The 72,089-nt window shown below is 41.7% G+C and overlaps 2 protein-coding genes across 2 annotated transcripts; both read left to right on the top strand.

Annotated features, from left to right (window-relative positions):
• The first annotated feature begins 35,932 nt into the window (after positions 1 to 35,932).
• On the top strand, positions 35,933 to 39,955 carry LOC140105470 (scavenger receptor cysteine-rich domain-containing protein DMBT1-like). Its single transcript, XM_072129422.1, has 5 exons — positions 35,933 to 35,943; positions 38,095 to 38,315; positions 38,397 to 38,572; positions 38,663 to 39,051; positions 39,672 to 39,955. Exons 1-5 carry the CDS (start codon positions 35,933 to 35,935, stop codon positions 39,922 to 39,924), a joined length of 1,050 nt encoding a protein of 349 aa, XP_071985523.1. The 3' UTR covers positions 39,925 to 39,955.
• Positions 39,956 to 46,760: 6,805 nt separating this feature from the next.
• Positions 46,761 to 60,811, top strand: LOC140105396 (scavenger receptor cysteine-rich domain-containing protein DMBT1-like). The gene is made up of 4 exons (XM_072129329.1): positions 46,761 to 46,926; positions 47,794 to 47,823; positions 58,755 to 58,998; positions 60,437 to 60,811. The coding sequence occupies exons 1-4, from the start codon at positions 46,863 to 46,865 to the stop codon at positions 60,684 to 60,686; spliced, it is 588 nt and encodes a 195-aa protein (XP_071985430.1). The 5' UTR covers positions 46,761 to 46,862; the 3' UTR covers positions 60,687 to 60,811.
• Positions 60,812 to 72,089: the final 11,278 nt, after the last annotated feature.

The raw sequence follows: 72,089 nt of genomic DNA, 5'->3' as shown, positions 1-72,089 counted from the left end.
TTTTCCTAATTCATATATTTAATAATTAATTGATTGCCAATTCAGTGCCTTTCCCAATGGGGCTCACAATCTGATCATCCTACCAGTATGTTTTGGAGTGTGGGAGGAAACCGAAGGAACTGGACGAAACCCACGCAAACACAGAGTGAACATACAAACTCTTTGAAGATGTTGACCTGGATGGGACTTGAACCCGGGACCTGAGCGCTGCAAGGCTGTAATGCTAACCACTGAGCCACTGTGCCCAATATAAACACCAATTCCAAAGGGTTTCCATGTATGATAGATGTTTCATCCACCATAGACAGCAGATAGATGGATCATTTTTTAAAGAAACAGACCAATCTACACTCTCCATGTACAGGCGGTCCCCGGGTTACGTACAAGATAGGGTCCATTGGTATGTTCTTAAGTTGAATTTGTATGCAAGTCGAAACTGTATATTTTATAATTGTAGATCCAAATGAAAACATTTTTTTGCCCCAGTGACAATTGGATTTAAAAAAAATTAGCTGCAATGGGACCAAGGATTATCAATAAAACTTAATTACAGACACCTTACAGCTGATCATTGCAGCCTGGGACTAAAGTATAGCATCTAGAGAGCTTCACCAGAGGTCACAGTGGGCAGAGGGGTCCATCTGTAACTACGGGTCGTCTGTAAGTCGGGTGTCCTTAAGTAGGGGACTGCCTGTATTTGTTACAATATGCAATACTGAGATGAGGAGACTGGTCTAGAGGCAGTCAGTATGGCTAAGATAAATTTCATGGACCCCAACTAATGTATTTGTACAATGTAACCTTTGGAGCTCGGGATACCGACTGATGGGTTGTATTATAGTCTGATGGGCAGTACTGTAGTATTGTCCTATCAAGTCGGTACCCCTCTTTGAAGCACTTCCCATAACTGGGAACAAGGCTCCAATAGCTTCTATATAACACCGCAAACGTCTTGTATTATGTCACTCTACGTTTTTATTATTTTGAACCTGACGAAGGCGCTAGTGCAGCGCCAAAACGCGTAGTTCACCTTTTAATAATAACAATAAAGAGCTTTCCAAGTGATGAAGCATCATTGATGTGGATTCTTCAGCCTTGCCACTACTTACCTGTTCCAGCCGTGGGATAGAACATTGGACGCCTAATCCTCGTGGACCCACAGGCAGCGCATCACATCAATACACTACATGCTAGGCTACAAGATAGCCGCAAGGTGAGCACCTTAAAATTGTAGTTTCAACAACTGTTATTCTAATACTACACCTGAGTTGTGCACTCTGGCTTTCTCCCTCTTCTTCCTGATTCAACGAATCTGTCCACCTGTTATGGACCCCAACTAGTAACACCCAGTTGTCTATTTATTTTAGTGGGGATATAATCAAGTCACTTTTCTACAAGAGCCCAAGCAGCATTAGTCATGTATGTGCGACCTCCGGCTTATTAGGAGAAAACTGCATAATAATGAGTGTTTTGATTGTATTATTTTTTGGCACTTCCAAAGATGAAATTCTAGATGTCTACGATTAGTCTAAGAAGTCTTAGAAGTCTAAATCTATGAGAAGGATAAAATTCTTGGATTTTGGCTCCTGATATTAGCATTTCAAGAACAGTTGTGCTGTCGACCTTCATAAATAAAGGTTCTCATGTTTATGAATGGATGACCACTTGTTCATGGAGGCGCAGCTCTTCCTGATCCTATGACACGGTGGGTCCGATTACTATAATTTTAAAAGGTTACTGTCAATTAGGATAAATTTCCAGAAATAGTAACTCATTAACACGAAAGAGGAGGATTTCAAAGACAATCACAAATAAAACCAATGAATAAAACTTTGCTTGTTCTTACACCATTTTTATTTGTGAAGGCCATATTAGGAAAAGTGATTGACTGGGGTGCCTAAGCCCCACCGGTATAATGGGGTACATCAGTAGATTGCTACCTAGCCCTTGTTTCTGACTGTTTCTATTTTGGATTCCTGTCGGTAGCCATAAACAAAATTTCTAATCCGGTTTCCAATGCACCACATGGTACTTACATAGATTTCTTTACCAGAATCATCCAATTACAAACCTAGAAATAAAGAATTTAGAATCCATGGAGTTATGCTCCGTACCCCACCACAGCTTGTTTCAATATCCATTCCTCAACCTCCATTCACCCTCCCCCCTTCAGTCTCTCTCTTCCCTCTCTTTAAACTCTAAAACTTGGGGCCCCTTTTCTGTCAGGTTATTGAGAAGATGACCCAACCAAGTCAACTGAAGAATATCCCAATCACAGTTGTTGAGATCTTCCTCAAATTGACCTACCATAGCCTATCTCATTTTTCATCCCCCCCCCCCCCCAATTATCTTTGTTGTCTGGTGGCTTCATTGCCAAATTCAATGATATTTGAAAATTTAATAAAACAACTTCGAGACCTGAGTGGTGAATATCAGGGCAGCAAAATACATGCTGGCCACAGTGACAGACATTTTTAAAGAGGGGGTATCCATTTTTGATCAGGATAAAATCAATATTGTCTATCAATATTAGGGCAAGGTCTATCAATGTCACACATCTTACTCCTGTACCCACACCTACTTACTGAAGGTGAAGGGGTTTTAAAATGATCTATGGACAACCATATAACAGCCTACATGTACTACACAGACAGTTTACCTTCTCATAAGTTTATTAGGAAGGGGTTAATTCCTCTTGTGGACAGTACAGAGTCTTTAATGGGTTTACCCAATATTTTCCCATCAGGATAGGGCAGTGGTGGCGTACCTATGGCACGGGTGCCGGAGGTGGTACCCGGAGCCCTCTCTGTGGGCACCCAGGCCTTCAACCCAGCACACATGCCACACTTTGCACCATTTCAAAGCAACACATCCTTGGCTGCCTTGGACCACAGGTGTAGTTTGGAGGTGTGGACAGACCTGGATCATCATTAGAGATCCTGCTTCAAACCCTACTATTCTTCATGTTCAGGGGACCATGGATGGATGCTACAGTAATAATCCTTCTTTCTACTGTATTCATATCCTTACGATGCCAATACGATTGAAAACTGTAACAGAGCAAGGAGCAATAATTTACTGATTAAATTGCCATTTTGGCACTTTGCAATGTATCATTTGGTTTTGGTAGTTGTTTGGGCACTAAGTCTCTAATATGTTCACCATCACTGTGATAGGAGATAACAAACTTACTGGTTAGGGGCAAGCTAGCACTCACATAGACAGTGGATAGGAGATAACTTTAAGGACATCTATCACTAGAATGAAGGATCTGCTCTTCTTTTATTATCTTTTTATTCCCTGGTTTTTCCAATAAAGCTATTTAAAATTATTCAAACAAGCTTAAGGAGCTCCAGGCTCCATAGGTGTTAATGGAGCCTGGAGCCCCTACGGCTCATTTGCATATTTTTAAAAGCATTTTTTCTTAAAAACCAGGGCATAAGAAGATAAAAGAAGAACATACCCTACCAGAGGGGCACACACCAGTATGTCAGTGTGCTTGGTTTACAATCCTTCATCCTGGTGGTAGATGTCCTTTAAAAGTTATTTCTTTAAGGGCCATGCATGCTCTGCTGAGGAGTCTGGGAAAAGAATATATGCAAATACGTTTCCTGGAACAAGGCAAACTAATCATTCTGTACTTTCTTAAAGGAAACCTACCACCACAAATCTACCTATAAAGGTAGATCGGGTGGTAGGTGAATCAATGGAACGTGAGGATAGCCCTTTTAAGGGCTAATCCTCGCGTCCCGCACTTTTTTGGAAACTTTTATTACCCTAATATGTAAATTTTGTTATGTGGCTACTGGGGCGTGGAGTAGCTGCATCTGAGGTTACACGAGGCGGCTACTCCACGCCCCGGTAGCCACTTTACCCCTCCTACTCACCATCTTTGGCGCGCAGCTACGAGCAGACCTGCTGCGCATGCGCAGACGGCAGGATCGTCGGACGAGGGCGCGCAGCTACGAGCAGCTGCGCGCCGAAGATGGTGAGTTGGAGGGGTAAAGTGGCTACCGTGGAGTGGAGTAGCCGCCTCTGATACTCAGAAGCGGCTACTCCACGCCCCAGTAGCCGCATAACAAAATTTACATATTAGGGTAATAAAAGTTTCCAAAAAAGTGCGGGGACGCGAGGATTAGCCCTTAAAAGGGCTATCCTCACGTCCCATTGATCCAACTACCACCCGATCTACCTTTATAGGAAGATTTGTGGTGGTAGGTGCCCTTTAAGTCCCCTGCATATCAATGCCTGACTTTTAATAAGCCTAAGATATGATGTGGAATTATAGCCAAACCAGTAAGTCATTTCCAAACGGAACAGACTAGGGAATGTAGACAGTGCTGCTTCAGAATCATAGTTTGGCGGCAGTAAAGTATAGCTGACTGATTTGGCTAGGTAAGAGGTCATAGACGTAGGTCAGGAAGGAATTTATTTTCGTTTTCAGACCACCTTTTCACTCATATACATATTCCTTACCCGGAATCCTTGCAAAGAATGCAAAACCTTTTCAACTCTACACACCTGAAAAGTGTCTGGCAAAATTTTGGAAGAGAATGATGGGTAATTGAAAAGAGGTGGGATCCTCTTCTCAAATCAAGATAAACACCTTTTAGGAACTGGTAGGAGTGAGCACTGATACTAACTTTTTACATTACTTAAAGGGAACCTGTCATCAGGGAGGTCATTTTTGTCTCATGACGGATCCCAATAGTCTATGCCATGTTGAATTAAAAAATGCTTTTATCTGCATTCTGAACAATTGCACTGCTTTATAAAACTTTATTTTACATTACCTGGCTCCCTGCCAGCAGTGTTTGGCGAGTCATGGGAGGGGGGCAGCTCCAGCGACCTGTGTCTCAGTCTTGTTGATGCCTCCTCTTTTCCTCCTTACTCCTTATACCTCTCCCTCTGGCTCTACCATGCTCACTCCCCTTGTTCTTGCCAGATTTTGGCCACATTTGAGCTACAACCCCACAAGGGAATCACCACAGGCTGTCAGGGAACCTAATAAAGTTTTTAGCAATGTAATTGTTCAGAGTGTTGAAAAAGGCATTATTAAAATCAATGCGGCATATGCTATTGGAACCTGTCATCATGTACAAATGACTTCCCCGATGACAGGTTCCCTTTAAAGCACAATGGGGCTCATTTACTAAGGGTCACAATGCTTACTTTTGTCGGACTGTTCGCCTTTTTCGGGGATTCTACGGCTTGGAGAGGTATTCAACAGGTGTCTGCGCTGGGATCTTGGCACACGCAATCTGTTTTTGGCACAGCTGCACTGGGCTCCATGTGACAAAAATTAGGTGGCGTGCTGTCGGACGATCCGACTGATTCAGACTAAGCGCGGATTTAACTTTCAGATAGTGTTGCAAGCTAAAGCACTTGCACCACTAAAAAGATGGTGAGCTCTGTCGGACCTGAGCGGAGAAACCACACATGCAGGATATCGGGTGCACTATCTTAGTGAATTTGCGGCACGGTGCGTTATAGTCGGACAATGCACTTTCAGTGAACTCCAGGGGGCACTAGGTAAATGTGCCCCAATGTGCATCAGGTTTACACATCCTTGCTTAGTAGCTCCAAAGATGTGACGTGAAACCTTAATAATAACTACTTTCTTTCCATCTGTAACACTAAGTGTTATCTCTATACCTGCTGTGTGCCAGCTTCCTGGTTCTTCCAAAGGTTTCCACAACCGTGCCAAGAAGTAGCATCCTTATATATGAGGCGACAGTGCCAATCTCCTCATAACTGCATCCTCCAGCATGGCGACTATGGTGGGACTGATTTTGGTTGGGCTTCTGGCATTGCCATCTCCATCCACTGCAGGTACAGTTTAGGTTTATGGGCACATATTACTTTCTGAATTATTTTTTTTGGTATTTCATTTATAAGCTCACATTTACCTCTAATGTTTATTGGTGCATTTATATTTTAAGCATTTCTGATCTTTATCAAAATTTTGTTATATATATCGGCCGATGTGTGACCTTTCGGGAAAATAATGGTGTCATAACAGCAGATAATTTCCATCAGAGGCTCCAGCTGCTTCTCTGAGTATCTTACAAAACTTATGCTGCAGCTCATATTGATCAGGTAGGCTGCTCTATGTTAGTCCCATTTAGTGGTCGCAAGGTAAGCAGTGGTTGGGGAACATTTACATTGCTGAAGTGATGGATCGTAATGAAGTATAAGCAAAATGATACCAATAAAGGAATCCTACCATGAAGAATCTAATATCAGAAGTAGACCTGATGGTAGATCCCTCCTGCCTCTGCCCTAATCTGTAATTGAATAATCCTGGAACCTAACTTGTAATAAACTTTATTTTAGTAATATGTAAATTAACTGCAGAGGCTACTGGGGCGTGGAGTAGCCTTAGCTCTCAGTGCCCGACCAGGATAGTGCACGCCCCAGTAGCCTCCGCAATTAATCTACATATCACTAAAATAAAGTTTTTAACAAGTTAGGTTCCAGGATTATTAAATTACAGATTAGGGCAGAAGCAGGAGGAAACTATCATCAGATCTACTTCTGATGGTAGATTCCTCACGGTAGGTTTCCTTTAAGAAGTCTAAGGAGTCTTTTAACAGAGAAAATATATGTCTGATAATATGGTGCATAGATGTCTGAACTGTTATACAAAGTTCATAATTAAGTTTGTGTTATAAATAACACTTTAAGGGAACCTGTTATCAGCAATTGGCCTAATAAACAACTACCAGTATATAGTCAAACCGTGTAACACTTTCTAGTTTTTGTGTTTTTCATGACCCAGTGTGGTGGCATCATCCAGAAGATCACCTTTGAAGTGAGATGAAAATTGGTTGTATAAAATGAAGGAAGAGGAGAGTTTAACAGTGAAGTCAAGGTGGGGGGCTCTGAACGCCTACTCCCCTGTGATTGACATCATGCATTGGACTTGGAGATTTGGTCAGTGATGTCTCTGGATGCACCATCAATTACAGTTGTGAGGAAGAGAGAGCTTGACTTCAGGGTTAAAATTTTCGCCTCCATGACTTTATGAATGAATGAATTTACATCTCATTTCAAAGTACATTTTCTGGTTGGAGCCACCACACTAGGTCATGAAAGAAACAGGATCTGGTGTTTAGCTGCTTGACAACATACTGGTAGTGATTTATTAAGTCAATTTCTGCTGACAGGTTCCCTTTAACATTAAATATGTATTTTTAACTGGTTTCCATTGCCCAGTTAATTTATTTTGGGTGTATCTGACAATTTTTCTACTTTTTGATGTGCTGAATAATAGACTTTCACTATTTCTTAATTTGAAAGTTTGGAGTGTTTACACATAGTCTGACGTGTCCAAGTGCAGAAGAAGATGGAGTAATTTACCTACAGGCAGCTTTGTATACTCTTCTCTTGAATAGTCTATCCTTTAACAATGATATTTTAAACCTATATATTGGTAAATCTGGTAAGTTGGGTTCATCCCCAGTGTATATGTGGGTTGATTTGCTTAACCATAAAAAGGAGAGGTAGTTCTACCATCACCATAAACAGGGGGCATCCTCTAGACCTATAGGAGAGGCAGTTCTACCATCACCATAGACAGGGGGCATCCTCTACATCTAGAGGAGAGGCGATTCTACCATCATCATAGACAGGGGCATCCTCTAATTCTCCCCTGACTCCCCTCAGGAAAAGAAAAAATTCACCTTTCCTGGTTCCCCCGGAGCAGCACCTGCAGCTGTCTTCGGCCTGGGCCTCCCGTACGCGCCGGCTCTGAAGCCAGCACACGTGATCCGATGACGTCATCATGTGCGCCGGCTTCAGAGCCGTCCCGTCGCATACCCTGCGGAGCGCTGCATCGTGGGAACCGGGACAGGTGAGTTTTAGATTCTGCCTCTATGCTGCGCTCCCGACCAGCGCAGCATAGAGGCAGAAAAGCGATCGATCCGGATGGTGATCAATTGTACCAGTGTCTTATAGCGACACTGGTACAATTGATCCGGGGGCCCGAGTGGGCCCCTCCAGTACCCCGGGGCCCAGGCACTTGCCCGGGTTGGCTGGGTGCTGGCGCCGGGCGTGCCTATAGGAGAGGCGATTCTACCATCGCCATAGACAGGGGGCATCCTCTACACCTAGAGGAGAGGCAGCTCTACCATCACCATAGTCAGAGGACATTCTCTACACCTAGATGAGAGGCAGCTCTACCATCACCATAAACAGGGGGCATCCTCTACACCTATAGGAGAGTCAGCTCTACCATCACCATAGACAGAGGACATTCTCTACACCTAGAGGAGAGGAGGATCTACCATCACCATAGACAGGGGGCATCCTATACACCTACAGGCGAGGAGATTCTACCATCACCATAGACAGGAGGCATCCTCTACACATAGAGGAGAGGCGGTTCTACCATCACCATAGACAGGGGGTGATTCTACCATCACCATAGACACGGGGGCATTCTCTACACCTAGAGGAGAGCCAGTTCTACCATCAACATAGACAGGGGGCATCATCTACACCTAGAGGAGAGGCGGTTTTACCAACACCATAGATAGAGGACATCCTATACACCTAGAGGAGAGGAGGTTTTACCATCACCATATACAGGGGGTATCCTCTACACCTAGAGGAGAGGAGGTTCTACCATCACCATAGACAGGGGGCATCCTCTACACCTAGAGGAGAGCCAGTTCTACCATCAACATAGACAGGAGGCATCATCTACACCTAGAGGAGAGGCGGTTCTACCAACACCATAGATAGAGGACATCCTATACACCTAGAGGAGAGGAGGTTCTACCATCACCATATACAGGGGACATCCTCTACAACTAGAGGAGAGGTGGTTCTACCATCACCATAGACAGGGGACATCCTCTACGCCTAGAGGAGAGGCAGCTCTATCATCACGATAGACAGAGGACATTCTCTACACCTAGAGGAGAGGAGGTTCTACCATCACCATAGACAGGAGGCATCCTCTACTCCTAGAGGAGAGGAGGTTCTACCATCACCATAGACAGGGGGCATCCTCTACACCTAGAGGAGAGGCGGTTCTACCACCACCATAGACAGGGGGCATCCTCTACACCTAGAGGAGAGGCGATTCTACCATCACCATAGACAGGAGGCATCCTCTACACCTAGAGGAGAGGCGGTTCTACCACCACCATAGACAGGGGACATCCTTTACACCTAGAGGAGAGGCAGTTCTACCATCACCATAGACAGGGGGCATCCTCTACACCTAGAGGCGAGGAGGTTCTACTATCACCATATACAGGGGGTATCCTCTACACCTAGGGGAGAGGAGGTTCTACCATCACCATAGACAGGGGACATCCTCTACAACTAGAGGAGAGGTGGTTCTACCATCACCATACACAGGGGACATCCTCTACACCTAGAGGAGAGGCAGCTCTACCATCACCATAGACATGGGACATCCTCTATGCCTAGAGGAGAGGTAGCTCTACCAGAGCCATAGCCTCTTTTCTCTAAAAGCAGTGAGACTGTAGAACTCTCTTCCATAGGGTGATGTGATGGCTGATAACTTGTAGATGTCCCATAGGGTCCAGGATGTCTTTCTCAATAACTATATTCAAACTAAATATTTTGTACATAGTTTCTGTTGATCCAGGGAGTTATTCCCATCAGGAAGGATTTGTTTTCCTTACTTTGGGGAAATTGGTATCAGCCTTGTAGGGTTTTTTTGTGCCTTCCTCTGCATCAACACTGCAGGATTTTGGGATGGACTTGGTGGATGGATTTGTGATTTTTCAATCTTATCTTCTATGATACTATTTCTAGCCCACAGACAGTTAAGTAGTTAATTTATGTTTGTTCTATGGATAATACTAGACTATACAGTTGTATAAAGATTCTTAATCCATGTACATGTAATGTATTTATAATTTATTTCAGACACAGGACCACAACAAGATGGAAGAATTTCGGGTAGGTCCATTAGATGAATGCATAAATGATAGCTAACAGGAAGAAGGATCCCAGATAGGGGGGACATATCATGTAAGAATGGAACATGCACAAACACAAAAGTATATCAGAAAAAGAAAAATAGAAATGATTAATAATAAAAGGAAATTATTCTACAATGAAATATTACAATATGGCAAACATGGGAGTCATCATAAGGCTCCTGGCTGCTCTATGGTAGCAACTCTCTCTTGGCAGATGGGAATAGTGCACCCACGGGTCAGGGGTTGCCCCCTCCCCATAACTTAACTCTCAGATGCTGTGCTTGGAATTAACAGCATCTAAGAGGTTACATGCCAGTTATTGCATACTCCGGATGTCAGAAGTGCTTAAAGTAACATCGAGTTGCAGCATTTTTGAACAAATCCCAAAAAAACACTATATGTAAAACCAGCTTTATAGATAATGGTCATGAACCTCCAACTGGCTCCAGTTTGCACATCACTAGACAATAGTCATACATGTCCCCTATTCACATCACCAGGCTATAGTCATACGTGTCCCCCGTTCACATCACCAGACCATAGTCATACGTGTCCCTCATTCACATCACTAGGCCAAAGTCATACGTGTCCCTCATTCACATCACTAGACCATAGTCATATGTGTCCCCCACTCACATCACCAGGCCATAGACATCTGTGTCCCTCATTCACATCACCAGCCATAGTCATACGTGTCCCTCATTCACATCACCAGCCATAGTCATACGTGTCCCCCATTCACATCACCAGGCCATAGTCATACATGTCCCCCATTCACATCACCAGGCCATAGTCATACGTGTCCCTCATTCACATCACCAGGCTATAGTCATACGTGTCCCTCATTCACATCACCAGGCTATAGTCATACGTGTCTCTCATTCACATTACCAGGCTTTAGTCATATGTGTCCCCCACTCACATCACCAGGCCATAGTCATATGTGCCCCTCATTCACATCACCAGGCCATAGTCATATGTGTCCCTCATTCAAATCACCAGGCCATAGTCATATGTGCCCCTCATTCATATCACCAGGCTATAGTCATATGTGTCCCTCATTCAAATCACCAGGCCATAGTCATATGTGCCCCTCATTCATATCACCAGGCTATAGTCATAGATGTCCCTCATTCACATCACCAGGCCATAGTCATATGTGTCCCCCACTCACATCACCAGGCTATAGTCATAGATGTCCCTCATTCACATCACCAGGCCATAGTCATATGTGCCCCTCATTCACATCACCAGGCCATAGTCATATGTGTCCCCCACTCACATCACCAGGCTATAGTCATAGATGTCCCTCATTCACATCACCAGGCCATAATCATACGTGTCCCTCATTCACATCACCAGGCTATAGTCATATGTGTCCCTCATTCACATCACCAGCCATAGTCATACGTATCCCTCATTCACATTACCAGGATATAGTCATACGTGTCCCTCATTCACATCACCAGGCTATAGTCATACGTGTCCCCCATTCACATAACCAGGCCATAGTCATACCTGTCCCCCATTCAGATTACCAGGCTATAGTCATACGTGTCCCCCACTCACATCACCAGGCCATAGTCATACGTGTCCCTCATTCACATCACCAAGCCATAGTCATACATGTCCCTCATTCACATCACAAGGCCATAGTCATACGTGTCCCTCATTCACATCACCAGGCCATAGTACTACATGTCCCCCATTCACATTACCAGGCCATAGTGATACGTGTCCCTCATTCACATCACCAGGTCATAGTAATACGTGTGCCTCATTCAAATCACCAGGCCATAGTCAAAAGTGTCCCCCACTCACATCACCAGGTTATAGTCATACGTGTCCCCTGTTCACATCACCAGCCTATAGTCATACGTGTCCCCCATTCACATTACCAGGCTATGGTCATATAAGTCCCTCATTTACATCATCAGGCCATAGTCATACGTGCCCCTCATTCATATCACCAGGCTATAGTCATACATGTCCCTCATTCACATCACCAGGCCATAATCATACGTGTCCCTCATTCACATCACCAAGCTATAGTCATATGTGTCCATATTCACATCACCAGCCATAGTCATACTTTTCCCTCATTCAAATCATCAGGCTATAGTCATACGTGTCTCTCATTCACATTACCAGGCTATAGTCATATGTGCCCCTCATTCATATCACCAGACCATAGTCATAGGTGTCCCCCATTCACATCACCAGGCCATAATCATACGTGTCCCTCATTCACATCACCAAGCTACAGTCATATGTGTCCACATTCACATCACCAGGCCACAGTCATATGTGTCCCTCATTCACATGACCAGCCAAAGTCATACGTTTCACTCATTCACATTACCAGGATATAGTCATACGTGTCCCTCATTCACATCACCAGGCCATAGTCATACCTGTCCCCCATCCAAATTACCAGGCCAATGTCATACGTGTCCCTCATTCACATCATCAGGCGATAGTCATACATATCCCTCATTCACATCACAAGGCCATAGTCATACATGTCCCTCATTCACATCACCAGACCATAGTTATACGTGTCCTACATTCACATCATCAGGCCATAGTACTACATGTCCCCCATTCACATTACCAGGCCATAGTGATACGTTTCCCTCATTCACATCACCAGGTCATAGTAATACGTGTGCCTCATTCACATCACCAGGCCATAGTCATACGTTTCTCTCATTCAAATCACCAGGCTATAGTCATACGTGTCCCTCATTCACATCACCAGCCATAGTCATAGTCATACTTTTCCCTCATTGAAATCACCAGGCCATAGTCATACGTGTCCCTCATTCACATCACCAGGCCATAGTCATACGTTTCCCTCATTCAAATCACCAGGCTATAGTCATACGTGTCCCTCATTCACATCACCAGCCATAGTCATACGTTTCCCTCATTCAAATCACCAGGCTATAGTCATACGTGTCCCTCATTCACATCACTAGGCCATAGTCATACGTGTCCCTCATTCACATCACCAGGCCATAGTCAAACGTGTCCCCCACTCACATCACCAGGCTATAGTCATACGTGTCCCCTGTTCACATCACCAGGCTATAGTCATACGTGTCCCCCATTCACATCACCAGGCCATAGTCATACGTGCCCCTCATTCATATCACCAGGCTATAGTCATACATGTCCCTCATTCACATCACCAGGCCATAATCATACCTGTCCCTCATTCACATCACCAAGCTATAGTCATATGTGTCCATATTCACATCACCAGGCCATAGTCATACTTTTCCCTCATTGAAATCACCAGGCCATAGTGAGACCTGTCCCTCATTCACATCACCAGACTATAGTCATACGTGTCCACCATTCACATCACCAGGCTGTAGTCATACGTGTTCCTCATTCACATCACCAGGCTATAGTCATACTTGTCCCTTATTCACATCACCAGGCCATAGTCATACGTGTCCCCCATTCACATCACCAGGCTATAGTCATACTTGTCCCCCATTCACATCACCAGGCCATAGTCATACGTGTCCCTCATTCACATCACCAGGCTATTGTCATATGTTTCCCTCATTCACTTCACCAGTCCATAGCCATATGAGTCCATCATTCACATCACCAGGCCATAATCATACGTGTCCCCCGTTCACATTACCAGGCTATAGTCATACGTGTCCCCCATTCACATCACCAGGCCATAGTGATACGTGTCCCTCATTCACATCACCAGGCTATAGTCATACTTGTCCCCCATTCACATCACCAGGTCATAGTCATACGTGTCCCTCATTCACATGACCAGCCAAAGTCATACGTTTCACTCATTCACATTACCAGGATATAGTCATACGTGTCCCTCATTCACATCACCAGGCCATAGTCATACCTGTCCCCCATCCAAATTACCAGGCCAATGTCATACGTGTCCCTCATTCACATCATCAGGCGATAGTCATACATGTCCCTCATTCACATCACAAGGCCATAGTCATACATGTCCCTCATTCACATCACCAGACCATAGTTATACGTGTCCTACATTCACATCATCAGGCCATAGTACTACATGTCCCCCATTCACATTACCAGGCCATAGTGATACGTGTCCCTCATTCACATCACCAGGTCATAGTAATACGTGTGCCTCATTCACATCACCAGGCCATAGTCATACGTTTCTCTCATTCAAATCACCAGGCTATAGTCATACGTGTCCCTCATTCACATCACCAGCCATAGTCATAGTCATACTTTTCCCTCATTGAAATCACCAGGCCATAGTCATACGTGTCCCTCATTCACATCACCAGGCCATAGTCATACGTTTCCCCCATTCAAATCACCAGGCTATAGTCATACGTGTCCCTCATTCACATCACCAGGCCATAGTCATACGTTTCCCTCATTCAAATCACCAGGCTATAGTCATACGTGTCCCTCATTCACATCACTAGGCCATAGTCATACGTGTCCCTCATTCACATCACCAGGCCATAGTCAAACGTGTCCCCCACTCACATCACCAGGCTATAGTCATACGTGTCCCCTGTTCACATCACCAGGCTATAGTCATACGTGTCCCCCATTCACATCACCAGGCCATAGTCATATGTGCCCCTCATTCATATCACCAGGCTATAGTCATACATGTCCCTCATTCACATCACCAGGCCATAATCATACCTGTCCCTCATTCACATCACCAAGCTATAGTCATATGTGTCCATATTCACATCACCAGGCCATAGTCATACTTTTCCCTCATTGAAATCACCAGGCCATAGTGAGACGTGTCCCTCATTCACATCACCAGACTATAGTCATACGTGTCCACCATTCACATCACCAGGCTGTAGTCATACGTGTCCCTCATTCACATCACCAGGCTATAGTCATACTTGTCCCTTATTCACATCACCAGGCCATAGTCATACGTGTCCCCCATTCACATCACCAGGCTATAGTCATACTTGTCCCCCATTCACATCACCAGGCCATAGTCATACGTGTCCCTCATTCACATCACCAGGCTATTGTCATATGTTTCCCTCATTCACTTCACCAGTCCATAGCCATATGAGTCCATCATTCACATCACCAGGCCATAATCATACGTGTCCCCCGTTCACATTACCAGGCTATAGTCATACGTGTCCCCCATTCACATCACCAGGCCATAGTGATACGTGTCCCTCATTCACATCACCAGGCTATAGTCATACTTTTCCCCCATTCACATCACCAGGTCATAGTCATACGTGTCCCTCATTCACATCACCAGGCTATAGTCATATGTTTCCCTCATTCACTTCACCAGGCCATAGTCATACGTGTCCCTCATTCACATCACCAGCCATAGTCATACGTGTCCACCATTCACATCACCAGGCTATAGTCATACTTGTCCCCCATTCACATCACCAGGCTATAGTCATACTTGTCCCCCATTCACATCACCAGGCCATAGTCATACGTGTCCCCCACTCACATCACTAGGCCATAGTCATACGTGTCCCCCACTCACATCACCAGGCCATAGTCATACGTGTCCCCCACTCACATCAACAGACCATAGTCATACATGTCCCCCACTAACATCACCAGGCCATAGTCATACGTGTCCCCCACTCACATTACCAGGCTATAGTCATACGTGTCCCCCACTCACATCACCACGCCATAGTAATACATGTCCCCCACCCACATCACCAGGCTATAGTCATACGTGTCCCCTGTTCACATCACCAGGCTATAGTCATACGTGTCCCCCATTCACATCACCAGGCTATAGTCATACGTGTCTCTCATTCACATTACCAGGCTATAGTCATATGTGTCCCTCATTTACATCACCAGGCCATAGTCATACGTGCCCCTCATTCATATCACCAGGCTATAGTCATACATGTCCCTCATTCACATCACCAGGCCATAATCATACCTGTCCCTCATACACATCACCAAGCTATAGTCATATGTGTCCATATTCACATCACCAGGCCATAGTCATACTTTTCCCTCATTGAAATCACCAAGCTATAGTCATACATGTCCCCCACTAACATCAACAGGCCATAGTCATACGTGTCCCCCACTCACATCACCAGGCCATAGTCATACGTGTCCCCCACTCACATCAACAGACCATAGTCATACGTGTCCCCCACTCACATCAACAGACCATAGTCATACGTGTCCCCCACTCACATCACCACACCATAGTCATACGTGTCCCTCATTCACATCACCAGGTTATAGTCATACATGTCCCCGACTCACATCACCAGGCTATAGTCATACATGTCCCTCATTCACATCACCAGGCTATACTCATACATGTCCCTCATTCACATCACCAGGCCATAGTCATACATGGCCCCCACTCACATCACCAGGCTATAGTCATACGTGTCCCCCACTCACATCACCAGGCTATAGTCATACGTGTCCCCCACTCACATCAACAGACCATAGTCATACGTGTCCCCCACTCACATCACCACGCCATAGTCATACGTGTCCCTCATTCACATCACCAGGTTATAGTCATACATGTCCCCGACTCACATCACCAGGCTATAGTCATACATGTCCCTCATTCACATCACCAGGCTATAGTTATACGTGTCCCTCATTCACATCACCAGGTTATAGTCATACATGTCCCCCACTCACATCAACAGACCATAGTCATACTTGTCCCCCACTCACATCAACAGACCCTAGTCATACGTGTCCCCCACTCACATCACCACGCCATAGTCATACGTGTCCCTCATTCACATCACCAGGTTATAGTCATACATGTCCCCCAATCACATCACCAGGCTATAGTCATACATGTCCCTCATTCACATCACCAGGCTATAGTCATACATGTCCCTCATTCACATTACCAGGCCATAGTCATACGTGTCCCCCACTCACATCACCACGCCATAGTCATACATGGCCCCAACTCACATCACCAGGCTATAGTCATACGTGTCCCCCACTCACATCACCACGCCATAGTCATACATGTCCCTCATTCACATCACCAGGTTATAGTCATACATGTCCCCCACTCACATCACCAGGCTATAGTCATACATGTCCCTCATTCACATCACCAGGCTATAGTCATACATGTCCCTCATTCACATCACCAGGCTATAGTCATACATGTCCCTCATTCACATCACCAGGCCATAGTCATACGTGTCCCCCACTCACATCACCACGCCATAGTCATAATTGGCCCCCACTCACATCACCAGACCATAGTCATACGTGTCCCCCACTCACATCAACAGACCATAGTCATACGTGTCCCCCACTCACATCAACAGACCATAGTCATACGTGTCCCCCACTCACATCACCACGCCATAGTCATACGCGTCCCTTATTCACATCACCAGGGTATAGTCATACATGTCCCCCACTCACATCACCAGGCTATAGTCATACATGTCCCTCATTCACATCACCAGGCCATAGTCATACATGTCCCTCATTCACATCACCAGGCTATAGTCATACATGTCCCTCATTCACATCACCAGGCCATAGTCATACGTGTCCCCCACTCACATCACCACGCCATAGTCATACATGGCCCCCACTCACATCACCAGGCTATAGTCATACGTGTCACCCCCTCACATAACCAGGCTATAGTCATACATGTGCCTCATTCACATCACCAGGTCATAGTCATACGTGTCCCTCATTCACATCACCAGGCCATAGTCATACATGTCCCTCATTCACATCACCAGGCCATAGTCATACGTGTCCTTAATTTACTGTCAGGTGAAAAAAATGTTTCATCAACCTATTTTGTTTTACATCTTTCATTTATTTGCAGGCAATACAACTATCCGCAGCACTGGTAAGATTTGTTCATTTACATTTAATTCATCTGTAGCATCTAGTACATGGACCAAGAAATCGGGTGATATATTCATCCCGTTTTTTGTTATTGGGGAGGTCATTTGTACATAATGACAGGTTCCAATAGCCTATGCAATATTGGTTTAAAAAATTTCTTTATCGGCAAGCGGAACCGTTGCACTGCTTTATGAAACTTTATTTTATACTACCTGGCAGTGGTGTAACTAGGAGTGACAGGGCCCCATAGCAGGCTTCAGCTTGGGGCCACTCTTCTCACTTAAAAATTATACATATTTGTATACTCACACATTCAAGTTACAATAACACATTTATACTTATACACACTCATATAGAGCATACATACACACATACAGTGACATTTACAAACACACAGCATATATACACACATACAGTATATGCACATACAGTATAGACACCATACACCGTATAAACATACAGCACATACACATCACAGATGCAGCATATATACATCACAGTATATGTTATATACATAATATGATGTACGAAGTGCAGCATAATATAGATATAATGATGCACATCCTCCACTCTTTAGTGTGTCAGGTCGGATGCTGGGGCCCCCTGAAACTGTGGGCCCCATAGCGGTTGCTATGGCTGCTACCACTGTTGTTACCTCCCTGCTACCCGGATCCCTGTCGACAGTGTGTGGCAAATCCTGGGTGGGGCAGCTAAAACAGCAAGAGTTGTCTTCGCCTCAAAGCCTCCTTCCCCCACCCTCCACTTCTCCCCTACTCACTCCCCCTCTTAGAGTAGCTCACCGCTCCAAGGGATGAGTGAGCAGTAGGAGGCATTGATGAGACATGGGCTGTTGTAGTTGCCCCCTTCCTGGTACTTGCCATATTCTACTGGTAGGGAGCCAGGTAATGTAAAATAAAGTTTTAGAAAGCAATGTAGTCATTCAGAATGCAGATATAGGCATTTTTAAAATCAACAGGGAATACCCTATTGGAACCTGTTATGTAAAATGTAAAAATGACATTCCTGGTGACGGGTTCCCCTTGATCATCACATTTGTTAGATTGTTCGTGTAAATTACACGGTTTGACCAATCTATAAAACAATTCCTCCATATCAAATTGAGGGGTACAAAACCCAGCACCCCCGCAGAACATTGTTGAAATATAGAGAATGGAACAGAAAGCAGACAGCGCCATTCTCTGTATAGTGGCTGAATTGAGACACTGCAGTCATATTTACCTGTTCTGACTACTACACAAAGAACAGAGCTTTATTCTTCCGGTTCCGTTCTCTGATATGGGGGGTTATCCTGAAAACTCTTCAACAATTTTTAATGTTTGTGACATCTTTTAATCTTTTTTTTTTGCAGGGATATTCCTTAGATTGGCAAATGGAACCCGTTGTTCTGGTCGAGTGGAGGTCTACCTTAATGGAGAATGGGGCACAGTATGCGATGATCTGTTCGATCTGGCTGAAGCCGAAGTGATTTGCAGACAGTTAGGCTGTGGGAGAGCCATGTCCTTTCACACCAACGCCTATTTTGGCCAAGGAAAGGGACCCATTTATCTAGATGATATGTATTGTCAAGGAAATGAAACAGCTCTCTGGAACTGCAGCCATCGAGGGCTGGGAAAACACAACTGTGGCCATTCTGAAGATGCCGGGGTTATCTGCAGAGGTAAGATAATAACATCTTATCTCATGTAAGGTTACACACATATATGTATTGTAATGGTCTTCAGCGTACAGTACACACATTTGGGGGAAATGATCAAAATTCTGTCATAAAATGCCTTGCGCCACATTTATTAAAAGTTTTCAGGCCCTAGTATTAAAGAGGTGTGGCCTTGGAAAAGGGGGCCTGGCTACCTAGAGAACCTGAACCAATGAATAGATAGGGCAAACTACAACTAGATGGCCTTAAACTATGGCAGATTTATTATCCAGCATCAGACATTGATAAATCTGGTGCAACGTAAGGTGTCTCTTCTAATTTTGCATTTATGGTATCATAGTATCATAGTTTATACAGTTAAAAAAAGACACATGTCTATCAAGTTCAACCAAGGAAGGGAAGGGATTGGATGAGGAAGGGATTTAGGGGAAACAGTTCTATATAATATAACCATCAATGTTATTTAGGTGTAAAAAGGCATCTAGACCCTTCTTGAAGCTCTCCGCTGTCCCTGCTGTGTCCAGCGCCTGAGGCAGGCTATTCCACAGATTGACAGTTCTCATAGTAAAAAAGCCCTGTCGCCTCCGGTGATTAAACCTTGATTTCACCAGACGGAGACAGTGCCCCCTCGTCTTTTGATTTGATTTAATCTGGAACAACTTGCCACCATATTTTTTGTATGGACCATTCATTTATTTATATAAATTAATCATGCCCCCTCGTAGTCGTCTCTTTTCCAGACTAAATCTAGTTGTTTTAACCTTTCCTCATAACTGAGACCCTTCATACCCCTTATCATTTTTGTGGCTCTACGTTGAACCCTCTCCAGCTCCAGGGCCTCCTTTTTATGGACCGGAGCCCAGAACTGGACAGCATATTCAGGGTGAGGCCGAACCAATGCCTTGTCCATTCTTTTACTCTGCAACATTTTTGATAAATCCCACCCTCTATAACCACCCACACTCCAAAACATACTAGTTGGTTGATTAAATTGTGAGCTCCATGGGGACCGGGTCTGCTTGGGCAAGCTCTGTGTAGCGCTGCGTAATCTGTGTGCGCTATAAAAAGGAAATATAAAAAAGGAATTATTATTATTATTACTGTACATTGAACAAACATATGTACATACATCACACGCAACATACATATGTACAAACAACACACATGTTAGCGCATCCACTGTACTGGAAACTTACATATTTTGCAGCAGAATAAATCTGCTTTACAATAGACATGTAGGCGTCAATGCGACATCTGATGGCTTTAATGACAACCCTGACATTTGTAACTGAATTGAACAAAACGTGGCACTCAGTTGCACTTCTTTACTTTCTGTGATCTTTTTTGTGATCAGGGTAATTTTCCAGATCTCTGCTGATTATTTTTTTTCTTCTTCAATGGGGGTCATTTACTAAGGGCCCGATTCACGTTTTCCTTACGTGTTACCCGAATATTTTCAATTTCCCTGTATTGCCCCAGGATTTTGGCGCACGCGATCGGATTGTGGCGCATCGGCGCCGGCATGCATGCGACGGAAATCGGGGGGGGGGGGGGGGGGGGGCGTGGGCGAACGAAAACCCGACGGATTTGGAAAAACCGCCGCATTTAAAAAAAAAAAGTGTCGCTTGACTTGCGCTTACCTTCACCCACGATGGCTCGGTGAACTCCAGTGCGTTCCGATGCTCTTCAGCGCAGCAGTGACACCTGGTGGACGTCGGAGGAACTACCCGGCCGGACCCGAATCCACCGCAGAGAACACGCTGCTGGATCGCGAATGGACCGGGTAAGTAAATCTGCCCCAATAGGTACGATTGCTTGTTCAATCTATATCAATTTAGCCATTTTAGGAGTCTGGGTCCAAACTTTCAGGAAACTATTTGAATAGTAACAACTAAGTGTGCAAAAAATTATTTAAAAAAAAATTGTTAAAAGCCTCTCACACAGTTCCTTACACTGTACTGAAGAGATGCAACCACGTTGAAAAAAGCGCTGTCCGCATTTGGGAAACTGTTCCTTCTGGAATACAGTCACGGCCAAAAGTTTTGAGAATGATACAAATGTAAATTTTTACAAAGTCTACTGCATCAGGTTTTATAATGGCAATTTGCTTATACTCCAGAATGTTATCAAGAGTGATCAGCTTAACAGCAATTAATTGCAAAGTCAATATTTGCCTAGAAAATGAACTTTTTCCCCCAAAACACATTTCAACTTCATTGCAGGCCTGCCTTAAAAGGAGCAGCTAACATCATTTCAGTGCTTGCTCCAGTAACACAGGTGTGGGTGTTGATGAGGACAGGGCTGGAGATCAATCTGTCATGATTAAGTAAGAATCACTCCACTGGACACTTTAAAAGGAGGCTGGTGCTTGGCATCATTGTTTCTCTTGTTAACCATGGTTATCTCTAAAGAAATACGTGCAGTCATCATTGCACTGCACAAAACTGGCCTAACAGGGAAGAGTATAGCAGCTAGAAAGATTGCACCTCAGTCTCCAATCTATCGCATCATCAAGGAATTCAAGGAGAGAGGTTCCATTGTTGCCAAAAATGCTCCAGGGCGCCCAAGAAGGACCAGCAAGTGTCAGGACCATCTCTTAAAAGTGTTTCAGCTTCGGGATCAGGCTACCAGCAGTGCAGAGCTTGCTCAGGAATGGCAAAAGGCAGGTGTGAGTGCATCTGCACGCACTGTGAGACTGCGGAGACTCTTGGAGCAAGGCCTAGTGTCAAGGAGGGCAGCAAAGAAGCCACTTCTCTTCAGAAAAAAACATCAGGGACAGACTGATATTCTGCAAAAGGTACAGGTAGTGGACTGCTGAGGACTGGAAGCTCTCCAGATCTTAATCCCATTCAGAACTTGTGGTCAATCATCAAGAGACGGGTGGACAAACATAAACCAACAAATTGTGACAAAATGCAAGCATTGATTGTGCAAGAATGGCCTGCTATCAGTCAGGATTTGGTCCAGAAGTTGATTGAGAGCTGCCAGGGAGAATTGCAGAGGTCCTGAAGAAGAAGGGTCAACACTGCAAATACTGACTTGCTGCATTAACTCATTCTAACTGTCAGTAAAAGCTTTTGTTACTCATAATATGATTGCGCTTGTATTTCTGTATGTGATAAAAACATCTGACAAACCAGAGGGCAACAGATCATGTGAAAATAGAATATTTGTGTCATTCTCAGAACTTGTGGCCATGACTGTAGATATACTGGTTTGGTTTTAATCCCACATCAGGTCATTAGGCTTCCTGAGATTCATGCTTAATGGTAAGGGGGCTGCCTTACATGGTAGCAAAAGAGGTTTGGTTTACCTTGTCCGATTTAGAAAAAATGATTTGCATATTTCCGAGAATCTCCTAGTAGAACATCAATGTCAATAAGTCTCCACACGCCTGCAAGGCGGCCTTAATTGGCAAAGTCTCTGTAAGAAGAACTCTCACTAAACAATCTGATGATTTAACATGAAGCCCAGGCTTGACATATGTTGTGCTCCCTTAATTTTCCTTGCCAGATTTATTCATGTCACCCAGCACATCCCAATTCACAGGTACTTTTCTTCATCTTGACTTGGTGTGTACACCGGGTAGGTACACCTACCAATAAGGAGGGATTAACAATAAAAATATAAAATATGTAACAAATCTTACTGTTCTTTTACAGTTCAATCAAACTCTACTCTAACAACTACTTCTATGAGCAGTTCTTCTAGTTCAGGTAATGTATTACAAAACAACCTGTATTTTACATTTGATCTTTTAGTAAAGGGGTTGATTCATATTATTGACCTGTAAAGGGGTTGTTTCAAGTTTTTAAGCTATAATAAGGTGATCCCTGAGGGTCTGACTGCTGGGACCCTCACTGATCAAGAAACAGGACAATCTGGAGAAGGGGGAAATGAACGGCCCAGAGCTGCCGGGGGGGGGGGAGGGTGAGGGGGGCTTATATATAAAATAACCATGACGAGGCTTTTTAGAATGATAAACTAGGGAATATTTTAGGGTACAGGAGACTGTTTTAGTTTCTGAATTTTTATTGCTGCCAATGGAGTTCACTGCAAAGGGATCTACTAAGGCTCTGTCGCCCAGGGGCCTTACTGAAACCTGGAGCCGGTCCTGATCTTTATAACTCTCCGAACTCTGAATTTCATGCCGAATTTCTTGTGACTCCATTTCTTTTAGAATCATTGCCCCCAATCTCCCATGTTCATCACTTTTCTTCAATGAGGACTTCTTCAGGTAGCTGCTCATAGCACATTTGCAGTGATTTCACCCATATCACAACCTCATGCAGTATGTGTGTTTATGGAAGCTGTAGCAATGACTGCCGCTTGGTGTAGTTTACAGCCCCCAATGCCATTTTATTATTGATAGTCTAAATATTCACTGAATGTAAGTGATGAGGGGAAAGTTCAGGTTCGACGAGTTTGTAAAACTTAGGGAAAAAGTTTCATTTGGGTACCAGAATTTGACCCCCGAACCGGACCCCATTTAGATCTAAAGGGACTCAAACTTTAAGATACAAAAATGGCTAATAACAGGGCAAATGTTCTGTGTACATTGGGCTAGGGAAAATACTCAAAATAATAACATAAGAGAAAAAATAATATAAATAAATAATAATAATAACTAATAAAAACAAATAAAAGGCTGTTGTTAATGTCACTGTACTTTTGGAATAAAGGGATGCAATTATAACTGTCACTGCAGTGACGTTATCACTGTCTGTCACAGTTCATAAGAGTGCCCTGAAAAGGGCAATTATTAATACATATCTGCCCTCACAGCATTCTCTCCTTATCTGCCATCAAAAGGGCAATTATTGAATTATTACACCTAAACTTTATACTTTATACTAATACTAGTTAAATCTATATGCAAAGTTTTTTAATTCCTTACAATCCAGCCCTGAATTTGAAATAACAACTTCCACCATCTTTCACAATATTTAATTTTATTTAGATATTATTCACATATTCATATACTTAATAATATAAAGGGTAGCACGGTGGCTGAGTAGGTAGCGCTGGGGTCCTGGGTTTGAATCCCACCCAGGTCAACATCTGCAAAGAGTTTGTATGTTCTCTCTGTGTTTGCGTGGGTTTCCTCCAGGTACTCCGGTTTCCTCCCACACTCCAAAACATACTGGCAGGTTGATTAGATTGTGAGCCCCATGGGGACAAGGACCAGTTTGTCATGCTTTCTGCAGCACTGCGTAATCTGTGTGCACTATATAAATAAAGGATTATTATTATTATTATTGGATTTAATGTTATTATATTGTGTCACTCTCTATAACACTGTATTACGGTTATCAGTGACTTCACCAGAGCCCCTATCTACTACAGTGGAAACCACTTCTACTTCTCCTGGTAAGTTCTTCATCAAGAATAAACTGTATTGTATCTGAATGGGGAAAATATTGGTTCAATTCTATCCGTGATCCCACTTAGATCACATTATTCATGTCCTTTTGTCCTTCTTACCCTGACTTTGAAATGACAACTTCCACCATGTCCCTAGAGCAGTGATGGCTAACCTATGGCACTGGTGCCAGAGGTGGCACTTGGAGCCCTTTCTGTGGGCACTCAGGCCATCACCAGAGATGACTCCAGGTATCTTCCTGCAGTCCCAGACAGCCCAGGACTTGCTGTGCACAGAGGTATTTTAAAGTAACAGCTCGACCTGGGACTATTTTCTGCTTTATTGGTGTCCTCAGGGGGCTGGTATCAATGAAAACTGACAGAGAAGGGAGTATAAATCACAAATTAAATTTCTGTGGTAGTACTTTGCGATAAATAATTGGGTCTTGGTTGTAGTTTGGGCACTCGGTCTCTAAAAGGTTCGCCATCACTGCCCTAGAGTTTCCATCTTTCACAGCCTGTGTTATATAATACACTATTTTATTCAGATATTATTCACATATTCATGTACTTATTAATATTGGATTTAATGTTATTATATTGTGTCACTCTCTATAATACTGTATTACGGTTAAGCAGTGACTTCGCCAGAGCCCCTATCTACTACACCGGAAGCCACTTCTACTTCTCCTGGTAAGTCAAGGATAAACTGTATCGTGTGTCAATGGTTAAAATATTGGTTCACTCCAATCCGTGATCCTAATTTTATCAGATTATTCATGTCCTTTTGTCCTCCTTACAATCCAGCCCTGATTTTGAATTGACAACTTCCATTACGACCTGGCACTTTCCATCTGTTTCATAATATTCCATTTCATTCAGATATATACACATATTCATATACTTATTAAATATCGGATTGAACTATATTAACATGTGTGACTTTACCTAATCCTGTATCATGGTATCTTCACCAGAACCATTATCTACTACCCAGAATTCTACATCTGGTAAGTTTTAAAACAAGAGTAAACCAATCAAATTGAATGATAGGATCTTAGTGATTTACCAGGCCAGGGGCGTAAGTAGGAGAGGCAGGGCCCTATAGCAGACCTCTGAATGGGGCCCCCTTAATAAAGTACATGTTACACTCATATTTTTACACACATTTATAGACCTAAATACAAAAACATACAGTTGTTCAATCATACACACACTTATACACTTGCACACATATAGTGTATATATAAACCATACACCATATATATGTACAGCATATACACATCACAGATACACACACATATACAGCATGTATACATCACATATATGTTATATACATAAGCATTATACATATATAATGGTACATACTCACCATTCTTTACACTGCGGCTGCTATGGCTGCTACAACTGTAGTTACGCCCCTGCACCAGGCAACTTAAACCAGACTTTAAATCGAATTTTTCTCTCCTGCCTCTGGTAGGAGCTAATAGTAGGAGGAAGATGACAGGACAAAGAACCTTTAACAGGCACTGGGTTATCATTAGTATCACATCAGCTCCCCAATCTTAGCACACGGAGCTGAAGGTAGTACAGAGGATTTCAAATAACCCTTAAAATGCCACGGTTACAGTTGACGGTGGCATTTAAAGGATTAAATACCCATGGTCAGAATATTGTGCAGTTGCACTCTGCCTATTCTTGTGGGTAAGTCTGCATTGTACATGTACGGCGCAGAATAGTAGAAACTTAAATAGGGTAGATCTTTCAGGATGTCCATATTGATGAGCAGACCAAAGTCCAGTACACAGAGGGAAGGCTTGTGATATTTCTCTTATGTAATCAGCTCCCTCTTGTGGTCAGATTTTAGTATTACGGCTGACGAGGATTTTTGTACCAAGATATAATTTTCAAGCACATACAAAGTAGAGTTTTATGCCCTGTGAATATGTTGGAGAAACTTTAATTTTAGATAGTACAAGTAGCAGGGTAACTTCCCTCACATATGTGAGTCACATGACAAGAGTCAAAACCCTCTCTACGCTTCTGTATACTCATAGTCTCATCGCTCTCACTGGTGTGAAATTTGTTTTACAGTAATGCTAGAATCTTAGTATTCAGAAAGTGGTAAAATTCATGTCTATTTTGAGGTGGAGGTAAAGTGTAAGCTACATTTTTTCCTCCAGGAAACAAACCTTCTGTTCAACACCAAAAATGATACTATTAAAAGGAGTTTACAATCAGTTGTGACAATACAAAGCTGCAGCTATAGATATTTGCCATAAAGATCTGTGTATCTTTATTTGTGTTGTTTGTAGCAGCAGGACTGTGACAAATGCATTTATATTCCAGGATTGTAGCTGGACTTGGAAACACTGGGGAAATCTCCTCACACTTCTGTGTTTTACGCTCTCTCCATGAACTGTTTCATCCTTTCTGCTCTGAGTAAAAGCTATAGTGGGCATTTGGTTGAATACTACAGCAGTCACTCAGAGCAAAAGGATATGACATTTGAGAATGCTCCCTTAGTGCACAGAGCTGGAATATAAACACATTTTGCACCTCTGAAATCTGTGGTGTACACCCTTTACAAGGTGAAAATACTACCGTATTTTTCGGACTATAAGGCGCACAAATAATCCTTTGATTTTCTCAGGAATCAAAAGTTGCGCCTTATAGTCCAGTACGCCTTATATATGATCCATACTTACAGACAACAGCTGCCTTGAACTGTGCACAGGTCTGCCACCTGCTGGTCATTAATCCTTATAATCAGGTGCGCCTTATAATCCGGTGCGCTTTATATATGAACCTAGAAGTTTTAGCAGGCATTTATTGATGGTGCGCCTTATAATCCGGTGCACCTTATTTATGAACCTAGACATTTTAGCAGGCATTTATTGATAGTACGCCTTTTAATCCGGTGCACATTATAGTCCGAAAAATATGCGGGTAGTTTGATTCTAATTTTATTAGATTTGTATAGTCCTTTCGTCCTCCTTACAATCCAGCCCTGACTTTGAAATGACAACCTCCACCTTGTCCTGTCAATCTCCATCTGTCACATCGAGCGTTACATAATATTTCATTTTATTCCTCATGAAATATTGGATTTAACTATATAAAAATATGTCACTCTCTCTAATCCTGTATTTTGGTTTACCAGCAACTTCACCAGAGCCCTTATCTACTACAGCGCAAACCACTTCTACTGCTCCTGGTAAGTTTTTCATCCAAGAATAAACCACAGCATTGAGAGCTAATGATTTCTAAGGTGCTGCCCTGTTTCTGGTTCTGGATCCATCAAATGATGGATTTGGTCTCCATCATGGTCTAAGTATTTTACCAGTCATCTAAAACTAGACTTTGAATCTAATTTTCTCACTTTTAAGAATTTTATAAAGATTCTGCCTCTGGCAGGACCCAAGGGGATGACAGAACAAGGGGCCTTTATCAATTGCATTACATCAGCTTTTACTGGGAAAAAACCTTCTGCATGACCATAATTTTTATTATATTAAAGGGATACTATCACCCATACAAAGCTGCAAACAGTGTTAGGTATTGGCCTTAGTGATCTGTGTAACTGTACTTTTATTTGTGTTGTTAGTAGCAGCAGGACTGTGAAAAATATATTTCTACTCCAGGATTGTAGCTGGAAATGGGAGAGAACTTGGGAAGTCTGTTTTTTTTTAGCTTTCTTTCAGTAAAAGTTGAAGGAGGGATTTGGTTGAATACTACAGCAGTCACTTAGAAGAAGAGCACTACAGTATGAGGATACTCCCTCAGTGCACAATGCTGAAATATAAAATCACTTTTCACAGTCCTGCTGCTACTAACAGTGTAGTTTTAGGTACTCTGTCCTGCTGAGACACACTCTCTTTTAATAAATAAAATACATTTTTATTCTTCCAGGATTTACTGAATGTGGGGGAACACTGACTGGAAGTTCTGGCAGAATTACCAGCCCTTTTTATCCAAGCTATTACCCTCTTAACAGCCGATGCACATGGCAAATCCGGGCCGCACCAAATTCTTTCATAGAAATCAATTTCCGCAGTATAAAGTAAGTATCACTAAATTGTCTACTGTGCTTTTTAAAGGGAACCTTTTATCCAAGAACAGGCACAATAAACCTTACTCACCCCCTTCCCTACTCTTCCTTTGTTAAAAAGTGCAGTCCAGGAGTCCGCGCCTAAATTTGCTTCCTCCCACCAGTAAAATAACCCTTTATCTATAATGGCTCCGCCGATGTGGAGTGCAGTTTCCCCATACAGTGCTCACTGCTAAATACACCATGCAGTGAGTGGGACATCATTCTGGTAAGGACAGGAAGTGGACAGGGACAGCACTTCCTGTTTGCTCACACTGAGATATGAAGAGATACTGAGCTGTCAATCAAAAGAAGGAAGTGGGCTTCACTGGCATCCTAGAGAAAACTTAACTCTTCTATTCAGAATTTGACTCATCTATACTAATTTGCATTTCAGAAAATAATGGGGGTAATTAAGGTACAGTGCCTCAGTGGCAGATAATATTTGGTGATATGGTGAGGACTTCTAACCCTTTACCTGCAGGTATTACTGGTGTGAGGGCTATAATTCTGGTGACAGGTCTTCTTTGACTATTGAAGGGGTTTGTCGTATAACACAACTTCTCCCCTAATCACAAGAGATCATTAGTATGTGATTACGGAGGGTCCCATCACAGGGACCATAACTGGTCATGTAAATGGAGGGTGCTTGTTATCACCTATCTTGTATATAAGTTTCTGTTGTGATTGTGGTATAGCCCCTTTGATGGTGCTAGAAGAGGGGCAATGTATATGCTTCCATTACATATCCTCATTAATATTTTAGTTTTTTTCCCTTTTCCACAGCCTCGAAAGTTATCAAAACTGTTCCCATGATTATGTGAGTGTATATGATGGACCTCCAGGAAGTCCTCTGCTTGGCAGAATTTGTCAGTCAGGACAACGCACTTTCCGCTCAACATCCACCATAATGACCATTGTCTTCATATCGGATGGATCGGTACAAGATGCCGGATTTGAAGCTTTCTATTACACGTCAAGCACAACTAATTCTATGTCAGGTAACAATGGGAAAGAGCAACAGTCCATAACACCACATTAACTGCTGGTTATAACGTGGTAGTTCCCTACTGCTTATGCCAGAGATATTAAAAAAAATGTATTAATGCCCTACTTAATCAAAAAATAATCAAATTTGGATCTTTTAGCTTTTTTTTAAGAAAAAACAAGATAAATTATAATTTACCTACATTTTATATAGCGCTAACGGATTTGGTATACAGTAGGGGGCATGTACCTTTATTTTGCGACTTTTTGTGACTTTTCACTGAAACTTTTGCTGTAGTTTTGAAAGTTTGCCTTGGTCTGCACCTTGTGCCTTTTGTATCTTTTATTTTTCCAATGTTCCTTGCGTTTTTTCACTCATGTATTACTTTATTTTTCTTTGTTTTTACAACTTTTCAGGCACAAATCTGCCCCTGGTCCAGGGCAGGTGCAGAGGGAGGATTTCTTTTCATGGACCCTGTTTTAAGATGTAAATTGGAATTAGTTCAAATGCTTTAAATGTTTAAAATTTTGCACATAAACCTACTGGGCATTGAAAGTTTGTGCTGCTTAATCTATACCTTTTTGCATTCACAGTTTATTGTGTGTGGCATTTGCGATGCGTTTTTAAAAGCATTGCAGTAACGCATGCATTTTTAGATGTAACCATGCATTTGGTTGGAATTTTTTCTTCATTGCTGGAAGCTGTAAGCAGCTGTGAAAATGTTAACACAGGTGCTTACACTTCCAAGAATGAAAGGTAGCGCTTTCTAACCGACCAAACGCATGGTAGAATGTAAACTGTGTGCGTGTCTGCAATGCTTTAAAAAACATATCACAAATGCCACGTGTGACCGCAGCCTCATATGTCGTCATCTCCCTGGGGTGTCACTAGAGTGCTTAAAATGCAGGCCATGGCCTCAAATCCAAAATTCCCATATGTGTCCACTCCTGCATATAACCCCTCACATGTGTGCATGAGGATTTGAGTCATTTGCAACAAAAAGACATAAAAAAGGGCAAAAGTTGCATCTTCACTGAAATTGGGGAAAAGAGAGTATCAAAGACTATAAAATTTAGCTTTTATTAGATATACACTAAAATAAATGAACGAATGTGTTGAGGTATATCAGCCTCCACCACTAAAATAGGTGTCTAAAAAGTATCAAAAAGTCTGACCCTAGCTCAAGCACATATCTAGGCTGACCTAGACTGGGACCAGAACCAAAAGACAGAGGGGGTATAGGCTACTAAATAGTACCACAAGCCCAGCATGTAGAAGATATCGGGCATATGTAGCGTAGCCACCCCTCTCACAGATGGTTTGATAACATACAGAAGACTAAAGATCGACACCAGTATTGCAGCCGTGTCTTCGGCCTAACCTGGGATCAACCTAAGATGTGTTGGAGGCTATCTGCTCATATTATTAAAGGATAGGAGACTGCTCTAAAGCCTAGACGGAGTCTAAGATATTTACTCCTAGCTTCTCGGCCACTCGAGCTGTCAAATTCACAACTATCCTGAGCTAGCACTCCTAAGATGATTAGACCCAACGCGTTTCCTACATGCTAACATTCATCAGGGATCAGATGTGATATTAAGTAATATACACGTATTAGGTGATAGTACACATTCACATAGCGTGTCCCCGCATTGATAACAGCGGCAGCGCGCGCGAGGGGACGCTAAGTATTTAAAGCCTGAGTCCCACCCCTTCGTGATCAGAGGAGTGGTTCGAGACCAATCGCGAGGACCAGAACGGACCCAGCCCTCACCGAAAGAACCACCCCCAGTACCATCGATGTTCCGGCCACTGACGGAGCCGGAGGCGAAGGGCCGCCTACAGTCACGTGATCGTTGCGCGAGTCACGTGGAGATGAGGGCGGGACACACCCCCAAACTGGGGGCGTGAGCTGGGGTCAGACTTTTTTATACTTTTTAGACACCTATTTTAGTGGTGGAGGCTGATATACCTCAACACATTCGTTCATTTATTTTAGTTTATATCTAATAAAAGCTAAATTTTATAGTCTTTGATACTCTCTTTCCCCCAATTTCATTGAATTTTCTAAAATAAGAGAGGTGAACAACTCATATCTTTTTTCAGTGAATTTCCAAAAGTTGCACCTGCCAGAACAGTAAAAACTAAACATGTGTCACTAAAAAAAAAGACATGATGATACATAAAGCGCAAAAAAGATCTGCATGTCCCCCGACATGACTTCGTCAGACTGGAGGCTGCATGGTTACTGCAGATTTGTTACAATGAGCCAGTATATGGTAGGAACGATCTGACTATCTAGGGTTAATGTACCCTAGAGGGTCCAAGAAATTGTGGAAAAAAAAAAAAAATTTCTACACATTCGTTTAATTTTTGAAAATGTATTAAAACACAATAAAACCTGTATAAATTTGGTATCGCTGCAATTATACCGTACCATAGAATAAAGTAGAGGTGTTATTTGGAGCGCAGAGTGAAAGTCGTAAAAACTGAGCTCACGAGAACATGCGTTTTTAAATTTTTTTTCCACATTTGAAATTGTTTTCCTGCTTCCGAGTACACAGCATGTTATAATAAATAACATCACTGGAAAGTAAAATTTATTACGCACAAAATAAGCCCTCACACAGCTCTATACACATAAAAATGAAAAAGTTATGGATTTTTGAAGGTGGAGAGCGAGTAATGAGTGAAAAAAAGGGGTTAATAGCAGACAGTTAATAAATAATTTGTTTTATCCTTTGTCTACAGTTTATATTTATTCCACAGTTCTGGGTTTATCTGGGAAGTTATGTTCCCCAGGTCAATCAACCACAGCTACAGTATCAAGATTTGCTTCAACCTCCTTTCTTAGAGGGTTTTTTTCTTGGCTAAAAATATTCATAACATCCCAAAATATTAGTCTAGTGGGGTCTCACATCCAGCGCCCTAACAGATCAGCTGTTCTCAGCAGCTGATAATCAGAAAATGGTGCAGGAAGAAGATATAGTGCCATTTCCTGTGTAGTGGTCAGACCAAGTTACTGCAGATCCTTTCCCAAATATGTTTTCAATTTATGTAACTCAATAATTAGCTAAAAACAGCAACCCTATGGGGGCGCTATATGTTGGAACTCACCAATGTGATATTGAGGACCTTGCAATAGGATCATAAGGATAGCTCATCAATATTTTTATGTTTGAAGCCTTTCATAGCACATAGATATTTTTATAGCACAGATTGAACAAAAATGCTGGCTATAGCTATCAAAATATCTGTATTTATTTTGGATTCTTAATAACCCAAAATGTTCAAGCTAAAATATTTTGTTATTTTTGGAATGATTGATCAGTAGATTTGTTGACAGGTAGATTTTTTAATATTTATTATTTTTAATGTCTTTTTACTTACTATATGGCAATTTGCAGAAAAATGTGGAGACATCTTAACAGATTCCCAAGGAACCATTTCTTCACCAAGAACGGATTCTCCAGATTGTGACTATTGTGTCTGGCACATCAATGTGAAGAGCAATAACAAGATTTATCTTCGATTTTCTGATTTCCAGTGAGTGTACAAATGAATGTAGAGATATGTAGATAAAATATCCCAGATGTGAAAAGGAACATGTAATGTTTGTTTAAAGTAGTAATTGGATGATAAAACAGTGGCTTCTTCACAACTGAATGTTCTCCCCCTTAAAGGGAACCCGTCAGTTAACCAACACTAAGTCTCCATTCACATGTTTGTGTGAACAAACAGGAGCTGTGAGCTGCAAGCTGGATGGAGAGCAGAGAGGTGAATGCTCCTCACCCCTCCCCTCTCACTAGGGATCTGTATGGCGGCACCGCAAAGCTGGGCAGGAATAGGACCTTCCCTTTCTTTAGCCGTGCGGCCACACGGCTGAGATGTGTTGCGGTTAGACACAGTGGGGCACATTTACTAAAGGTCCGTCAGGCGCATTTCCGTCTGGTTTTCCGAATATTTCTGATTTGCCCTGAATCACACAGGGGTTTTTGTCGCATGCGAGCGGATTGTGTTGCAAGACAAGCACTTACATGCATCGGAAAGAAGATGGTGAACTCCGGCGGACCTGAGTGGGAGAACGACACATGCAGCTCCGGACATTCCGGATCGGCAGACGCAACGGGACGGGTAAGTAAATGTGCCCCTGTGTGCTCACCGTGCTGTGTTTGTATATAATACGCTTCTAAGGACGCTGCAAGGAAGCTGCCATTTTTATGGCTAGGTCATGACCCCTGTAAATGGATTTGTGAATGGTGCTAATATAAACATATACAGGCGGTCCCCTACTTAAGAACACCTGACTTACAGACGACCCCTAGTTACAAAAGAATCTCTGGATTTTGGTAATTTACTTTAGCCCTAGGCTACAATAAACAACTATAACAGTTATCACAGGTGTCTGTAATGAAGCTTTATTGTTAATCCTGGTTCTTATGACAATCCAACATTTTTAAAATCCAATTGTCACAGAGATCAAAAATATTTTGACTGGGGTTACATTCCTGAGAGAGGAGGTGAATTAACTCAACCAACTCACAAATCAACTCACACCTCCCTCAGGTATTTTCTTTAACAGGAGGAATGAGGAGGAAGGATGATGATTTTACTCACATGGGGTTATTTGTATATAGTCAACTTTACAAATGGACTGTGGAACTTTTCAGGAAAGGGGAACAACAATATAGGGAAAGTTGTACTGTTGTCTAATAGTAGTTTTTTAAAGATATGTTTAGGGAGTATGGGTTAGTTTAAGTGGCAGGTTCTCTTTAAAGGGATTATCCAACTCAAACTCCAAGCAGCGCCAATAATATAGGTCATGAATATCAAATTGGAGAAGTTCTGACTACCAGTACTGGCATTGATCAAATGATTCTGGCAAGTACTGTAAGCAACACAGAGTCAGAAGAACAGCTTCATTCTCTTTGAAGTGGCCTGGAGGCGAATTGCAGCCCAGATCTTATTTAAGTAAAATTTATTCATGTTTTATGTGTGCCTGCATCATTCTCTTTTTTTTTTTTAAGTATGGCAGAGGATTCGCTGATATATGTAATTTTGTTTGATTCTGTCCTTGCTTATGTGAATACAGGTATATTCCTTTCCTAGAAACCTTGATTTCCACCACATCTATCTATCTATCCCCATGTAAACTCTGCTCTAGTTCACAAAAAGTAAATCAGCTGTTATTTACATAATCTCTCCTTATTCTTATTGATGGCTTGTTTGATGTCAGAGATCCAATCATCCTGTTGACTGGGGCTTTGGCATCTTATATAAGCTTTTGTGGACTAATGTGATTTGCTTCCTGTAGTCTAGTGATTAGTAAGTGATCTGAGTTCATTCTGCTTTCCGTTATTATTTTTCCTTATTCTCTGACTATCCATTTTCTTAGTGATTTTGTACTGCATTGCCCTCTTGGTTCTGACCTGTATTTGGAAACTACACTTTTCTGTTTGCATTGTCTTGCACTTTGGAGCAGGAATGAAACTTTGACCAGTTGTCTACTACTGCTTAGGTAGCTGGCCTCAGGACCCACTGTCTTTGTCCGCTTCCTGTCCATGCATGGCAGGTCATCAATATGTCTAGGCAGGAAAAACTTAAAATTTGTAAAATAGCTTTATCTACAGTCCTCCTAAATAAAGTCTAAACTTGTCAAATGTATTATTGTGTTACAATTTAATAATTGGGTATTGCCAATTAAGGGGAAATAATAATAAAAAATAATAATAATAATAATAATAATAATAAATAATAATAAAGTGTGAGCCTTCCCCAAGCTAAATACATATAGTGATATTCTCATATATATAGCAGGTGTGGAGTGACACAAACCACGCCCCTTCCCAAACAAAGTGCTATAGTGCAGGTGTGTATAAAAACCTGATAAGGTTAAGACATTTTTTCTCAAAAATTTTTCATATTATGTTTATGGATCACACTTCCTTGGCTATACAATTTCTCTGTTATGCATGAAATTGAGGTCTGAGGATTTAGAAGTGGGCTAATTTAAGGTTTTTGATTATGTCTTAACCTTATCAGGTTTTTCAACGTTTTATAGCACTTTGTTTAGGAAGTGGTGTGGTTTGTGTCATGTGACACTCCACACCTGCACTATAGCACTTTGTTTAGGAAGTGGTGTGGTTTGTGTCATGTGACACTCCACACCTGCACTATAGCACTTTGTTTAGGAAGAGATGTGGTTTGTGTCATGTGAGACTACACCTGCACTATAGCACTTTGTTTGGGAAGGGGTGTAGTTTGTTTCATGTGACACTCTACACCTGTACTATAGCACTTTGTTTGGGAAGGGGTGTGGTTTGTTTCATGTGACACTCTACACCTGCACTATAGCACTTTGTTTGGGAAGGGGTGTGGTTTGTGTCATCATAGTATCATAGTATATAAGGCTGGAAGGAGACGCAAGTCCATCAAGTCCAACCTTTAAGAATTAAATAAATGTTTTATCCCCATAACCCGTGATATTTTTTCTCTCCAGAAAGTCATCCAGGCCTCTCTTGAACATGTACATAGAGTCCGCCATAACAACCTCCTGCGGCAGAGAGTTCCATAGTCTCACTGCTCTTACAGTAAAGAACCTTTGTCTATGTTGATGGTAAAATCGCCTCTCCTCTAAGCGTAGAGGATGCCCCCTTGTCCTGGTCACAGACCGAGGTTTAAAAAGATCTTTGGAGAGATCCTTGTACTGTCCGTTCAGGTATTTGTACATTGTAATGAGGTCTCCCCTCAGTCGTCTTTTTTCTAAACTGAATAATCCCAAATTTTTTAATCTGTCAGTGTATTCTAGTTCCCCCATTCCCCTAATAATCCTGGTTGCTCTCCTCTGCACCCGTTCCAGCTCTACTATGTCCTTTTTATACACTGGTGCCCAAAACTGTACACAATATTCCATGTGTGGTCTGACCAGGGATTTGTATAAGGGCAAAACTATGTCTTTATCATGAGAATCTATTCCTCTCTTGATACATCCCATTATTTTATTTGCTTTAGCAGCAGCCGCCTGGCTCTGGTCACTAAAATTAAGTTTACCATCCACCAATACCCCCAAGTCCTTTTCAGCTTCAGTTTTACTAAGTAATTGACCGTTTAGAACATAATTATACTTTTTGTTTCCATGGCGCAAGTGCATAACTTTACATTTATCTACATTAAACCTCATCAACCATTTCTCTGCCCATCCCTCAAGCTTCCACAAATCCCTCTGTAATGCTAAACTATCGACCTCAGTATTTATTACTTTACACAGCTTAGTATCATCTGCAAATATTGAAACTTGACTGTGTAAACCCACTACAAGGTCATTAATAAAAATATTAAAAAGAAGTGGCCCCAATACTGACCCCTGTGGCACTCCACTGGTAACATCAACCCAATCTGAGAATGTGCCATTAATGACCACCCTCTGTTTTCTATCACTAAGCCAATTACTTACCCAAATACACAGATATTCTCCTATTCCCAGCAGTCTCATTTTATATACCAACCTTTTATGTGGCACGGTGTCAAATGCCTTTGAAAAGTCCAGTGACACTCCACACCTGCACTATAGCACTTTGTTTAGGAAGAGGTGTGGTTTGTGTCATGTGACACTCTACACCTGCACTATAGCACTTTGTTTGGGAAAGGGTGTGGTTTGTGTCATGTGACACTCTACACCTGCACTATAGCACTTTGTTTGGGAAGGGGCGTGGTTTGTCTCACTCCACAACTGCTATGAGATTGTCACTATATGTATTTAGCTTGAGGAAGGCTCACACTTTGAGCCGAAATGTCGCTCTGAATATGGAATAAATCCACTTATCTTTTTTCACAATTCTACATCTGGAGTGCTGTTATTACCTTTCTATGTATTTTTTTGGAGGACCTGAAGCCCGGCCCTGGTTGGCGTGCACCCAGATTTTCTTTCTTTATTTCTGTACTGCTTGGATTATCTTCTTGTGTATATATATATATATATATATATATATATATATATATATATACATTTACACATTTGTTTGTTGCAAAGTATTTAGGGCCACCTTTGTTACTTATTAGGATGCTTGTATTTATTGTGCCCCATTATTCTTTTAAATTTTTTTTTTGAAATATTTGTTTTGTCCTTTATTGTTAGATTGAAAGATTCTTTGTCCTGCCATTCGTTCTCATTATTGGTCTATGATGGGACACCTCAAGCGTCACCATTACTTGGCCAATTATGTGAGACAACTACCCGCCATTTCACCTCCTCTGCCAACAGCCTTAGCGTTGTGTACAAAAAACTACAACACGATACCATCTCTGGCCTGGATTTCTATGCTACATATTACACCGTTTATCAAAACAACACAAATGGTAATTTATAGTTATATAAAGGAAAGTCTTCCAAAAGGCCTTGGAAGTAATCTCAACCAACCTATTATTCTCATTTTGCAGTAACTCTGTCCTGCCATTCAGACTACATGGAAGCTCGAGTTTCCTTACTGTATTTGCAGTCCTTGGGCTACAATTCGGACACTATTTTCCTGAATGATCCCCAATGTCACCCACAGATTCTAAATGACTGGTTGAAATTTCACATTCCTTATCAAAGATGTCTAACAGTTAAACGGGTAGGTTGTTTCAATCTGGATGCAAAGTCACCCATGTTTCTTCCTCTATAGGTTGAAACAGGAAATATTCATATTATTTTCTCTTACCAGGTTCTCAATGATACGATCAGCTATGTAAACACTTTGTTTACTCACTCGATGGAACCCATGGTAATTCACCAGAAGAAATTAAGTTTCACTTTGAGATGTCAGATGTACCAAGATACAATAGTAGATTCCTTGTATATTGCTGATGACATCATGGAGGGCTCCTTAACTCAGCATGGCCTCTATTCAGCTAACCTCACCTTCTTCAACTCTCCAAGTTTCATCGACCCAGTGGACAAATTCCCATATTTTGTGCAACTGAATCAAAATTTGTACCTACAAGCAACCCTGGAAACTACAGATCCTGACCTGGTCTTGTTTGTAGATACGTGTGTGGCTTCTCCAGATCTTTTTCAGATGTCAGGAAATGTTTATCATCTAATTCGTAATGGGTAAGTCATATCTACTTATTACCGAAATACTCCTCGATCTGTAGTCAATTTCCCTATTTCTTGGCATTTTGGATAAAGTGGAGAGCATTAAAACTGTGTTGCAACCTGAGTTGTGATACGAGTGTCATCTCTCACTGTCTGTAGAAGGGATCACAATATAAATTACTTATCTGTATGTCTTTTCCTGGAACCATGTAACTGTGATCGGGGTGTAACTCCTCAGCTCTCAGTCCCGACCTTTGTGTTCCTGTACAGCTCCTCCATCCTGCTCCTTCACAGAGGTCACAGTCTGGTGAGCTGAAATCAGTGGGGGAGGGAGGAGCTGTACGGGAGCTCAAAGGTTTCGCTATTTCTGGCTATTTTCTGCCACCTGGAGAAAATACGATTTATACAATCCTTGTCCCAAGGCTCCCATAAATCTTACACAATTTGCAAAACATAAGGTCTGTGTTTTTGGGACTAAAAGAGTTTATTTTGATTGGATAAGCCTTTGTAGTGTCCTCAAAATACAGGGAAACATATTAATTTTACAACATCATTGAGTCCAGTTACCCTTTGATTACAGGATACAACCTGAAAAATATGTGAAATAAACCGATTTTTTTTTTACCAAATTTCAGTTGCCCCAGAGTCCCGGATTATAATACCTATCAGTCTTCCCACCACAACAGAGCGAGATTTGGATTCAGGGCATTCAGCTTCTTGAGTCGTTACTCCACTGTGTACATTCAATGCAACCTGGTGGTGTGCAAGCACAATGACCGATGGTCCCGCTGTAACCAGGGCTGCAGGCAAAGGAATAAGAGGTCACTGGAGTCCTATCAGGAGCACGTTCATGCCTTCGCTGGACCTCTAAAGCTTCAGAATTATTAATGAAATCATGGGAAATAAATTCTATAAATGTGAGCTGTTTCCTAGAGAAGAAAACATTCATATGTAGGACGTCATATGTTCAACGTCTTAATAGTAGTGTAAAAAAAAAAAAAGATTCTAATAAAACTGATTTTATGGGAAGAAAACATTGTTTCAGTTATTGAGTTTTTTTTAATTAAGATAATAATGCATGCAACTTATCAAATTGGAACAAAGGAAAAGTATTACAGTCCATAACAAGCTGATCATTACTTCCACTTACTGAAAATCATTACAGAATTAGAGGTAACTCTATCAGTATCTCCACTGCTCAGTCATTGTACTATTTTTACAAACGGTCTGAGAATGTGATTCTCTTCCTAGAACTGTCCAGACAGGACTAATCAAGCTGAACTGGATGACTCATACACAGCATCTGGTGGAATGTGCTGTGATTAATTACTTCTGCCTGTCAGAGACAACACAGTGAATACATCATTCTCTGAAGCAGTAGAAGAGAAGAACGCAGAGTCAGGCACAGGAGTGACAGAGCCTCATTATCCTGAATTTTATAATAGTTTTTTCAGCAAAACCACTCAGCTGAGGGTTTAAAAAAGATAAGTTTCTGAATCAGTGTAGCTGCAGCATTCTCAAGGTATGTTTGGTTCATAATGTATGTAATCAAATGTTAGTTTTCCTTTAAATCAATAGAAACATGTGTAAGGGCCCCAAAACAAGGTTGGATTACCTGAGTGAACTCCCCCCTCATCTTGTCAAACATCTGTGCCACGCTTGTGCAGCAGAAATTTTTGTTTGTGCCGCTACTGTTTTTAAGATATTAATAAAAGTTTTTAGAGGTCAACAAGCCCCCCCCCCCTACATTGCCCAAATCAAACAAAACAGGTACCAAATCAATTGTGCTATGTTTGTGCTGGTTTCACAAAAAACTTTGACACCAGTTTTGTTTGATTTAGTTAATGTGGGGGTGTGGGGGGGGGGGCTGGCTGACCTTTTGACCTTTACAATTATAGTAATCTATTCAAAACAAAAGCAGCATAAACAAAAATTTGAGCAGCACAAACCAGCGCAAACATAGCAAAATTGATTTGATACCAGTTTTGTTTGATTTGGGCAATGAGGGATGGGGGCTAGTTAATGCCTGATGACCTCTGGATACTGGAAACCCAGCACAAATGTAGCACAAATGTTTGACACCAATTTTGTTAGATTTCAACAAGGTGGGTGGGCCAACTTCACTCAGTCGTGGTCCGACTAGCCATAAGGCGAGTTGAGCCTCTCTTCTTAGGCAGCGCCAACTGCAGAAAGGTGGGCAAAATAAGGGCACAGTCATATGCTAGAAAGCAGGATCTGACAAGAAAAAATGGTGTCTCCTAAATCCAGAGAGTGTAGGTTCACTCCTGGCCTGAAAGTGTCAATTCATGGGAGGAAACCTATCAACGAAAGTGAATTAGGGAAGTTTCGTGTAGAGGAATGGGCTAAACATCTTTCAAGATGATGTGCAAGACTCACCAACAATTATTGGACATTTATAGATGTAGTTATTCCTACAGAAGAGGCTCTCATCAGATACTGAAAGCAAACGTTCACCTACTTATCACTTACACATATGTGTTATTGGCTAATTTTCTCCATTAAATAAATTACCAAGTAATATTTTTGTCTCATTTGTTTGATTTTATCTTATGCAAGAAGGTTCAATGAATTTTCCGGAAATGACATGTTCTGCTATTGTTCCTTGATGCATGGCGTACTCTTTGGGTTGTTGTATAACTGCCCATCTACATTTCTTTTGTAACTTATTGTATTCACAGAAATATCGGGGGAATCCTTCTACTACTTAATTTCTGTGTGACAAGCACAAGACTTTATATCAACGTGATGATCATTTCCTTATTGCCATCACATTTACTAGATTTTGCATATGGAGCAAGAAATATCTAGACCGCACATGTTGCCACACATTAAACAATGATCTATTGTCGCTAGGCTACATTAATAAATCAAACTCAAGGTTCTTAGTTACATTTAGAATACATTTCAATAAACCACTAACCCTAATCTAGTACGTATCGCATGACATGGAGTCCAGCATTGCTGAAATCTCAGAACCAGCAGCAACCAAGACCCAGGAGCCCCCCAGTACTCATATTTGCTGGTTATGGGCCCAAGGCCCCCTTAAGCACCGTGCCTTAGAAGCAGGGGATGCAATACAGTAGAACACAGTGTAAGCCATTCACAAATTGACTGAGACCAAGTAGGGTACAGGGATGTAACTACAGCGGTAGCAGCCATAGCAGCTGCTATGGGGCCGCAGTATCAGGGGGGCCCACGGCATCTGAACTGACACACTAAAGAATGGAGGTTGTGCACCATTATATACATGTTTTACTGCACATTATGCAACATAATAAGTATATAGCAGCACACATCTCCCACAGTAAACAGCATGAAATGTTGGAGGAGAGGGAGGGGACATCAGATCTCTAATTTCTGCTGTGTACTTCCCCAATGTGGTCAGCATCTACTGGGACAGGTCTGTGTATAAGTGTATAAATATATTTATCAGTGCAGAAATGTATGCAGATAAATGTATAAATTTCCAAGTATACAAAGTCTGCTGTGGGCCCCTGCGTCTCCTAGTTATGAAATCTAATGAGATCTAAAAAACTGTGTAATTAATACAGAAAGTATATTGGAAAATTGTATAACTTTTTATTATACAAGTAAGGTTAATATTCTGAAATGGGAGCTCCCCTTTAATTGTTTTTTAGCTCCATTTATACAAGAAGAAACAACTTCTGACGTGGGTGGTGCCAGTGTGGGTCATGCATCCTGTAATATACGAGACTGGCTGAATGTAGACATGATCCAATCTAAGCTCAATAAAATAAATGTGTACGAGGCTCCTGGACCAAATGGGTTACACTCGAGAACTGTTATTGCTGTGCTGCAAAGATCTTCAGAGATTCGCCAATGACTGGTACGGTGCCAAGTGACTGGTGCAAGGCGAATGTGGTGCCAATATTCTAAAAAGGCTCTAGAAGTTCATCAGGCAATTACAGGCATGTAGGCTTCTCTAATCAGTCAAACTGTTTAGCATAACCTGAACAGTGGTTTTCTTAGCATCCATTAGCCTTCTTACACAGAAAACACAATGGGGCAGATTTATCAAGTGTCTGAAAGCCAGAATATTTCTAGTTGCCCATGGCAACCAATCACAGCTTCCCTTCAAAATATTCATGAGCACTGGTAAAATAAAAGCTGAGCTGTGATTGGTTGCCGTGGACAACTAGAAATATTCTGACTTTTAGACACTTAATAAATCTGCCCCAATGTACGATTAAACCATTGGAGTGGTGGTTGTTGGAAATGGGCCTATATACACCTTTGTAGATATTGCATTTAAAAACAGACATCTGCACACACAATAGTCATTTACCCCATTAATTTATTTAAGAAGTGTCTGCACCACTATTGTGGAACACGTGACCCTTTTGTGGTGCAACTGCGCTGGCCTCCATGCGACACAAATTAGGGGGCGTGCCATTGGTTAGTGCGACTCATTTGGACCATGCACCATATTTAACATGCAAATTGTATCACACACCCTATGTTAAAGGTGTACTACAAAAAAAGTTGGTGAACTCTATTGGGCCAGTGTAGGGAAGCGACAGATTCATGATTTCTGATGCATGTTCTTAATGTATCACACCCAGGATTATACACGGAAAGAGACCTTATAGTGAAGTTTCTGCCTTTGCACCAATGAATCTCTCCATTTTAGGGCCTACCACCTGATCAACATTGAAGGAACAATCAGGGTTCATCCCCACATTCAGTTTTCAAGATGCAGTTTTTGAAGCCAAAGGGCAGTGTGGGTCATAATGGATGAGAACATATCATTGAGAAAAGCTGTTTTGCCTCTTTTTTGGGTGGCAAAACTGCATCTGAAAAGCTGTAGGATGTTGCTAGCAAAAGGTTTGAGGGTTGGCTACAGATACAACCAATTACGCCACATCGCTGACCAGACTCAACAGTTACCTGCTAACTTGTCTAATAGCTGCAAAATCGGATGTTGGATAACGGCAAGTTTCGGTATAAAGGGAGAAACTGTCTCCCTCTCCACATATAAGATGTGCGGCCAAGTATCAGAATGGAGTAGATATTGGTTGCTACAATGATAAACAATAGAAGTCTTATTATACTTGGCCTCAGGCTCCTTGGTTGCAAAACCTCTATGCTTGCTGCAGAATTACTCTCATATTTCACACCAATACCAGATGACTAGAACCATATTTTGTTTTTGAAATTTTGTTATGAAACCTTTTGTACAAGACCTTAAAAATTTCCTCTCTCTATCCACTCCCTTCTTCTATCAACAGGTTTAGCATGTAATACAATATGTTAGAAGTGGATCCTACAAGTTCTCAAGGTTACATGTTACAGGTTACGTGTTTTAAATTTCTTTATAGGTAGATCTGAAAATCCTCTCTTCCGTCCATGTCCGGTTTAATGGAGGACAAAACAAAGATGATGTCAAAGGCTAATAACACTAGATATTAACAAAAGGTTTGAGTTTCGGACCCCCGATTCGCCATCCATACTGCACGTCTTGCCTAATGGTGGTTGGGAAAGTATACAAAAATATAGTAGACTGAACTAAATGGGCTCTAATTCTGGAGGAGAACCAAAGAATAGATAATTCCGAAATAAAATGGGGGATTTTTTGGGGATTATTTTTGGTTTTAATGAGCTTTGAAATATGTAATATTAGAAACCCCCTATGAATCACCCAATTTTCAAATCTGCTCCCTTCAAACTATTAAAAACAGCTTTTTGGAAGAGTGTTAAGCATTATGAAGATCTCAAAGGGTTAAAACAAAATAGTGGTGAAATGTAGAATGGTCTAATTCTGTTGGTAATACGTTCAGTTAGCCCTAAAATTTACACATACAGAAAAGGTAAAATGAGAAAACCCATCTGTTATGTAATTCCTCCAGAGTATTGAGACAGCCCACATGTGAAGTGTTGTTGGTTAATTGGCACACTTTTGTGATCTACAAAATATTTGTTTTTTGATTAAAGTCGCCATGTGAGGGCTTATTTTTTGTGGGATGAGATGCATTTTTCAGTGACTATTTAGGGGCAGTTATGCCCTATTAATGAACATGTATTAACTTTAGGGGAGGAAAGTAAAAAAAAAATAAATTCTTTCATTGATGTTTGACCTTTTTTTGGGTGTTCATCATAAAAGTTATAAGTTATATATTTTGGCAATACCAAATTTCTATATTTTGTCTTACCTTTTACGGATTGTGCAGAATGAAACCATATGTGGGGAAAAAAATCTATCATTTTTGCATCACCATTTTGGAAGTGGCAAAACACTTTTACTTTTTGGTCAATGGAGCTGGTAGAGAGCTTGTTTTTTGCTGGACATGTTGAACTTAAAGGAAACCTACCACTGCTGGCATGATAAAATCATGCGAGCAGACCACCTGGTAGGCTATTTAATACTGATGCCGACACATACTTTAGTTAGGCACGGCGATCGTTAGTTTAGATAAAAAAATGTTTTACTTACATATGTAAATAGCCCTCCGGTGATACCCCTACGTCATCTTCGGAAGGGAGATGCCTTCCGATCTTTAATTATTCACGCCTCCTTCATTGTAGCCGTCCTCCTTCGGGTGCCGAGAGCCGTGACGTCACCAAGCTCTCGGCACCTATCGCGCATGCGCAGATACTAACTCTCACACAGCCGGACAGCGATAGATGCCGAGAGCTTGGTGACGTCACGGCTCTCGGCACCCGAAGGAGGACGGCTACAATGAAGGAGGCGTGAATAATTAAAGATCGGAAGGCATCTCCCTTCCGAAGATGACGTAGGGGTAGCACCGGAGGGCTATTTACATATGTAAGTAAAACATTTTTTTATCTAAACTAACGATCGCCGTGCCTAACTAAAGTATGTGCCGGCATCAGTATTAAATAGCCTACCAGGTGGTCTGCTCGCATGATTTTATCATGCGAGCAGTGGTAGGTTTCCTTTAACAATAGTAACATTTTGAGGGGACAAGATAGGTAAAAATCATAATTTATTGTTTTTTAATTTTTATTTTACACCGTTCATCATGTGGGTCCACAATGATTTAGGTCATCATGGACATGGTGATACCATATATATGGTTTATATGGTGAATTTCACTTTTTTTGCCTTATATGTCACTTTTAAATGTATAGGGGCTTTGAAGGCATATCAATTAATTTGAATACTTAGTTTTTACTTTTCTTTTACATTTCTATTACATGAACAAGCAATTGTCTGTTGTATTGCAGGGTAATAGAACTGTGACAGGATCTTACAGGCATTTACTATGGACACCCTCGAGAACTCTACAGTTACTTAAATACCACAAATGCGTTGACAATAAAAATGTGTTCATAACAACTTTATTCAGAGGAGCAATGTCTTTGTCTAGAGGCTTAGGCCGCCTGATGTATTCGACAAGTGGCTGAGCCTTCAGCCAAAATTATGCCCGCTGCTTGAGTTCAATATTAATTATTTTCATGAGCCAAATATTTTTTGTAGTTGCCTTGACATTTTCTCTATTAAATATGAGTATATTATTATTATTATTATTTTTTTAATTAGCTGGATATTTATCTAATGTAAATCAGTTATTATGGAATCTTAACTCTAAAGAAAATTGGAATAGGTAAGTAACTCCTTTGTTTCAAGTTCCCGAAATTGTAATTATGAAGAATAATGGCTCTTTGGAAGAGGTAAGAATCTCCTTTGTGCCAATTTCCTGACTCGCTTTAGGCTTATAAGAAGCTGTCATAAAGCTACATCTTGACGTTTGCCTCATACACTGTACTCAAAGACTTCGGCTTCTGTCCAGTTGGGATCCCCAATTCGTTCTCCTACATCCATCATGGAAGACAAGACCCTAGTGCTCTGCCTGGTGATTTCAGTGATGAACCTTCCTTCACTTACAGGTAAAAGTCAACTTATTAGTAATCCAAAAATAATGTTTCATTACAAATTCCTTATATAGATACTGTCTATTTACAGTTGGAAAGGACTTATAGTTTATTTTTTCAAAGTTTCTGTGAAGTCCAATGTAGGGGCAGGGTCTATATTTATGTATTTTAATGTGTCTTCACCTTATGGCTGCAAATAATGATACACATTATACATCGGGGGAGGGGATGTTTTCATTTTTTTATCATTAAAATGTCTCAGAATGGAGGTTATCTGTGCATCACGTGGAACCTTTTTTTGGAGCTCGCTAACTCACAGATTTTCGAAGTGTGAATTTTCAAAAATGTAGTTGCAAAACCAATTCAGCAAAAGCTTAAAGGGCACCTGTCATCAGGTGTCTGTCACTATTTCTGTCACCTCTACATGTTGGAGCAGCTCACAAGGATCCATCACAGCCTTTAACTAGTCAATTTATAAATTAATCATTATAAAATCATATTTTCTTTATTCTGTAAATTAGGCTGATCACATGGTCACAGACAGTGATGTCACCCCTGTTACCCCTCCCCCTGCTCATGTCTGTGTGTAATGATTTAAAGTTAAATCCTGCGCTCAGTCCGAATCAGTCAGGTCATCTGACGGAACGCCCCCGATTTCTGTCTCATGAAAGCCGAGGCAATTGTGGCAAAATCCGATTGCGTGCGACACAATCCCCTTCTAAATACCTGTCCCAGCAGTGCAATCCCCGCAAACGTCGGGAAGTCCGATGGAAATGTGATCCGCGGACCCTTAGTAAATGAGCCCCATTTTATATATGAATAATATGTCTTCTTCAATAAAATCTAATGTTAACACCTTTCTGCTTTCAAATTTTTCAACAGTTTCTCAGAAGTCTACCTGGACCACCACCAGTGAGTACAATATCTTACTCTGCTCTTACATTTCCTTGAGATAAGGTTTCCTGCCAGAGCCACATACTTTTATACTTTTATGCTTTCAAATTCCCATTATAGTGTGACCAGAATTGTTTCCGCAGAGATGACTTAAAGGCGCTGGGGCAAGTAATTAAAATATCCTTATCCATGCCCCGAACTGTCATGTCAACATTGTATCATAATATTCTCAACAGTAGGGTGTTTACATTAAGGTAAATAGATTTTTTGCTGCGGTTCCTGACTATTTTTTCCTTTTGGCTATAACAATTTCACTCGGGTTAATAGGGGATAAAATGGGATTTGTTTTTATGGTTTATGTATGGTAGAGATTTATATGAAGGTAACATATTTCACTACAGACTACATATTACATATTCCATACACTAGGGATATAAGTACATTCAGCACTATACATTACTCTATAGAGGTAAAAAACAATATAGATTTTTATTTTAGCTGTGCAATAGTACTATTTACAGTATACATAAGAATATACAGTAAATCTGAAGCTTCTAGATAAAATTCCTTGTACAATTCCTTTAGTTCAATTAATTTTTTTTTTTAAATAAACTTTTTATTAATTTTGTAAACATACAGATACAGATATACACATAATCACGACAAATGTTGGCATATATGTTGAATCTTTCCAGAGTGAGTTAAAGCGTTGTTGGTTCAAGTTTGTATTCTTTTGCTGTTGTTAGCTAAGTTCGCCCTGTAGAAATCTGGGTATCCAATATAGAATACAAAACCAACTTAACTAATCCAAGTGAAAAAAGACAATAATCAAAAACAGCTTAAACATTCAGAAACAGTACAAACAATGACCTAAGAGTATCTTGGATATAGCTGATGCTATCCTTGGTAGTTAGGGCTCTTGATCCATTTTTCCCAAGCTAGAGTATATTTATGGTGTTTGTTCTCTTGAATAGAGATGTGTCTCTCATATATGCAGTTTGTGTTCACCTGGTTAATTACTTCCTTTATACTGGGACAGTGGGTTACCTTCCAATATCTAGTAATTATGAGTTTTGTGGCCATTAACATGTGTGTGATGATTGTTCTGTTGTGTACAGGAATTTTTTCTATTCCTATTAAAAGTAATGCTGTAGCTGGTGAAGGTTGGATGGAATGGTGAGGTCGAGGGATATATTTTACTCAGACGGGAGGGGGTGAAGTACCATCTCATACGTGTTTTAACTAAAGCCTCCTGGTGGGAGGTGTTTCTAGTTAATGTATTTGCTGCTTGGATAGCCTTGGTCCACTGATCTTCTGTAAAAGTTGTGTTAAGGTCTAGTTCCCATTTACTCATGTAGGGAAGTTTAGAGAAGGTATTTTTGTTTTCTAATAGATTATAAAAGAAAGAAATTCCTTTTTTTTATATCTGTATCCGATTGTAGTTTTTGTAAAATTTTAGGGTCTAATGTTGGATAAGGAATGGGAGTGGAGTTTCGGAAGCTGCATATCCTCATGTATTTCAGAAAGTCATTTGTAGTGAGAAAGTGTTTTTGCATTAACGTGTTGTAAGATAAGATTTTTCCATTGGTGAGTAGGTCGTTAATGGAATGTATTCCGTTTAAGTACCAGGTGTTTAGGTTCAGATTAGCGTTTGCTAGTTCTAGGAGGTTTATTGGGATTTGCTGAGTAGGGATCTCTTCAGCTTCTGTTTGCGCTGAAATGAGTTTTTCCCAGGCTCTGTCAGTAGCTTGTATTGTTAATAATTTTGAGGGTGGAGGCTTAATCCTCCATGTATGGGTCAAAATTCTGTTTTTAAGGCGGATGCTATTTTGGTGGCTTTCCTTTATATCACACCAAATTTTTTCAGAGGAGTCGTTCCACCAATATTGTGACTGATCTAGTAGTGATGCATAGTGATAGTCTTTTAGGTCAGGGAGGCGTATTCCTCCTTTGTTTTTGTTTTTAGATAATATCTTAACCCCTTAAGGACGCAGCCATTTTGTAGCTTAAGGCTCAGCCCGATTTTTTGGATTCGGACTTGCTTCGCTTTATATGGTTATAACTTTTGAACACTGTTACTTATCAAAACGATTCTGAGATTGTTTTTCCCCACATGTTGTACTTCATTTTAGTGGTAAATTTTGGCAGATAAGTTTTGCGTTTATTTACAAAAAAAAAGAAAATATGATAAATTTTTTGAAAAATTTGCCATTTTCGAAATTCTAAATCATTGCGTTTTCAGACAGATAGATTTACCACCTAAATAACTTGCAGAATAACATTTCCCATTTGTCTACTTTACATTTTCATAATTTCTGAAATGTCTGGATAATTTATTTTGATGTCACGCGGCTTACAAATAGAATATCGCTTTTCCGGATTTTCAGAATTGACTATTTTGGGGATAAATACAGTTTTGAATGAAATTTTACATATTTAGCATCAAAACCCCCTATATAACCAACCCATTTTCAAATCTGCACCCCTCAAGCTATCAGAAACAGCTTTTACGAAGATTGTTAACCCCTTGAGATCTTCATAGTAATTGAATCAAAATGGGGGTGAAATTTAGAATGGTCATATTGTTCCCTTATACGTTCATTTAGCACTAAAATTTACACATTTCCAAAATATAAAAAGAGAAAACCCACCATAAAATTTGTTCTGCAATTTCTCCTGAGTACAAAGACCCCCCACATGTGGCCGTTACTTGTTTTATGGGGGCACAGCGAGGTGCAGAAGGGAAGGAGGGTGCTGCAGCTGCCAGGATTTTAGTTTCCTCATTGGCCCCTTTTGAAGGCTATAAAATTTTCGCTTTTTCGTTATTGGGGCCATGTGACGGCATTTTTTTTGCGGGATGAGATGCTTTTTCCATTGTTACCATTTTGGGGTTGGTATCACCTATTGTTGAAAATTTAGGAACTTTTTTTGAGGGCAGGAGTAGAAAAGCATCAATTCTGTACTTCTGTACTGGATTTTTTACTTTTTTTTTTTTTGGTGTTCACCGTATAGACTAATAATCATGTTATTTTATTCTATGGGTTGATACGATTACGGGGATACCAGACATGAATATATTTTCTTACGTTTTACTAAATTTGTCAAACAAAACCCTAATGTGGGGAAAAATCTATCATTTATGTATTGCTGTCTTCCAAGTGGCATAACATTGTTACTTTTTTGGCTACGGAGCTGGTTGATGGCTTGTTTTTTGCGGGACATGTTGTACTTTGCACCAGTATCATGTCTGAGTACATATGGTTTTTTGATCGCATTTTATAGCATTTTTTGTGGGATTGAAAAGGTAAAAATCATAATTTTTGGAGGGTTTATAACAGTTTTTTTACGGCGTTTATCGTGGGGGTTCAATAATGATTTACTTTTATTCTACGGGTTGTTACGGACGCGGTGATACTATATATGTGGGGTTTGTGTTATGATTTAGACTTTTTTTGAGTTATATGTCTCTTTATATGTTTTGGGAGTTTGGGGCATTTTTAGTGATTTATGACTTTATTTTTTTATTGAATAACTTTTTTTTTTTTACTTTTTCACTTTTATACCATGGGACATGAACAAGCAATCTTCTGATTGCTTCTTCATGATAATATTCTGCAATACTGATGTATTGCAGAGTATTATCAGTGTCAGCCTATACACTTGCATAGGCTGGCACTGTGCCAGTAAGATGACGTCACAGACGCCATCTTACTGGCAATTCTTGCAGGTAACTCTGGGGTCCAGATCGGACCCCAGAGTTGCTATAGCAACGATCGGCGCCCCCCGAAAACGGTTCGGGGGAACCGATCGTGGGGGAAAGACCCCCCAGATGCATGTTAGATGCCTCGGTCGCGCTGACCGCGGCATTTAATGGGTTAAGCACCCACGATCGGAGACAACTCCGATCGCGGGTGTTACACTGGGGTTAGTTACAGCCGGCACCCCGTGTTTCCCGATGCCGGTTCGGCTCTGATCCAGAGCCGAGCCGGCATAAGCGCCGTGGCGGATATATCCGCCACTGAGCGCTAAGTCACTGCACTCCGTGGCGGATATATCCGCCACAGAGCGTGAAGGGGTTAAATGCTATGCGTGGGTGGTTACCCTGCCAAATAAATTTGTTAAATTGTGTTCTTGTTTTAGTGAAAAAAGAATCTGGGATTGGGATTGTTCTTAGTATGTATAAATATTTTGGGAGCACCATCATTTTGTAGGTTGCTACTCTTCCGAACCAGGATAAAATATATTAAGAATATTTTTCTAGTTCTGTGTTGATAGCAGTTATTAGGGGTAGATAGTTTGTTTGATAAAGTTTACTTACTGGATGTGTCAGATCTATTCCCAGGTATTTTATATTGTGTTCTCTCCAGTCTAGCTTATATTTACATTTTAAATCTTTCAAGAGATATTTATGGACATTGATCGGTAGTATTTGTGTTTTAGTATTGTGTATCTTATAATAGGAGATTTTGCTGTAATTTTCTATAACTGTAAAGAATGCGCCAAAGATGTTTCTAGGTTCGTGGAGAATAATATGATATCGTCCGCAAACAACCCTATTTTGTGTTCTAGCTTTCCTATTTTTGTCCCTTGGATATTCTGATTGGATCTTATTACTGTTGCCAATGGTTCTATGGCAAGTATAAATATGATTGGCGACAATGGACATCCTTGTCTCGTTCCGTTTGAGAGAGTGAATTCCCGGGAGCGAACCCCATTGACAAATACTGTAGCTGATGGAATGGAGTACAGTGCTTTTATTGCCCTGAAAATTTGGCCTACCAGTCCGTATTTCTGAAGTACTGCGAATAGGTATTCCCAGTTTACCCTGTCAAACGCTTTTTCAGTGTCGACAGTTATAATTGCAGCTGGTGTGTTGTTTAACTCACAGTTTTGTATTAGGTTGATGACCTTTCTTGTATTATCCGGGGCTTGTCTTGAGGGGGTGAACCCTGCTTGGTCTGGGTTTATGAGTACTCTTAAGATTGGTTTAAGCCTATTAGCTAGCATTTTTGCGTATATTTTTATGTCCTCATTCAGTAGTGAAATTGGACAAAAATTTGCTGGGCGATCTGGAGTTTTTCCGGGTTTGGGTAAGGTTATAATTATAGCTTCTAGGAATTCTTTGGGGAGTTTCCCATTTTGTGCAGCTAGTGAATATATTTTAAGTAGGTGTGGAGCTAGGGTTTTTGCAAATTTTTTATAATATGCCCCTGTGAGGCCATCTGGGCCTGGGGCTTTGCTCAGTGGGAGCGTTTTAATGGTTTTGATGATTTCTTCTGCTGTTATGGGTTCATTTAGTTTTGTTAATTGCGTTTCTGTTATTTTAGGTAGGTGGAGTTTATCTAAAAAACCTGATATTAAGTCTGCTGTGTGTGGTTGTACTGCGTTAATGTTTGCCAGGTTATACAGTTCGGAATAGTATTCCATAAACCCGTTTGCTATCTCCCTGGGTGACATTATTTTGTCTCCTGTTTTGTGGTGAAATATGTGAGGGATTTTAGCTTTTTGGTTGCGTTGCTTTATGCGCTGTGCCAATAAAGCGCCGGCCTTCTGGTCTTGAGCGTAGTGTTTTATTTTTAGTTTTTGAAGGGACTTTGTGTATTTATCTAGCAGTAGGTTCCGTAAGTTAGTTCTAGCTGTGTTAATAGCATCGCTAAGGGAAGTGGAGGGTTGAATTTTATTTTGCCTTTCTAGGAATTCTATTTGTAATGTGTATGCTGTTATTTCTCTGTTTCTTTCTCGGCATAATCTACTTCCTAGTTTTATCAGGTCTTCTTTTATGTACATTTTGTGTATGACCCATATAGAAAAAGGATTTGCTAGGTGATTGTCGTTGAATGATAGAAATTCTTTTAAACTGGTTTCTATGGCTGCAGAGTTTTCTGGTTTGGCTAAGTCTGAGATGTTAAACCTCCAAATGTAGTCTGTGGTGCTTGAAAATGTGTCTTTGAATGTGACTTCCACTGGTGCGTGGTCAGACCACTGTATGTTACCTATATGAGAGGTTAGCATCTTGTCAAGTAAAAATCTGTCAGTTAAAACCATATCTATGCGTGAGTAGGTTTTATGTCTTGGGGAATAATAGGTAAAATCTTTCTCTGTGGTGTGGTGAATTCTCCATACATCATACAAATTTGTGTCCCATAGCATTGGGTTAAGTGTGAAGTTCCTATGCAGAGATTTAGAGGTGGTGTCATACTCTATGTGTCCTATTGCATTAAAGTCTCCGCAAATGAGTAGAGCTCCTTTCTTAACTTTTTCTATTTTGGATAAAACTTTTTTCAGGAAGTAGCCTTGTCTTCTATTAGGCACATACAAATTTACAATGGTATAGTCTAAATTGTTGATAGTGCATATCACAATTATGTAACGGCTTTGGGTGTCCACATAAGTGTTGTGCACTGACAGAGCAAGTGTCTCCTTAAATGCTATTAACACCCCTCTTTTTTTTGTCAAAAGAAGACATAATAATTTCAGGGAACCTGGCATGTGCTATTTTTGGAGGGTTTTTTACACATATATGGGTCTCCTGAATACAAACTATGTCCCCCTTGCTTTCCATAGCCTGTTTCCATAACATTGATCTTTTAAAAGGGCTGTTAAGTCCTTTGGCATTAAGGGAAAGTAGTTTAATACTCATGGTGGAATAAAGTGGAACACGCTATGATGAATAACTACTTTTTTATATTGTCTAGAGAGTGTTAGTTGCCCTAAAAATGGTCGATAGTGATCCAAGTGGTAAGATCTTAAGTCAAACATAACAACTGTTATTAACAACTGGTTAAAAATCACAGTATATAACAAAATAGTACTAATATCACCTGCTTAGTACTGATGTGGGAAAAGGGTATAAACCGTCTCTGTGGAAACGTGAAGATCCAGAGTATACCGTTCCAAACCGCTAGAGTTCCTGTGTTAAGAGAGAGTCTCTTCATCTGGGGATGTTTTGCCATTCTGGGTTCAGCCTTGGAGTTGAGTTGGGTCTTGTTTTCATCAATTCTATTTTTTCTTTGGGTATGCCCCAGTTTTTCAATAATCCGAATCCTTCCTCCAGTGACCTTATTGGTATGATAGCATTTTGCCGTTTTACCAAGATTTTGGTGGGGAATCCCCATCTGTACTGGATTTCGTGATCCCTTAGGAGGGAGGTAATGGGCCCAAAATTTCTTCTTGCTTGTAAAGTGGCAGCCGAGAGGTCCACATACAATTTTATTGAGTCATATGGAGCCGGTAGTGTTGATAATTTTCTTGCCTGCGACAGTAGTTGTTCTTTGACATGGTAAAAGGTGAATTTAGCAAGTACATCTCTCGGTGTTGTTTCTGGGAGGTTGCTGGGTTTAGGAACGCGATGCGCTCAGTCTATGCTGAGCTCATATTCTGCTAGATTTGGGAAAATCGTTTTCGTAATTTTTTGTACATATGTGCGTAGTTGAGAATTCGGTACTGATTCTGGTATTCCTCTTAGTTTGATATTGTTTTGTCTGTCTCTATCTTCTGTGTCTATTAACTTTGCTTGTATAGCTGTTACTGAATCTTCTAGCGCATTATGTGAGTCTGCTAATTCGGCATTGGCGTATTCTGCCATTTTGTTTTCCACGTGGGAAACTCTATCCCCCACCTCCTCTTTGGAGTGGTTTAATCAAGGAGGAAATGTCCCTCTGCAGAGTAGATCTTAATGCTGTCAGCATATTTTTAAGCATGTTCTCAGATATGTATTTGTCTGATGCTTGAATAGAAGCAAACATGTCATTCCCCTCATCATTAATGGTGTTATATTGTGAAGAGTTGCTCACCTCCTGCTCATATGGATCGTTCTGCCTTTGCTTTTGCTTTGCAGGGCTTCCTGAGGGTGATTCCATTCTTCCCATGCTGATTGAAGTTGAGCTGTTAGATGCCGAGGGAGAGGAGCTTGCAGGGCTGTTGCTCTGGGTTAATAGCAGTGGGGGCATGCTGCTCTCATCCTCAGTGTATGCAGGGGAGAGTGATGGTGAGTTTCCCTTTGTTAAGGGCTGTTGATGGCACTTACTTTTGCCCTCCTGTGTGTCCTGGAGCATCTGGGAGCTGTGTGGACTCCTGTTCTTTCCCAGCCGGCTGCTGAAGGTAAGACGATCCAGCGCTCCTCTGGAGCGTGTGCTAGGTGTCTGCAGCATGTCTCCGGCACCATCTTGATTTTTAGACGGAGCAGAGTTAAAGTACTGCCGAATCGGCTTGTTTACTTGTTCTTTAGCCCCCCGCTTTCTGCCAGGCTGTCCCCCGATGTTGTTGGGCATTTTACCAGCTTTTGGTGCGCTTTGGTGCTGGTTGTTGTCGCTTTTAGGCGGCTGGAGTGGCAGAGCTCTGGAATCACGCGGCCATTCACACTAGCAGCCAAGCCACGCCCCCCCCAATTAATTTTTTGAGTCGGCTTGATTTTGTTGGTACGTATGAGTTAGTATATGGTCAATCAGAATGGACTAAATTAGGATGAGAAGATTTATTTATGTAGGATGGTTAACACAAACTACAGGCAGTCCCCTACTTAAAGGACACCTGTCATCAGGTCTGTGTCACTATTTCTGTCACCACTACCTGTTGGAGCAGCTCACAAGTATCCATCCCAGCTTTTATCTAGTCAATTCATACATTAATCATTCTAAAATCAACTTTTCTTTATTATGTAAATGAGGCTGGTCACATGGTCAGAGGCAGTGATGTCACCCCTGTTACCCCTCTCCTCTCCTCCCCCTGCTCATGTCTGTGTGTAATGTATAGTAAAGCATTGCTAGTGTGCATCTGCTGACATGCTGCATCCTCCTAATACACAGAGACACAGACATCAGCTACACAAGTACCTGACATGTTCTGCTGTAACATGGCTGCATCCTGGAGCTGTTTTATCTCTTATATATACACACACACACACACAGGCTGCAGGGGTCGTGGCCATCAGCAAGCACATGGAGCAGCCATTACATGGAGCAGCTGTCAGTCAAGCACTGGGGTGTGGCTGTACCTCCCACTCATGAATAAGCTGGACAGCTTGAATATGCTAATGACTCATTGGACATTTCACAGGTCATTTGCATACAGCTTTAGGACCTCATTGCTTAAGGTTACAGGCATGTAGAGGGACAATGAAGGGATAGAGGCTATGCTCTCTAATGGCAGTTTATGAATATATATTTAGTTTAAGGGGTTATTTTGCATGACGGGTTCTCTTTAAGAACGCCTGACTTCCAGACAACCACTAGTTACAAACTGACCTCTGGATGTTGGTAATTTACTGTACTTTAGCCATAGGATACAATAAACAGTTATAACTGTCTGTAATCTGTCTCTAATTAGGCTTTATTGTTAATCCTGGTTCTTATGACTACCCAACTTTTTCAAAATCCAATTGTCACAGAAACCAAAAATGTTTTGTCTGGGGTTACAATTATAAATTATACAGTTCCGACTTACATACAAATTCAACTTAAGAACAAACCTACACAACGTTGTACGTACCCGGGGACTGCCTGTATATATGCAATTTATTCGTTCTCTCATTGTATTTGTGACCCTAAAGTCAGTGTTACTCACCAATTGAAGAAAAATAATAATGACGGCACCACTGATCTCTTTAAAATGGGTTTTTACTTTTTAGGGCACCCCATTGTTACCCGGACAGCTCCTTTCTACTGTATAGAGCAGAGTCAGCGTTTAAAGGGATATTTCAGTAAGAATAATTTATTAAAAAAATAGCATTCTCATGATAGGAGATAAGTGACTAACTGCTGGAACCCCCAAAATTCTGAGTATGGGAATACTTTGTTCTTCTGGAATGAGGAATAGTCCCTCATACACACTGCTCCATTCAGTTCTATGGAGCTGCCAGAATAAGCCTGTATGGTGTTTAGGTTCTCTTTGGAATTACTTGAGATAAATGGGAAAACAGGGTGCATGGCTCTACTTAAATGGGAAAACTCCCACATTTTAAGGGGCACCAGCTGATTTTGCAATAATCCACTCAATTTAGAGAAGAGTATGTAATACATTTCTGATTGGTAACAATGGCGCAGTAGTGGGTAGTTCTGGGTGGGACTAGGGAGCATAGAAAGAAGTAACAGGCACAACAGGGCCCTCCCCATGGAGCACCTAAAAGCAAATTTAAGATAAAAATAAAAACAGAGTTTTCTTGACAATGAATTATCACTTGGAAACAGGGAGGGAATAAATGTAAATGTCCTATTTAACATGGGCTTTACTTATGGCTTTGGGTCAAGAGTTGGTAGAATCCTTGTAACACAGTGTTTTAATCAAATACCTTATCTTTCTTGATTGGGTCCTGGAGGTGAAATTTTTTATATAGTTAAAAATGGTGTTACCTAGTACCAGGTAAGAACAGGTCAGCAGGTCAGAACAGGAACAGGTAGAGGTAAGGGCCACAAAACCATCATTTTGATCATGTAATTTTGATCACGCACACGCCCCGGAAGAAGCTGAGAACGGCGAAACCCAGGGTCGGGCGAGCGAGTGGAGCTGGCGTCCCGTTTTGTATACTGTTTTATGCGCATTTTAAACATACTCTTGTGAGTATAACTTTTAAGAATAAAATCCAAGGTTTTAAGAACCTACTATGCGATTTGGTGGCTACTTTCTCTTTTAGTTTTTGCTACCACATTGTTGAGTGAGTTTAAGGAGAAAAACTGCACCTTAAGGACGTTCTGAATAGTGACCTACATCTTGTTGCCAAACTTTCCTCATCGTAGAATATAATTGAAGATCTTTGAAGGAATTTTGAACAACAGCCGTATTGGAATCATTGGGAGCTCCGGTCAGGGTTTTTTATACTCCTTTTTTTATTGTTTAAAGTGGGACTTGTTGGATCGGTCTCGGACTGTGGTGTTAGCTCCTGTGGTATGGAAGTGTGCTGCACTGTGTTTTTATAATTTTTGCTTTTATTGCATTAACTCTGTCCTGCATTTCAGACATCATGGAGGGCTCGGTAACTCAGCACGGCCCGTATTCAGCTAACCTCACCTTCTTCAACTCTCCAAGTTTCAACGACCCAGTGAACAAATACCCATACTTTGGTGAACTCAATCAAAATTTGTACCTACAAGCAACCCTGGAAACTACAGATCCTGACCTGGTCTTGTTTGTAGATACGTGTGTGGCTTCTCCAGATCTTTTTCAGATGTCAGGAAATGTTTATCATCTAATTCGTAATGGGTAAGTCATATCTACGTATTACCGAAATACTCCTCGATCTGTAGTCAGTTTCTTGGAATTTTGGATAAAATGGAGAGAATAAATACTGTGGTCTAACCTAAGTTATGATACCTCTCACTGTCCTTAGAAGGGATCACAATCTAAATTCTGTATATTTTGTCCTGAAACCGTGCAACAGAGATTGGGGTATAACAGAGAGAAACTGTTTTCATAGACCCATTAAAAAAGCCATCGTCACCTATCATATTTAACTTGCTTCCCATTAATCATCAAACTGGACCAATAAAAAACGAATCTTGGTCCTTGCTTCTGGATCCAGTCTTTCAATTAGTGTGGGCCCACTACAGCCTCCGACTTCGTCTTGTATTAAGCTGTAGCTTGTGTTTGCTGTGGAAATGTCAATGCTGAAGGTCTTTCAAAGGTCCTGGAACCGGAGCTTGAAATCAGGGACAAAGGATGCCTCCTCCATTCCCCAAAAAGAGTAATTCTAGTACCACACGTAGGAAGTGACTACAAGACTTTTTAAGGCTATTATATTCATACAGCCCAGGACCTATGGCGACCCCAATCCGTCCATGACTAGGGTCCTACACATTTGCAGCCTGGGCTCCTGGATTTCATAATGCTTCTTATTCCTTGGTGGGGCAATGCAACATATAATCCATTATTCGAGTACCAAGCAATCGGACAGAGTGGGGGAGATTTATATTTTCTTGTACTCCAGTTTTAGAGGTGTATGCTACTGGTATTGTGACTTTGTGAGCTGTTTGCTGAGGCTACCACTTTTGACAAACGCAGTTATGGGTCGTGGGGGGGGGGGGGGGTTGGTGGTCGGAACATACCGGCCAGGGCAGGGGACATCCTGGAAAGTCACATTTACCATATCTACATCCTCCACCAGGTTATATCTGAAATCTCGGCTAGGTTGGGTTTGGCATAGATTATAATGGTGCTGCACTGGAATTACTTCGAGGTTGGAACCTCTGGTAATTCTTGCATGTTGTGTGTTGCGTGAGGAGGTTATTAAAACTTGTGCCCCAGTGTATCCTACTTCCTGTTCTCAAATAATGGACTGTATTTTATATTGCCGCCACCGGGAGAAAATAAGATTTATGCAATCCTGAGGGGCATTTATCGGGGTTTCTGATAGCCTTGAAATAATAATAAATATTAGCTTATTGATAGCACTTGTGATTATTTGGGGCGCGGTGGGGAATTGGGCGTGACAGGCATTCCTGTCCCTGCACCTGCCCACTCGCTGAAGCCGCCAATACATGAAAATTCGTAGACTGCGTTTATTTCGCAAGGGCACCAGTGCCAGCATATTATAAATAATCTCCAAAGTCTGTGTTTTTGGGACTAAAATAATGTATTTTGATTGGATAAACCTTTGCAGTTTAATAAACCTTAAATATGTATTTTTTAAATTAAATTCCAGGTGCCCAAGAGTCCTGGATTATAATACCTATCAGTCTTCCCAACGGAACAGAGTGAGATTTAAATTCAGGGCATTCCGCTTCTTGAATCGTTACAACAGTGTGTTCATTCAATGCAACCTGGTGGTGTGCAAGCACAATGACCGATGGTCCCGCTGTAACCGGGGCTGCAGGCCAAGGAATAAGAGGTCGCTGGAGTCCTATCAGGAGCACGTTCATGCTGTCGCTGGACCTTTAAAGCTTCGGAATTAGTAATAAAATCATGGGAAATAAATTCCATAAATGTGAGCTGTTTCCTGGAGAAGAAAACATTCATACGTGATTTATAATGTAGGGCGTTTTAATACTAGTGTAAAAAAATATTCTAATAAAACTGATTTTACGGGAAAAAACAATGTTTAAATTATTGGGTTTTTGTTATTAACTTATCAAATTGGAACAAAGGAAAAGTATTACAGTCCATAAGAAGCTGATCATTGCTTTCACTGACTGAAAATGATTACAGAATTAAGAGAGGTAACTCTATCAGTAGCTCCACTTCACTTCCAGATGCAGGCACAGTGACTGTGGTAATCTTCTTATATTTGTTATCAATTGCCTTTTTCCTTTTAAAATCAACTTTTAAAATGATGCTATTGATTACTGCAAGGAATCTGGGAGGTATTACCAAAGCCCCCCTGTGATGCAGCTTCAGAGGCTGTTACACTGTGCAGGAGCACTTCCCACTTGTGCAGCTACAGCATGAAGGACCTATGGTAATGCCCCCTGGAGCCCTTCAGGCTCATTTGCATAATCTTATAAATTGATTCTAGAAAGAGGGAGGCCATGGATAACAAGTATAGGAAGATTACCTCATCCAATCCCCTGCTTCGCTAGCAGTCCCACTCTCAGTAACTCCTCCTCCATTCTAGGCTCTGCCCCAAGTGATGATGTAACAGACTGTCCTACTCTCTTACTGTAGTAACAGCCAAACATGGTGATGACCACATGACCTGCCCAGGCAGGTGCAGGACTTGTGATGTGGACAAGTGACCAGTGGCTAATTAAAGGGCCAGTAGCATATTAATTCTCCATTACAGTGTATGCACACAATATTTCGTTGCTAAGGGAAACAAATTTTTAAATAACATCACATTACATGTTAGTTTATATTTCAAGAACCCATTTGAATAGGATTTATGCCTATTCCTGGAATACCCTTTTAACCCCTTAGCTCTCTGCGCCGTAGCTGTACTGCGCTGAGTCCCGCGAATAGCGCTCAGCGCAGTACAGCTACTGCGCAGAGACGATGCTGGTTCAGCGCTGCATAGCAGCCGAACCGGCATCGTTAGCCGCGGGATTTTAACGGTAATCTACCGTTGACATCCCCGGCTAACACCCGCGGTCGGAGTGGGCTCCGATCGCGGGTGTTTAACCTGTTAAATGCCGCGGTCAACGCGACCACGGCATTTAACATGCCTTCTGGGGGTCTTTACCCCACGATCGGCCCCCCCGCACCGTTTTCTGGGGGGGGGGGGGCGATCGCTGTTTTGGCACCTCTGGGGTCCAATCGGGACCCCAGAGAAGCCTGGAGGGATTACCTTTAAGATGGCGTCTGCTAATACCCTGCAATACATTAGTATTGCAGAGTATTATCAAGAACAAGCAATCAGATGATTGCTTGTTCATATCCCATGGTGGATCATGTAAAAAAAAAAAAAAAAAAATGTTTTTCAAGGAAAAATTACTTTATAAATCACTAAAAATGCCTATGAGCCCCAAAACATATAACGCTCAAAAAAGTCTAAATCATAACACAAACCCCACCTATATAGTATCATCGCGTCCGTAACAATCCATAGAATAAAACTAAATAACTATTGAACTCATATGATGAATGCCGTAAAAAAAAACGTTAAAAACCCGCCAAAAATTATGATTTTTACCTATTATATCCCACTAAAAATGCAATAAAAAGGGATCAACAAAACATATGTACTCCAGAATGATACCTTTGCAAAGAACAACATGTCCCGCAAAAAACAAGCCATCAACCAGCTCTGTAGCCAAAAACGTAACAATGTTATGCCACTTGGAAGACGGCGATGCAAAAATGATAGATTTTTCCCCACATTAAGGTTTTATTTGGCAAATTTAGTAAAACATAAGAAAAAATATTCATGTCTGGTATCCCCGTAATCGTATCGACCCATAGAATAAAGATAACAGGATTATTAGGCTATACGGTGAACACGAAAAAAAAAAAAGTAAAAAATCCAGTACAGAATTGATGCTTTTCTACTCATGACCTCAAAAAAGGTTCCTAAATTTTCAACAATAGGTGATACCAACCCCAAAATGGTAACACTGCGCCTCGCTGTGCCCCCATAACTCAAGTAACGGCCACGTGTGGGGGGTCGCTGCACTCATGAGAAATTGTAGAATAAATTTTATGGTGAGTTTTCTCTTTTTATCTTTTGGAAATGTGTAAATTTTAGGGCTAAATGAACGTATAACTGACAAAATTTGACCATTCTAAATTTCACCGCCATTTTGATTCAATTACTATGAAGATCTCAAGGGGTTAACAATCTTTGTAAATGCTGTTTCTGATAGTTTGAGGGGTGCAGATTTGAAAATGGGTTGGTTATATAGGGGGTTTTTGTTGCTAAATATGTAAAATTTGATTTCAAACAGTATTTATCCCCAAAATAGTCAATTCTGAAAATACGGAAAATCGCTATTCGATTTGTAGGCCGCGTGACGTCAAAATAAATTATCCAAACATTTCAAAAATTATGAAAATGTAAAGTAGACAAATGGGAAATGTTATTCTGCAAGTCATTTAGGTGGTAAATCGATCTGCCTTAAAACGCGGTGATTTTGAATTTCGAAAATGGCGAATTTTTCTAAAAATTCATCTTTTTCTTCTTTTTTTTGTAAATAAACGCAAAACTTATCAGCCAAAATTTACCACTAAAATGAAGTACAACATGTGGGGAAAAAACAATCTCAGAATCACTTTGATAAGTAAAAGTGTTCAAAAGTTATAACCATATAAAGAGACGCAGGTCAGGATCTAAAAAATGGGACTGAGCCTTAAAGGGGTATTCTCGTCTGGGCATTAACATTCAGTTTGATTAATCTGCCATTAATAAACATTTCTTCAATTACATGTTATTTAAAAAAAATGTTCCTGTGTGAAGATAATTTCTCATAAATGTAGTCATGTGGTCCCTTAGAAACGAGATAGTTTCCCCAGATACGACCACCTCTCCTGGAGGGATTGCACAAATAAACAAATGGTTATTGTATATAAAATGTCCGGGAGTTACTGTATGTCGCACAGCAGTCCTGTGGTCATGATTGCTGAATCCTGGTGGTCCGGCAGGACTCTATAGTGCAAGTCTGGCCACCGCTGCCAGAGTGTGACGTGGTCGTATCTGAGGAAGCTATCTAGTTTCTAAGGGACAACATGACTACATTTATGAGAAATTATCTTCACACAGGATTATTTTTTTTAATAACATCCAATTGAAGAAATGTTTATTAATGGCAGATTAATCAAACTGAATGTGAATGCCCAGACGAGAATACCCCTTTAAGCTACAAAATGGCTGCGTCCTTAAGGGGTTAATTGCATTTATCACTTAAATGTCTGCTTCTATTATCTTCCATCTATTACCCCATGAGACAAAAGCAAGACTTTAATTGAACATGACTATCATTTCCTCTGCCATCACCAGATTTTGCATATTTATGTTTATGATTTTCTATTATCAGATTGATGGATACATAACATGTACACAACATATGCTTTTGTAATAAAGATTTAAGGGAATCTACCATTTGCTTTTATGCATTCTGATCCAAACATACCTTGAGAATGCTGTGGCTGCACTGATGCAGAAACATATCTTGTTTACTCCCTGAAATAAGTGGATTTGCTGAAAAGCATTTATAAAATTATGATAATGGGGCTCTGTCGCTCCTGTGGCTGGCTCAGCCCTTCTCCTCTTACCCTAATTATGCACTGCACCAGAGAATGATGTATTCACTGTGTTGTCCCTGCCAGGCAGAAGTAATCACTTGGTGCACCATCCCCCAGCTGCTATGTATGAGTCATCCAGCTCAGGTTAATTAGTCCTGTCTGGACAGTTCAGGGAGCTCTGTGTAATGTGTTTATTTAGGCAGCCTGCATGCAACTCATCTTTCCCAAGGTCCTGAATTTTATAATTGTTTTTTGAGAAAAAACACTCGGTTCAGGGAATAACAAGATATGTTTCTTCATCCGTGTAGATACAGCATTCTCAGGGAATATTTGGTTCACAATGTATAAAAACAAATGGTCGATTTCCTTTGAAACAATGGGGCAGATTTAATTACCCGTTCCTGTCGCGATCCCGCGGTGCGTTGTCCAACAAGGATTTGGGTCTGACGCAAGGGGGGGGGGGGGGGAAACATCATTGATTGATTTTCAACATTATTTTTATGGGTGCTCACCATATACTCTTATATTTTTTGATAATACCAAATTTCTATATTTTGTCTTATGTTTTCCTAATTTTGCACAATGAAACCTAATGTGGGGGAAATAAAATCTTTATTCATCACAATTTTCCAAGTGGCATAACACTTTTATTTTTTGGTCTATGGAGCTGGTTGAGAGCTTGTTTTTTGCGGGACATGCTCAAATTAACAACTTTATCATTTTGCTACAGATATTACAGCATTTTATGTGGGACATGATCTGCATGGCATGTAAGAAATATTTGGTTGTTTTTTACACCGTACATTGCGTGCTTTCCACTAGGACTTCCTTTTATTGTACAGATCATTATGGACGCGGCAATAATTTTTACATTGTTTTTTTTTGGTGGATTTTCACTTTATCTTATATGTCAATTTTATATTTATATGGGCTTTGGGGGACAATTTTAATTATGTATTAGTTTATTTAAAAACATATTTTTTCACTTTCTATTTGTTCCACTATCAGAGTAGAGTATCATACCGGCAACATGATCTTACAGTCATTTACTATGAACAATCCCAAGAACATTGCTGTCATTTAAATGCTGTGGTCCCAGTGACTTTATAAATGCCAGGAGGCTCAGGCCTCCTGATTAGAGATGAGTGAGCACTAAAATGCTCGGGTGCTCGTTATTCGAGACAAACTTTTCCCGATGCTCGAGTGCTCATCTCGAATAACAAACCCCATTGAAGTCAATGGGAGACTTGAGCATTTTTCAAGGGGACCAAGGGTCTGCACTGGGAAGCTTGGCCAAACACCAGGAAACCTCAGAAAATGATGGAAACACCACGGAAATGGACAGGAAACAGCAGGGGCAGCATGCATGGATGCCTCTGAGGCTGCTTAATCGCACCATTATGCCAAAATTATGGGCAACAGGATGGCCATGACAGAGTGACTGAATGAGGCTAGATAGCATCTAAAACATCCAATAATTGACCCTGACACTATAGGGGACCGCATGGAGAGGCAGCGGCAGCAGCGGCAGGCTAGAGAGTGGCATGGCAACATATCCCAAATGGACTCAGGCTTCAAACCAATGGGTGGCAGAGAGGAACCAAAGGAGGTGAGCAAGAAGCGCTGAAATTATTTCCTATGTCAACAAAAGGTTGACGGTATATTTAGTCGATAACTCAGCATGGTGGCGACATAGTGACCAAGTTCCATAACGTATCTGGTGAAACACCCGAAAAATGAGCCTGACACAGCTTGTTTGATAAGGGGATGACATGTGGAGGCAGCCATGGAGACGACTTCCATGATTAAGAGTGACAGTATGGGGCATCCATATTGCACTGCTATGATTGAAACTTCAGGTCTCTAGCATGGCGGCGACAGATGTATCTGGTGAAACACCTGAAAATTCTGCCTGACACAGCTTGTTTGATAAGGGGATGATGTGCTGTATCTCCTCTCGTGCTCCAGCGTCTGGGGTATAGAGAGTTGAAAGTTGCGCATGGAGACATTGGTGGACGCTGTGGAGGATCGTGAGGCAAAATGGACAGGAAACAGCAAGTGCAGGATGCATGGATGCCTCTGAGGCTGCCTAATCTTGGGATGGAGCTGGCGGTCCGCTGCCAGGCGAGCTTTCGCCTGTCCAAGCCCCTGTCTCTTGGCTCCTCCCCACCCAAAATGGGCCTGGGGGCCAGAAGCGTTTACTTTGAAAAAATTATAATTTTCAAAGCAGGCGGGGGCTACAAACAGCACTTCTAAGAACCTTTTGTATAAGATCAAGTGTAGTACTGTTCTTATAAGTAATTGGCTTGGTTATGGAGGGTGAGGGGAATGTAAGCAGATGCGCAAGAAGCGCTGAAATAATATCGGTAAATGATAAAAGTTTGCAAGTATATTTTGTTGATAACACAGCAGGGTGGCGACAAAGTTAACAAGTTTGATGTGGAAGCAAGGAAAACAACCCAAAATTCTGCCTGACACAGCTCGTTTGCTAAGTGGACGAAGTATGGAGGCAGCTATATGAACGACAGCTATGGAGATGATGTGTGGAGGTAGCAATGGAGACAACGTGTGGAGGCTGCTATGGAGACAATTAAATTTGGATAGTGCCTGTATGTGGCAGTCCAAAAAAGTTTTCAAACCAGAGGAGCAGGTAGGTGGTCCTCCAGAAAAATTAAATAGATTGAGTGCCTGTATGTGGCACTCCCAAAAATTGTTTAAAACAGAGGACCGGGTAGGTGGCCCTCCAGAAAAATTAAATACATAGAGTACTATAACTAGAGCCAGTTGGCCCTGGCAAAAAAATAGCCAGTTTCCTCTGCTTTAGTGTACAAAGAGGAGGAGAAAGAGGAAAATGAAGAGGAGGAGTGCATACTCAGGTTGAGCTTCTTTCACCTGGAGAATGGAAATCCTGAGAAATCCAGGCATTATTCATCTTGATAAGCGTCAGCCTGTCAGCATTGTCAGTCGACAGGCGTGTACGCTTATCGGTGATGATGCCACCAGCTGCACTGAAGACCCGCTCAGACAACACGCTAGCGGCAGGGCAGGCAAGAACCTCCAAGGCGTACAACGCCAGTTCGTGCCACATGTCCAGCTTTGAAACCCAGTAGTTGTAGGGAGCTGTGTGATCATTTAGGACGATGGTATGGTCAGCTACGTACTCCCTCACCATCTTTCTGTAAAGATCAGCCCTACTCTGCCGAGACTGGGGACAGGTGACAGTGTCTTGCTGGGGTGACATAAAACTGGCAAAGGCCTTGTAAAGGCAAAGGCCTGGAAAAGCTGCCTGCTCGCCTACTCTCCCTCGCTACTTGTCCTGCAGAAGTATGCTCTCTGCTGCTAGCGCTGTCAGAAGGGAAATACTGTTTCAGCTTGTGCACCAGGGCCTGCTGGTATTCATGCATTCTCACACTCCTTTCCTCTCCATGGATGAGAGTGGAAAGATTTTGCTTGTACCTGGGTCCAGGAGAGTGAATACCCAGTAATCGGTGCTGGAATAAATTCTTTGAACGCGAGGGTCACGGGATAGGTAGCCTAGCATGAAATCTGCCATATGCGCCAGAGTCCCAATTCGCAAGAATTCACTCCCCTCACTGGCCTGACTGTTCATTTCCTCCTCCTCCAACTCCTCCAACTCCTCTTCTTCTGCCCATACACGCTGAACAGTGAAGGACTGAACAATGGTCCCCTCTTCTGTCTCGCCAACATTCTCCTCCTCTTCCTCCTCATCCTCCTCCGATATGCGCTGAGAAACAGACCTAAGGGTGCTTTGGCTATCAACAAGGGAATCTTCTTCCCCCGTCTCTTGTGAGGAGCGCAAAGCTTCCGACTTCATGCTGACCAGAGAGTTTTTCAACAGGCCAAGCAGCGGGATGGTGAGGCTGATGATGGCGGCATCGCCGCTGACCATCTGTGTTGACTCCTCAAAGTTACTCAGCACCTGACAGATATCAGACATCCACGTCCACTCCTCATTGTAGACTTGAGGAAGCTGACTGACCTGACTACCAGTTCTGGTGGAAGTTGACATCTGGCAGTCTACAATCGCTCTGCGCTGCTGGTAAACTCTGGATAACATGGTTAATGTTGAATTACACCTCGTGGGCACGTCGCACAACAGTCGGTGAGCGGGCAGTTGGAGGCGGCGCTGCGCTGCCCTGAGAGTGGCAGCATCTGTGCTGGACTTCCTGAAATGCGCACAGATGCGGCACACCTTCGTGAGCAAATCAGACAGATTGGGGTATGTCTTGAGGAACCGCTGAACAATGAGATTTAACACATGGGCCAGGCATGGCACATGTGTCAGTCTGCCGAGTTGCAGAACAGCCACCAGGTTACGGCCATTGTCACACACAAACATGCCTGGCTTCAGGTTCAGCGGTGCCAGCCACAGATCAGTCTGCGCCGTGATGCCCTGTAATAGCTCTTGAGCGGTGTGCCTTTTATCGCCTAGGCTCAGCAGTTTGAGCACCACCTGCTGTCGCTTAGCGATGGCACTGCTGCTGTGCCTAGAGCTACCGACTGATGGCGCCATGCCCACGGATGGTAATTCGGAGGTGGAGGAGGGGTGGGAGGAGGAGGAGGCATAGTAGGCCTGAGAGACCTGGACCGAGGTAGGCCCCGCAATCCTCGGCGTCGGCAGTATATGACCAGCCCCAGGGTCAGACTCGGTCCCAGCCTCCACCAAGTTAACCCAATGTGCCGTCAGCGATATATAGTGGCCCTGCCCAGCAGCACTCGTCCACGTGTCCGTGGTCAGGTGGACCTTGTCAGAAACGGCATTGGTCAGGGCACGGATGATGTTGTCTGACACGTGCTGGTGCAGGGCTGGGACGGCACATCAGGAAAAGTAGTGGCGGCTGGGGACTGAATACCGAGGGGCGGCCATGAGGTTGTGAAAGGCCTCGGTCTCTACCAGCCTATAGGTCAGCATCTCCAGGCTACGTAGTTTGGAGATGTGGACGTTGAGGGCTTGGGCGTGTGGGTGGGTTGCACTGTACTTCCTCTTGCGCTATAGCGTCTGGGGTATGGAGAGCTGAACGCTGCGCATGGAGACATTGGTGGATGCTGTGGAGGATCTTGGAGGCGAAGGTGTGGTTCTCGCACGGGAGGTGTTTGGGCCGGGGTCCTGGGCAAGGGGCTGACTAGCAGAGGCAGCAGATGACACAGGGGAAGGAGCAGTGGTGTGCCCGGCCGGAGGTGAACGGCCTTGGTTCCATTGAGTGGGGTGTTTAGCATTCATATGCCTGCGCATACTGGTGGTGGTTAAGCTGGTAGTTGTGTAACCCCTGCTGATCCTGGTGTGGCACAGGTTGCACACCACAGTCCGTCGGTCATCCGGTGTTTCTTTAAAGAACCTCCAGACTTCTGAAAATCTAGCCCTCGCCACGGGAGCTTGACTACGTGAAACATTTGGCGCAGATGCACCAGCTCTGGTCCTGCCTCTCCGTCTGGCCCCACCACTGCCTCTTCCGACCTGTTCTGGTATAGGACTCGCCTCCGTCTCAGAAGCACTGTGTTCATCCGGCCTATCAACCCAGCTTGGGTCTGTCACCTCATCATCCTCCGATCCCTCAGTCTTTTACCCCCTCGGACTTCCTGCCCTGACAACAACTTCACCACTGTCTCCTCATCGTCCGACACCTCTTTACACGCTTCGTCAACAATGTCATCATCACCCACAGACTGCGACCGGTGGAAAACCTGGGCATCGGAAAAGAGCTCAGCAGCAACCCGACAAGTGGTTTGTGACTCTGGGAAGGGTCCAGAAAACAGTTCCTCAGAGTATGCCGGTTCAAATGCCAAATTTTCCTGGGAGGGGGCAGACTGGGGGGAAGGAGGCTGAGATGTAGGAGCTGGAGGAGTGCTGATTTCGGTGACATGGTTGGACTGCGTGGAAGACTGACTAGTGGACAAATGGCTAGAAGCATTGTCCGAAATCCACGACATTACCTGTTCGCACTGTTCTGGCCTCAACAGTGCTCTACCACGAGTCCCAGTAACTTAAGACATCAACCTAGGGAGTGTAACTCTGCGGAGTTCCCCTGCTCCCTCATCAGCAGGTGGTGTCTCACCCTGCCCAGGACCACGGCCTCTGAACCCTGCAGTAGTTGGACGCCCACGCCTTCGTCCTCTACCGCTAGCCCTCGGGTTCAACATTTTCAAAATTAAAGTGTAAACTGTACATTTTTTTTGTTTTTTTTTTGTGTTTTTGTTTTTTTAACAAAATGATGCTATCCTATTGCTATGGCTAGTTTCTAACCTACACTGTCAGCACACAACAGGATTTTGTGCTGTGCCTGATGACTTTTAGTTTTGAAAAAAAAAAAAAAAAAAAAAAAAAAGCAGACTGTGCCTAATTCAATCAAACCCCTGATAAATTGTCCCACTTAGATGTTTGAGATGGATATGTGTGTCACTAAGAGCTAAATAGAACGTCTCCCTGCAAATTCCTCACAAGCTGCACTACTAGTGCCAGCAAGCCCAGCCACAAGCAAACAAAAATAAAATATAACGCTATTCTAGCCCTAACAAGGGCTGTTGGGTTCTTGTAGGATCACTGCTGCCTAATAGTAAGCTAATATAACACCCTAACGCTATCCCTGCAGCAGCTGCCAAAGTATTCGTCCAAGCAACGAGCAGCTACGAGTGCACTAATGCTCGAACGAGCATCAAGCTCGGACCAGTGTGTTCGCTCATCTCTACTCCTGATGTATCCAGTGGGTGGCTGCACAATCGGCCGATACTATGCCTGCTGCTTGCCTTTAATATTAATTAATTTCACAAGCCAAACATTTTTTTATAGCTGTCATGACATCTCCTCTATCAAATATAATGAGTATATTATTCTTTTTTAATTAATGGTGGATTTAAAATTGGAAGAGGTGAGTAACTCCTTTGTTCCATGTTCCCGAAATTGTAATTATGAAGAATAATAGCTCTTTGGAAGAGGTAAGAATCTCCTTTGTGCCAATTTCCTGGAACTATTTAGGCTTATAAGAAGCTGTCATAAAGCTACATCTTAACGTTTACCTCATACACTGTACTCAAAGACTTCAGCTTCTGTCCAGTTGGGATCCCCAATTCGTTCTCCTACATCCATCATGGAAGACAAGACCCTAGTGCTCTGCCTGGTGATTTCAGTGATGAACCTTCCTTCACTTACAGGTAAAAGCTGTCAATTTATTAGGAATCTAAAAATAATGTTTCAAATTCCTTAAATACATACTGTCTATTTAATGTCAGAAAAGACTTATTGTTTCTTTTTCAAAGTTTCTGTGAAGTCCAATGTAGAGGCAGGGTCTATATTTATGTATTTCAATGTATCTCCACCTTATTGCTGCAAATAATGATACACGTTATACATCGGGGGAGGGGATGTTTTTTGTTTTAACATTAAAATGTCTCAGAATTGAGGTTATTCTCATGTGGAACCTTTTTTTTGGAGCTCGCTAACTTACTCTACCCTTAATTTACAAGATGGGGTAGACAGATTTTCAAAGTATGAACTTTCAAAAATGTAGCTACAAAACCAATTCAGCAAAAGCTTAAGAACCGTTTGACTTTCTTGCAACTTCGTAGCCGAAAACTTGCAAATTGACTACAAACATTACAATCTCAGAACATTATTTATCAGGGTTTCCCTATACCACTGTAATACACGTGATATGTGAAAAGCACCTGAT

This window comes from Engystomops pustulosus, chromosome 11 (genome assembly GCF_040894005.1).
Source record: "Engystomops pustulosus chromosome 11, aEngPut4.maternal, whole genome shotgun sequence".
Lineage (NCBI taxonomy): Eukaryota > Metazoa > Chordata > Amphibia > Anura > Leptodactylidae > Engystomops > Engystomops pustulosus.
This window is presented reverse-complemented; position numbering and strand designations above follow the sequence as displayed.

Coding starts and splice junctions, on each gene's coding strand:
- LOC140105470 (XM_072129422.1), top strand. Junction 38,316..38,396: donor TTATCAAAACAACACAAATG/GTAATTTATAGT, acceptor CTCATTTTGCAG/TAACTCTGTCCTGCCATTCA. Junction 39,052..39,671: donor TATCATCTAATTCGTAATGG/GTAAGTCATATC, acceptor ACCAAATTTCAG/TTGCCCCAGAGTCCCGGATT.
- LOC140105396 (XM_072129329.1), top strand. CDS start 46,863: ATGGAAGACAAGACCCTAGTGCTCTGCCTGGTGATTTCAGTGATGAAC. Junction 47,824..58,754: donor GTCTACCTGGACCACCACCA/GTGAGTACAATA, acceptor CCTGCATTTCAG/ACATCATGGAGGGCTCGGTA. Junction 58,999..60,436: donor TATCATCTAATTCGTAATGG/GTAAGTCATATC, acceptor ATTAAATTCCAG/GTGCCCAAGAGTCCTGGATT.